At 34.2% G+C, this 64,021-nt stretch overlaps 8 protein-coding genes across 11 annotated transcripts; 3 read left to right on the forward strand and 5 right to left on the reverse strand.

Annotated features, from left to right (window-relative positions):
* Positions 1–769: 769 nt before the first annotated feature.
* Positions 770–19,926, forward strand: LOC106105583 (PR domain zinc finger protein 1). Of its 2 annotated transcripts, XM_013285979.1 has the most exons (9): positions 770–1,082; positions 13,829–13,898; positions 14,817–15,080; positions 15,375–15,491; positions 15,738–15,779; positions 16,259–16,407; positions 16,534–16,634; positions 16,716–18,944; positions 19,171–19,926. In XM_013285979.1, the coding sequence occupies exons 2-9, from the start codon at positions 13,890–13,892 to the stop codon at positions 19,524–19,526; spliced, it is 3,267 nt and encodes a 1,088-aa protein (XP_013141433.1). In that variant the 5' UTR covers positions 770–1,082; positions 13,829–13,889; the 3' UTR covers positions 19,527–19,926. The 2 variants fall into 2 exon arrangements, with proteins under 2 accessions (XP_013141433.1, XP_013141435.1); XM_013285981.1 differs by lacking the exon at positions 15,738–15,779 and having other exon boundaries at positions 771–1,082.
* Positions 19,927–22,753: 2,827 nt separating this feature from the next.
* LOC106105315 (zinc finger protein 239-like) lies at positions 22,754–27,157 on the reverse strand. Its single transcript, XM_013285606.1, has 7 exons — positions 27,047–27,157; positions 25,715–26,812; positions 25,474–25,638; positions 24,866–25,086; positions 24,586–24,671; positions 23,486–23,653; positions 22,754–22,959 (listed from the first exon to the last, which is right to left on the reverse strand). Exons 1-7 carry the CDS (start codon positions 27,155–27,157, stop codon positions 22,754–22,756), a joined length of 2,055 nt encoding a protein of 684 aa, XP_013141060.1.
* A 2,377-nt stretch (positions 27,158–29,534) lies between these two features.
* LOC106105316 (uncharacterized tRNA-dihydrouridine synthase-like protein C45G9.2) lies at positions 29,535–31,040 on the reverse strand. The gene is made up of 2 exons (XM_013285607.1): positions 30,932–31,040; positions 29,535–30,630 (listed from the first exon to the last, which is right to left on the reverse strand). The coding sequence occupies exons 1-2, from the start codon at positions 30,946–30,948 to the stop codon at positions 29,535–29,537; spliced, it is 1,113 nt and encodes a 370-aa protein (XP_013141061.1). The 5' UTR covers positions 30,949–31,040.
* Positions 31,041–31,383: 343 nt separating this feature from the next.
* LOC106105500 (programmed cell death protein 2) lies at positions 31,384–33,126 on the forward strand. The gene is made up of 6 exons (XM_013285848.1): positions 31,384–31,679; positions 31,750–31,929; positions 31,997–32,152; positions 32,261–32,359; positions 32,451–32,750; positions 32,938–33,126. The coding sequence occupies exons 1-6, from the start codon at positions 31,500–31,502 to the stop codon at positions 33,088–33,090; spliced, it is 1,068 nt and encodes a 355-aa protein (XP_013141302.1). The 5' UTR covers positions 31,384–31,499; the 3' UTR covers positions 33,091–33,126.
* On the reverse strand, positions 33,078–33,896 carry LOC106105501 (transmembrane protein 242). Its single transcript, XM_013285849.1, has 4 exons — positions 33,773–33,896; positions 33,606–33,707; positions 33,347–33,483; positions 33,078–33,277 (listed from the first exon to the last, which is right to left on the reverse strand). The coding sequence occupies exons 1-4, from the start codon at positions 33,804–33,806 to the stop codon at positions 33,137–33,139; spliced, it is 414 nt and encodes a 137-aa protein (XP_013141303.1). The 5' UTR covers positions 33,807–33,896; the 3' UTR covers positions 33,078–33,136.
* A 927-nt stretch (positions 33,897–34,823) lies between these two features.
* On the reverse strand, positions 34,824–47,054 carry LOC106105498. Its single transcript, XM_013285847.1, has 22 exons — positions 46,991–47,054; positions 46,168–46,260; positions 45,307–45,911; positions 44,735–44,832; positions 43,506–43,657; positions 43,297–43,419; positions 43,045–43,147; positions 42,522–42,651; positions 41,900–42,001; positions 41,722–41,791; positions 41,375–41,491; positions 40,996–41,083; positions 39,210–39,316; positions 38,915–39,116; positions 37,854–38,088; positions 37,061–37,530; positions 36,750–36,874; positions 36,347–36,450; positions 36,170–36,266; positions 35,980–36,102; positions 35,682–35,853; positions 34,824–35,519 (listed from the first exon to the last, which is right to left on the reverse strand). The coding sequence occupies exons 1-22, from the start codon at positions 47,051–47,053 to the stop codon at positions 35,017–35,019; spliced, it is 3,882 nt and encodes a 1,293-aa protein (XP_013141301.1). The 5' UTR covers position 47,054; the 3' UTR covers positions 34,824–35,016.
* A 636-nt stretch (positions 47,055–47,690) lies between these two features.
* Positions 47,691–51,838, reverse strand: LOC106105317 (transcription factor SPT20 homolog). The gene is made up of 6 exons (XM_013285608.1): positions 51,707–51,838; positions 51,246–51,461; positions 49,896–50,006; positions 48,685–48,798; positions 48,178–48,423; positions 47,691–47,909 (listed from the first exon to the last, which is right to left on the reverse strand). The coding sequence occupies exons 1-6, from the start codon at positions 51,836–51,838 to the stop codon at positions 47,691–47,693; spliced, it is 1,038 nt and encodes a 345-aa protein (XP_013141062.1).
* A 1,249-nt stretch (positions 51,839–53,087) lies between these two features.
* On the forward strand, positions 53,088–60,294 carry LOC106105537 (coiled-coil domain-containing protein 6-like). 3 transcript variants are annotated; one of them, XM_013285907.1, is made up of 11 exons: positions 53,088–53,362; positions 53,443–53,572; positions 53,931–54,021; positions 54,207–54,356; positions 54,547–54,690; positions 55,062–55,201; positions 55,437–55,514; positions 55,920–56,034; positions 56,155–56,247; positions 56,876–56,992; positions 57,739–60,294. In XM_013285907.1, exons 1-11 carry the CDS (start codon positions 53,338–53,340, stop codon positions 57,940–57,942), a joined length of 1,287 nt encoding a protein of 428 aa, XP_013141361.1. In that variant the 5' UTR covers positions 53,088–53,337; the 3' UTR covers positions 57,943–60,294. The 3 variants fall into 3 exon arrangements, with proteins under 3 accessions (XP_013141361.1, XP_013141362.1, XP_013141363.1); XM_013285908.1 differs by having other exon boundaries at positions 55,446–55,514; XM_013285909.1 differs by lacking the exon at positions 56,876–56,992 and having other exon boundaries at positions 53,089–53,362.
* Positions 60,295–64,021: the final 3,727 nt, after the last annotated feature.

The raw sequence follows: 64,021 nt of genomic DNA on the forward strand, positions 1-64,021 counted from the left end.
TAACTACAAAACATTTTCCAAAGACCAAAATGTAGTTAATTTGTCTTTATTAAATATTTGATGTATAGTTAACTGAAATGTAGCTTTAATTAATTATATTTAAAATTTACCGCTGGTACTACGAGTAGTTCCATTATTTGACAACAATATAAACGTGACATTCATAAATATATGTGTATTTTACAAATCGACGAGTTAATTTACAAATCGACTATAACTCATAACGTATAAAAAAGGTGTTTTTAATTACTACCTTCTTACATCAAATAGAATTGCAATTAATAAAGATGAATAACAAAAAAATCTCAACCGCTTTAATCGATTATTTATCATAATCCATCGTCCGTACTAGATCACCTTGCCTAGCTAGATAGAAATAGTAAAAAGTGTTTGTGAAGCGACAAGCTAGGCACAGATTATACTAGCCACACACGTCAGGTTTTTTATAACGTCTTTGACTCTTCCGTACATATCCTACAGGCAAAACCTTTAGTGTAGATGAAAAACTATACAGTAATGTGTATTATAACACTCGGTTATGCCTGGAAACTGATTCGATTAAATTGCTCGTGTTTACAGATTGAACCAGTGTGATGTGTTAATGCACTACCTAAGGTGTATAGCTTGCATAAGCGAAGCGAGGCGATGCGGCCGTGGCATTGGCGTTGGAGCCGGCGCTAGGCGTCCCGCTCTTGCGCAGCAGTTCGTTCACCCGCAGTGCGGAAGAGGTTGCGCGGGCGCGGGCCGCGGGCGAGCGCAGGCGCAGGAAGGACGTCGCCGACCGTGAACCGAGCTACATTTTATCAGTTATCCGGAGCCAACGGCACGCTACGCCGTCTCGATGCGCGCTCCGCCAACATGAACCTCTAGCTCGACAGTGTCTCACTGAAAGCAACATAGATCTCAAAAAAGACTTATTATTTTTAATATTTTTTTTTAATTTTAAATATTGTTTAAGTGACGGTTCTGTGAGGTGGTTAAGTTTAAGTGATTTAATTAAAAAACAATTTCTGTGGATTTTTCTCATCTGAATCTGGATTTATTTCGACGTGCAAATCACCTGGATTATTATGCTGTTTTCGGTAAGAATTTTAACGAGTTCAAAATGAATGTATTAAATTAATTTCTTGATCTACCTTCTAAAATGTACTTATAATGTTCTTCCAATAAAAAGACATCAACGCGTGACTGTCAAGACGTTGTTTCTGAATAAAAATGTAAACACTAAACATTGTTTACTAATACATATGACGTTAGTTGCTTTTTATAATGTATTCTAATATTAATAAAAATGTTTTGTAATAGATTGTGCCATAGAAATAATTTGACTATTAATTTTATTTTAGACTAACAAGGTATTTAGTAAAATTGTTTAAAAGTACGAAGATTGTAATTTTTAAAAGTTAATGGTTTAATACTTTAAAAACTAAAATAATTAAAATGATGTTGATATTGAGATGTTTAGTAGTAAGGTAGTAGTAGTAAGGTAAGTAGTAGTAAGGTAAAAATTGGGAAACCTATTATTTTATGTATAACTTTGATTATAAAAGCTCTACTATTAGCTGTATATAAAGTAATGTAAATAGAGTTCAATGACATTTACATATTATGCCTTTTTAGCACAAATAAGGAAACGATTCACAGATACTGTTAAGTTACAAAAATATTCTCTTCAAGCACATGTGTCTCTGGATAAAATACACCAATAAAAATTAACTTCTTTTACTTAAAATTATAATATGAAGCATTTTATCGCAACTGTCAAGAACCTGTCAAAGGTTTTTACTTTACCAAATCATATCTAGCTCACTCAGATGGTATAGTGTTTGGACGTTTTTTCGGGACTGTAATTACATAAAAAATGACGTCCTAGCGTGACGCACACATGCACATCACATACGCACACATGGCTTACTATTGTTGTTGTGAGCCGCGCGCTCTGCAAAAAGCAAATCTTGAACTTTTGGGAGTTCAATTTCAAGGCGAATATTTCGCACACGTGATCTACCCACAACGAGCTTACGTAACCCCACGCTCGTAATCACAGCCTGAATTGCATTAATAAGCAAATGCGCTTGCGCACTTAATAACGAATAATTTTATTCCTATAATGATTACGAATTTGCACTACGCCATTATATGAATTTTCATACGTTGGAATAACATTATCTCAATCTTATTGACACATTGTTTAATATGTTTTTGTAATAAAATAATGTCACAAATGATCTGTCAATAGCCTCTTTCAGTCTTCTGAAGTCACCTGCTATACTTAAAACTCTCAAAACAGGTTTATTTTCGTTTATGTTAAAAAAGTATTTACATGTAAAACACTCAAGCTATAGCTGCTGTACATAAAGACGTGAACTTGCATATATACGAGCGTCCACAAAAAAGATCGAAAGAATAACAAACAAAAGTGAACTCAATGCGAATCAGTAAAAGATGCAAATTAGCTTGTAAGCATGCCGGTGTTTCGGCAATGACACTGACTACGCCGATGATATAACAGCGGGCTGACAAACCCGTGAAAAGTCGGTCATTGAACCGCGGCGAGCTCGCGGCCACAGCTTTCGCTTATGCGATTCTTGTGTTTACACCGCTGACAATAAAGTTGAATTAGTCTTGACTTCTGTCTTACAAATTTATACAGTTAAGATTCGTTCTCGAATCTTTATGACGCAAGCATACATACATACATATTTTGCTTAAATGTCTTAAAATAATACTTCCTCGTAAGAATTTTCTTTCACCATAGATCTTATTACTTAAATGCAATTACCTCTACATGTTAGACAACATCTCAGTTAGTTAAATTAGGAGTAATTCATACCTATCTACCTATACAAACATTTTATTCGTTTTAAAACATATTAAACCAAGACTCTATAACAGGTTGTAGCTATAAGGGAAAAGAAAAACAAAAATGCGTGTCCACTCGCTTACATTATCACTTGCACTCGGAGTTACGTGGGAGAGACAGGAAGGTCCTTGATGGGTAGAAAGTAAATGCTCGGTAAACATCGGGCACGCGTGGTGCAAGGCGAGCGGGGTCTGAGTCGTGCGGGGCGGGGGGAGGTAGTGCGTGGAACCTGGAACCTGTCCGGACAACGGTACCTCGCGCCCGGGGCGACCACGCATCTATTATGTAATCACTATTTTCAAGCTTCAGTTGCTATGCCCTGGGGAAAATTAACTCGATATGATCTCCCTACACACTATGATGTGCCATTACTATTGGATTAAATACAATACAATAACTACTGAACACATTTTCATATGGATTGTTATGACGGTAATTGTTAAAGAGGAGTAACTAATTAAAACAATCAGACCGTGGGAGTCGACGGAGAAAAGCTTAAATACGTATTAAAATATGAATACGTACTCACTTTTGAGTCATAACTCTACATTGATATAACGATATCAAAGTTGCAAAACAATTTAATAAGCCTTACGAATCACGTACGTTCCGCGAAACTGTCATAATAGTAGACAATAAAGTGAACGGTTCTTTTATTTCTATTCTTATAGAGTGTGAATAATGATAGAGATATGGAACAAAATTCGCAGGAAGTGCAGCGCGGGCGAGCGTCATGAAGCTATCGATGTCATAGTGTTCCACATACATTTGATTCAGTGAATGTATTTATAGTTTGTATGCCGCACGCTTTCCGGTAGCTGAGGGCCTACCTAAAGGTCGTCGCACCATAATCTATTATACATCACTTTTTATTTCATGCATATTTTGTATGAACATTTGCGAATATTATTACATAAAATAATAAGTAATACTGAAGTATGATCTTATAGCAGAATACAATTATACGATGATCGGTATGTTTATTTATATTTTGTAAATTTTAATGTTAAAAACTTCTTTTACATATTCGTTAATCATTTCTGAATGATTCCCAATTGTTCTTATATTATCTTGCATTCTAATTACAAAACGTTTTTTTATTGGCAACTCCAGGCCGCCTTCTCGTTCCTCACATTTTAGTCAAAGAACTGGAGAGCGCGTGGGTACTTATTTCTTAACTAGTTTTCGCCCACGAATCCGTCCGCGTGGAATTAAAAAAAAAACAAAACCAAGTAGCCTATGTGTTCTTCCAGACTATCCTCTACGTATATGCCAAATTTCAGCGAAATCCGTCGAGCCGTTTACGCTACAAACTCTAACAAACATCCATCCATCCATCCATCTAAACTTTCACATTTATAATATTAATATGAAGTATGATTATTTTTAATAGTGTTCAAATAGTAATATATACAAAAACTTTAAATACCATAGTACACCGCATTCCAATCAAAGTTTATTCCGACGTACTGGGCTCAAATATCACCCCCACATCTTTTTTTATGACCGCCAGCTAACGGTAGCCCGCAGCCGCACTCACATCGCGCTGCACTCTAACGGTGAATATGTAACATTATACAATAGAACATACAGGAACTACCTGCTTCTTTTCATATAAACAGATTGTATGATCTAAGATACATATACTGTTGTAAAATGATGATTGAATTAAATAAGCCTAATTAACAATTTGAAATTATAGGTTCAAGTTACTTTCACTTTTGATAAAAATCTGTCTTGTTTAGTCAATTTGTTGCAAAATTCTAGAAAGTATTTTAGTGAAAAAAAACTCTCATGAAAGCAGGATATGTAGAGATCATGATTTTTTAGTTCATAATGAACAACATTTAAATTTTAAATGCTAAATCTAATTAAATTAAGGGAAGAGAAAAATGCATCGAGATGCGTTCTTAAAAAGTCAATAATAATCACCAATTTCAATAAGTCAATTGAATGTAGTTAAATAGTTTTTGTCTAATAAAATAAAGAAATGCTCAGAATCAATATCAGGAATTGGTACCACAGAACAATTTAATATTTTTCAAAACATATTTTAGACATGCGCAGGTTCAAAAAGGAATACAAAAGCTTTACAAGCGATCGATCATATCCCGTCCATTTGATTAAAAACTGCTCAAATGCATCTAACGGTACGCCATCTCAATACGATGTGGAGCCTCGCTCGCCTTTACCTGCGCTCTAACTAAACACTTGTTCCTTTCTTTTCACATTTTTTTGCCACGACAACCGTTTAATTTCATTGTCACTGTGGTTTTTATATAATGCAGCTGACTTTGTATGTTACTATATTTCCCATATTCTTAAGATGATTATAAAATAGGTAGAATAAAAAAAAACAATTAATATTAGAATTTATTAGTAATTCGGCCTAAATAATAACGTAGGTAGTTAATAAAATACAAACATGTCATTAAATAGAGCAAATTATTTACGAAGTCGAAACTAACAAAGGAAAGTAAACCGTGGTTCGTTCGATCGATGAAAGTAAAGGCCGGTGTAGACGGGCGAGAATTCCCGTTAGCCGGCCGGGGCCCGGGCTCACGGAATACTAAATGCTGACATACTGCGCGGCTTTTGACCCTAGCCACATTCTAGACTAGCACTTCACACCTCTGTGCACTCGATTTATCTACCTGCCCACGATCACTGGCTAATAACCTCTTATGGCGACTCACCCTTATCTCTTTAACTACATACCTTATTCAAATATGATAATTTGATCAAACATTCAGAATAATATTATCATAACTTTTCCTTAAAATTTAAATTGTTCAATGCCTATTAAAACAAGGAGTTGTATAATAGATAATTGTTTTACAATCGCATAAAAATTGTGTACACACCTTTATATTTCTAAAAAAATTTAGAAATTGTCCTAGGGTAACCATGCCATTTATTGCAGTAACATTATGTTGGAACTGCCATCAGCCTGGTGAATTCTAGTAACTGAGCAAAAAGGCAACTTTTTTATTCGTACTCATTATGTTTTGTTTAAATTATTGCTTGAACCTTTTGCGCATTTATTGTTATCTTGTTGTCTTTGTCGTTAAAAAGGTTTGAAGCTATACAAATTTAGTTTGAGCGAAAAAAAATACAATTTGCACAAATGGCGTTTTTTAGCGAGTCATTGTCTTCTGGGGTCCGCAATAAACGCCACGACCGTTGTTATTCAGCACACTGTAACGTTACTTGTAATTATTTAAACTGCGCAAAATATAAAACACGTTTCACGTAAACTTTTTTTATATTACATTAGAAGATTTGTTTATTAGTTAGAATTAGGAGAAATAGGAAAGAAATGTAGATTTGAGAGTGAATATGGAATGAATTTATCGGGACATTTTGTCGGGCAGCTGTAAAGTTTGGTACGGATATAGGCAGGCGAGGACAACGACCCTACGCAAAATTCGCTGCATTGGGCTAGGTCTAGTGCATGCGCGTATGTAGAGACGTCAACACGGAAGCATCCCGAGCGGGAGCGCATTATGAGCCGGCGGCCGGATAGAGCGGGAAAAAAGGCATGAATGAGTATTGAAGCCTACCCAAGAAGGGGGAAATAGAGTTTGCACTGCGGGCACTTGCACAGATATAGACAGGCCCTACGCCATACGTTGCACCCGCTCAGATCAATATTGGTTATACCACAGGACACATACTCACTTAGTATTTAAATGACAAATCTACCATCTCGCGTCTTTAACATATTAGGACTAACTGAACTTATGATGAAGATACAGAAAATCCACACAATTTAGCAGAAGAAAAAAAAATGTTTAAGTATTTTAATTGCTTGGTTAATAGTTGGGAAATATAAAAACGTTGTTATCAGGTTTAGTTCCAATAGAAATTTAAACTTACTAACTTATTTATGATTCTCAACTATTGTTAACACAAATAAACACTGTATGCCCTATTCTTTCGTATTTCATTTGAAGGTAAATCCTAAGATCAGATTATGAAAGAAGCTGTCTTATAAACTGATTGGAATTCCAACCTTTTACCGTACGATTATAAAACAAACACTATTGTCGTTGCCCCTTCACTTCATTATTGAACTTGATAAACATGATTTGAACAATACTTCATTATGTAATCAAGGAGATAGATAAGAACTTTTAATTTAAATTACTGCATTATGATATGTATTTATTATACCTTTTTTAAAATGTATCGGTCATTGCATTTCAGTCTAACTTCATTCAGTTTAAAAAAAAAATTACGTAAAACTCATAATAAAAACAAAAATCTGAAAAGCTTTCGTAAGCCTAAGGAAAATTGGTGAAGGTGTCATCGACCCGTGTGCCCAATACTAGCACAGCGAACGCATTTCCTCGCACACACGAGCGTGCGATTTATTCGCGGTGGTCGGCGCGAGCGAGCGAGAGAGGGCGCTGCGGCGGGCGGCGGGCGGCGAGCGGCTCCGGGCGGCAGGCCTAGCGCAGTGGGCCGCGGGGGGTGCAGTGGGACGGGGCCCGCCGCGGCCGTTCACCCCGGAAGATTCAGTGTTTTGATACCGCGCACAAGCCTCCGCCGACGTTGGAAAACTGCATTTTCTTTGATGCGCTTCGCTTTTCACGCTCTAATTGACCGCCAATTGGTTGTGATTTTTATATTTCAGTATTTTTAAGTTGACAGTACTTGTTCACAGGTTTTTATTAGAAATGTAATGGTAAATTTAGGTACATACTTCTATACTTATATCAATTAAAATCAAAATGTTGAATATAATTAAACGGAAATACTTTAAAAATTTCATTTGTAACTTCAATTTCTCTGATATAACGTTCTTTTTTTGCAATTGAAACAACACAGTGTTTATTATTAACATACGCAAAATTTTACTGCCTTAGACTACTAAGTCTAATGTACTAACAATATTTCATAAAACAGTTAACAGCTTAAATATTGCGATAGGTCGTCAGCTGCCAGAAAAGGGCAGACATTGGTATAGGTCGGGGTCCCCCCTAGCCCCTAAGCGAATACACAATCTAAATTGTTCTTTAACTGTCTGGCGATCCCCTTTACTAACATAATAAATACACTACACATAATACATTCTTAACCAGTTAAATTATAACGATTTATACATTAAAATGGCAAATCATAAATAAAATTATAGTTTCAAATTATTAGAAGTAAGTTAAACTACTCAAGGGCTATGCTTATTTGTAGTTCTCAAAACTGAGTTAAACTAAATCATCGTTAGAAAACCACGTATTATCTGTAAAAGTGGCGTGACAATATACAACAAACACCTATAAAAATACCTTAAGTAATTTACAAACGATATTGGTACGCGTTATCTAGAACTCAGGGAGTTTCTTTCGATGTGTAAACATAACATATGACCCCTCGACTATCAGGTCGAAAAGATAATAATAGTAATCGATTAACAAGAAAAGGCAACAAAAACCTCTTAAAATAAACTGAATATGTAGCACATTTTATTACTTGTATGACAAAATGTTAATAACATTGAAAGCGTCGGTATACGCATGGTAGCTGTCTAGTCCTTTATTTTACGTCCGAACAGTTTGAGGCTGTTAACAGATTACGGACTGTAAATAGTGAAATCAATATTGGATAATGGTAGATAATGGTAGGTAACAGGGTGTGGCGTGGCGCGCCTCCCGAGGAGGCAAAACGCAACACCCTTACCACGGACCCAAATATAAAACGTTAAGGTGACTTTTGAACCCATGTTGTTTGCATCCACCGCCATGAAGTGAGATCTAATAAGGAGCTGCGTGGGGGGTTAAGGATGATTCGAGAGTCGAAGGTAAGGGTGCGTGAAGGCTGTGTCGACGACCCGCGAGAGTGAAAGCGTGTTCCGGGGAGACGCCGCCGCCCGCCGCCCGCCGCCGCGTCGCACGCCCGCCCGCCCTCGCGGCTTTCGCTAACGTTCTCACGCTAGCGCCTAGCTCCTTGTTTTTAACTTTATTTTAATTACTCAACTTTCGATATAACAAAAAAATCAATATTATACATACATACATACTTTTGTGAAACATGCGACAAGAGCTAAGATTTTGGAAAATATTATTAATTGCTGCCATGACTATGCAATTAACAAATGATGGCAATACGAACAAAAAGGATCCCTGTAACGCAAAACCTACTTTATTGTCTGCCCATTGCTTTCGGAGCAACTGAAAAGTTATCAGGAAAGTTTGTAAGAACTCGTATTTCCCGCGACGAGACAGGCTATCGTCAATATAGTGTGGACTGGGATCGGGAGCACGGTCAGGGCGCTCGGCGGCCGCTCGCCACACTACGGAAGTAATGAACTTGAATGCATCGCCGAGTCGCGCCGCGACGCGCCGCCGCCGCCGTCCCGCTCGCGTCTAGCCGGTGCGCTCTAGGCGCGAGCGTGATGCACTCGCTGCACTCGCTGTCAAATTCGTCCGCATTCTCCATCACGGGCCGCTTTCGTCGTCGATGCGTTTATCGGAACGAGACGCGAATATGTGTGTCGATTGCATTCTCGTCGTCGTAAAAGTGCATCTAGGTCGGTCGGCGTAGCGGCGAGCGGTTAGTGCGAAGCGCTCCGCCGCTAGACGTGGGGCAGGTCGGAGCTGTGCAATGCGCTGCGCCCGGCCGCGGCACGCGCGCTAGCCCAGCCGGCGGCCGCGCGCCATGCGCCCGCTGCGCTCACCGAGCCCGCTGCCCTCAGCGCCAGCCGCCGGCACCATCATATGCCGCGCGACATCCGCCACAAACGTCGGTCAACAACCCTTGTTTGTTACCAATAACAAAACTAACATCTAACGTTACCATCGAGAATGCGCTAAAAGTTTTTGTAAGTATCACGAAGATTTTAAACTTCTCTGAAATTAAAGTTCGATTTTATTAAATGCGGAAGTTACATGTAAACAAAATATAAAAATTACCGGAAGACGATCTTCTTAACGATGAAATAAAAATACTTGTAGAGATGTACATAAATCTGTGATTTTGATTATCTGTACAATCATTTTAAATAGTAATTAAATTTAAGAGGTTCCTTTCTTCTCCGGTTTTTAAATATTGTAACGAGAATATTTACATTAATAGTGAAAGTTTATTAATAGAATAAATAAATATTTGAGGTAATGTTACTTTTTTTCCAATCACATGCTATTAGTTGATATCAACGTTCACGTATCAATTCCGCCTCAGCGGTAGGCAACATACGGTCTTTATCTAGCCGGTACTCTGTCTATTTGTAGTGGAAACATTGGCGTATTAAATTATTATTAGACTGCAAGGTTAGTTCCCGTTGCACACTTGCATGTGCAAAATTTCTTAGCAATATAATGGACAAATCGAATTACTCCATGTTTCTAAAGGTAAGATTTTATATCTGTTACAAAATTCGCTTTATTCTTATCTTGCATTTAAACCTCTGTTATATCCTCTATTTCACAGATCATATTTTTTAATAAACAACGATTTAAATTTTTGTGTAATTTACTTTGTACGATAGAATCCTTTTGAGTATTTTGAGTATTTGAGAGTTTTGAATATTTCAATTATGATTAAGATCCTTTTAAGCAATTTATTCAATTATTGTGAAATTATTCAGATTCTTAAATTTAATAGTGCTTTAGATTAAGTACATTTTTTCAGGCTTAATAAATTGCCAAATGCCATCAAAATAATAATGTTTTACCTATGTAAAATCCCCACAAACTGATTAATATAAATAAGCATAAGAAAAAGTAAATAAAAATTTATCAAAAACAACAAAAAAAAAATTATTCGTTTTCATCATACTAATGTTATAAATGCAAAAGTTTAGATGGATGGATGTTTGTTAGAGTTTGTAGAGATGATTGAACCTAATTGGATGAAATTTGGTATAGATGTAGAGGATACTCAGAAAGGACACATAGGCTACTCACTTTTGTGTTTTTTTATTTCCACGCGAAAGGAGTCGCGGGCGTAAGCTAGTTATTAATAACTCGTAAAAATATCATATGTTATAATCGTAAATGAATGAGTAAAAGAAATATAAATACACAATTGCAATAACCTTACATAATGTGTGAAAAAAAAGATCGCGTGTTGCCAAGTTAGCGCATCGGTATACGTCAGCGCAGCGCGGCGCATAGGGCAAGTTCACGATCACTCCAAGGCCTAACTTCCTGATGCGCGCGCGCTGTTATGCGAGTAATATCACGATACTTCGTTATCATTACGTTCTCTATTCACACGTTCAAACTGAATGACATTAGATACATTTATAAGATTTATATGATAAGACGACATTCAGTGAATAAATAGATCCTAATTAAAATTTAATTATGAATGAAACTTTAAATATTCGCGGCTTACGTGTCTGGTAGTTTTTTCTCTGTTTCCTGTTTAGATTAGCTATTGAAAGGCAAGCGTAGATAGATCTCTCCCTAAGATATATCTGCGAAAATAAATATTAACTACGTATTCTTGTCAATCTTGTAGGATATGCTTAAGAAAGTAGTGGTTTCAGATATGACGACTGATAGATATGTATGGAAGAACAGCACATATTGTGCCAACCCTCATGATGGATAAGGGCAAGTTGATGATGTATTCTTGTCAATAATAGACCGTACGGAGTAGAGATCCAGTGGTGTAACTATATTTTACGACTTATTAACAATCTACAAAATATTTTAACTTACTACCGCTGTTGATAGTTTACTTTTGCTTTTTAATGCCTTAATTGTGTTCCTTTAGTAATGCAATTAAACAAAAGAAAACTATATTTTTCTAATAAGATTTCAAAGAACGTTCCATGTTAAGATAGTTTGCTCGAGTCCCCATGCAGTAGAGGTCACAGAACAAGTCGCGTGCGCTGGTAATGTGACGCGTGTGTTATGTAACTTACCCGTGCCCGGTCACGTGACTCTCTGCCCTACAGATGCACTATTAATAATAACATAACAGATGAGACTGCTTCTAAACGAGATTATAACGCATTTGATATTGAGAGTTTAAAAGACGGATTTTATTGGAAAAATAAATTGACATGACTAGTAGATTTTAATAGAATAGTTAGTAAAAACAATATTTTATTTGAATAAAAATATAACAAAAGCGGCAACTTATAGTTATTTTAATAAAATAATCGTTAAATGTAACTTTTGAGCAATAAACATTAAAATGGTAATTCCTAAGCCCTTACTACATTTTCATTTTTTTATGAATTTCATGTGAAAAGTGTACAATTTTTTACAAAATGAATCTTTCTTTATAGGCACGTCTTCTATTATAAAATTAGACCAAGAAAGATTGTCAATTATTAATAAAAATTATAATTGCATATGTTTAGATAGTGAAATTGTTATTGAAAAATATAAAAGGTTGTGAGAAAGTGGAAAAGTTAGAATGTAAAGAATTATGTTTCCTTATATCTTAGTAAACTATCGTTTGATGTAAATTATACAGTTTTGTTGAGCAATTATGGTTTTATAACAATATTATGCATAATATACATGTTATCATATTTGCTATAGGCTGTGCAAACTCATCTTGCAACGCTACTGGCTATAAATAACGAACCGGGAAGTAAGTATATTGTTAACAATTATAAGTTAAATCTAATTATTTATTTAAAATTACTAAATTTCAATCTATAAACAACATAATATATCATGAGGAGTTTTAAAATAATTGGATATTAACGTAAATTTTACATTATAGGTAATATATTTAAAGATTTACTTTCTAATATTAATACTGTACTTGCATAAAATGTATTGTTTTTTTTAACATATGTTATTTGTTTAAGATTATAGGATAAAATAACTGTCAATTTTGTATTTTTCCAATATTGTTATAAGTAATTATTTTGTACGGAAATATAGAAATAAGGTTACCGTAGGCCAATGTTTATTTTCAGGTTTTCCGGTTACACGCTAACTGACTTAATCCGAAATTGTTATGAATCGTCAACAATAGTTAAGCTTGATTTAGGCTATAGGGTTTCGATCTACGGCTTTTTCCTATGAGAATGTAAATATTTGTGTTTCATGCCACTTTACACACGATTGCGTAAGGAACATTGTTGGTGTGTTAACGATACATTTTGTGCCTTGTTTACATGTTAAATTTGAAAGCGATTTATAGGAAAAATTCTTGTTGATTGTTCAATCGGTAGTAAAGATTTCGTTTTGTTTTACTTCTTAGGTACTTAATGTGGTTGCGACATTGGCATTACCAAGAATTTATATATATAAAAATAATAAATCTTACTATTACTTTACTAATATTATAAAAGTGAAAGTTTAGATGGATGGATGGATGGATGGATAGATGGATGGATGTTTGTTAGAGTTTATAGCCTAAACGGCTGAAGAGATCTTGATGAAATTTGTCATAGATGTAGAGGATAGTCTGGAAGAAGACATAGGCTACTTGCTTTTGTTTTTTTTTATTCCGCGCGAACGGAGTCGCGGGCTAAAGCTAGTTTAATATATTACTAAGATTTATTTTAACAACAATTATTCTCAATTGGATTGTTAACGAATTCTGTTTTTGTTCATGTTTTATTTTTAATATGATTTCTATGAAGGTTTACTCTTTGCCCATGACGAACACTGAATACTGGTAGGGTGGCCATCTTGTGAAACTGAAGCCTACATGTATTTGATAATTGGTTGTTGTTTTAAATTAATTTGTAATATGATCTTATTATTGTTTTTGTGTTTAAATATTTTTTTAGTATTAAGAATTTTTCATCGTACCTAGTGTCTTTTAATTTATTATTTATATTTTAACATATATCTTTAGAATTTTGTAACTGAGACTTTCCGTGTTCAACGTGCCAATTTGGCAAATATTCAATGCTTTACTTTAGAACATTTAAATCAATTTACAAACGCAGTTTTAAACTATGTACCTTCTTACATAACAATCGAACCTCATTCTAATACTACCTTTAATTTTAAAAATGTTAATAAAAAAATTGTTTCTTTTCAGGTACACATAATTATAATAAACAAAAAGAAAATCCTGAAATAAGGAGTTATTTACCTTCAAAATGAGACTGGTAAGGATTAAACTTATACGTATGACAACATTAATAAAAAAAAATTGAAAATTTCTTCAATTTTTAAACTATTCAAGGAAATAAAACATACCAGGAATATATTAAAATTTTGCGGAAAATATAAATAGGCATACAGGGCAGTCGGTGCGCACTGGAAAGTGCGCACTTATTACAAAACTGGGTCAGTAGTGGCACCGCCCATTTATCGAACAGCACTCTTCCACTTTTATTTAGCCAAAGTAAACTCTTCGCCCCAAACATTACGACTCACACTCCATTGTTACTTTAAGAGTGCAGATGGAAAAGGGTTAAATGCAGTTCGTTTGCATATTTTCGGGAATCCAAATTTATTCGTTGCCTGACCTATTATTTTACATAAAAGTACTTCGAATTGACCTTTTTGTTTTAACCTACGTTAAAGACGACCCGCGAGATAATATCAAAAAAAATTAAAACAAATTTCGTGCCACTACTTTCCATTTCAACGTAACGTACCGTGCAGGGTTCTAGCTAGATCGGCCAAGTTAATATGTAGATGTAAACAAAACCTCAGTCTGATCGAGAGACCATCAACGGCAATATAACTAATATGTTCTCGATCGTTACAACACGGAAATGACAAACAATGTTGTACCCCGAACTAAATCAACAATAGATCTCGAAGAACATGCCAATTTCCCTTCACTACACTTACTTGTGATTAGTTTGAAATGTATACAATTAGATAAGGTAATTCAAAAGTTTTACATGAATGAGTCAAATTTAAAAAATTAGGCAAAAATCGTCGTAACTATAAAGTATTAAGAACGATTGTTGAAAATGTTCTTCTCGTCTAATATTATTTCCATAATAACGTATGTACACGTTGTCAGTTCCCTACTTTAGTATTGTTTTATAAAATTTGATTGTCGTTTACAGTCAACAAGCGAAGATGTTCCGAGCACGACTGTGGTCGGCCGCACGGGTAGCCCCGGCAGCACAAATGCTGCATCGGCGGCAGCAGTGGTCGGAACCGGCGCTTACGATGTGACGAGGATGAGGGAGGAGGAGTTTGAGCGGCTCACTGTATACATAGTGCCTGACGTGCCGTGTGAGAGAGGGACGCCCAACAGAGCAGAGAAAACCTTACCCAGAAGCCTCGCATTAAGACCCTCCGTAGTGCTATCAACGCCTAATACACCGGTAAGAATTGGGTTTTTTTACTCTGATCTGTCAAAGCTAAAGCGCCTAACCGCTAGCAGTAAAATTTCCAAATTATATGAACACTAAATTCCAATAGGAAATTGTTTATGGAAAGAATTTGATCTATGGTATGTTCACAATTCACATGAAACGCCGTAGGTAATGTTACTAAACATTTAGTAAATCAACTTCTGGTTTTTCTTTAGCGGGTGTTAGCTTGTTTTCTAGCACAGAGAATTTACATTTTGTTTTAATTTGATTAAACCAATATAATTGAAATCAAAATTATTACAGACTGAAGGAGTATGGAGTACGGGCGTTATTCCCCGCGGCACTCGCTTCGGCCCGTTTGAAGGCACAAGAACGCCTAACAAACCCAACGACAAAGTTTCCTGGCGGTACTATTGGAGGGTAAGTTATATCATAATACAATCAGTATTAACCGCAATTATTTATACTCCGCTTATTTAAATATTCTATCCCCTATTCAAACAGGGTTAAGGCTTCTCGATGTAAATAGTTTGAAATTTCCTATCCGCTGGTATTAGCTTACTTTGCTAAAAGCAAAATACGAAAAACTTCATCGTGTAAATGCTTCTATATAAAAATGCACATCTCTCTTCTCTAACTAACCTATTCCTCTCTATGTTGGGCCAGGTACAGGAAACTGTCAGACATCATACTTATGGAAATATTAAGGTGAGAATAGGCTTTAGAACTTTTTATATGGTGGTGGGTTTTTCCAATGAAAAGCAAAAATATACCAATGTATAAACGCATGCATACCTTCTAAAATTAATTTTAAATTATAAAATGTTTGAGATGCAACAACTAAATAAACGTTACAATACAAACATATGTTATCTTCCGCGTCTAAACGACACGCGACTTGCATCTAGTCCTTGACTCCCGATCGCAAGTAGTCGCTATCAGTTTCACGCGCGATGCAAATACCATACACGTGCCACGTGCTATATTGCCTTAGACAACAGCTTCACACTACATTTAGTACATCACAGCTATAAAACAAGCTCTAAAACTTCAGTATTCAGCAGATTCAGCTCATCTAATTTGGACTTTTACACAATCTAAAAATTCAAAGTCTCTACTTTTTTTCATGAGCAGATTTTAAAATTTAAAACATATTTTTTGTAACAAAATATTTTTTTTTCTTACAGATATTTAAAGATAGTGATTACTATTACCTGGACGGATCGGACACGAGTGTTGCGAACTGGATGCGTTACGTGGCCTCTGCCTACTCCCTCTCTGTTATGAACCTCGTGGCTTGCCAGCATCAAGAGCACATATACTTCTATACAATCAGGTAACACAAACACGGAACTATTGTTATATCATTCACTTTATAGTCAAGTGTTACTTTATTTGCACATTTCCGCAAGTCACTTATCACTAACATTTTTCACTTACACTTTTGTTATTTTATTTACAGAGATATTATGCCAAATGAAGAATTAATGGTTTGGTACTGCAAAGACTTTGCGACAAGGCTAGGATATGATATCGATCCTGAAAGAGCAACTTACTCAATTTGTAAGCACCTTTTTGTTATTAAAATTCTTAACGTAAGTTTGGAAGGAATTATAATTACTATAAGACTATTTTATTTCACAGGTAAAGAGGAAACTATCAAAAAAGCATATGGCATACCCCCGGCTCCAGTTCATCCGGAGATTGCATTTAACCACATGAAGTACGTGCTCGGCTTAACGAACCCTAAAGAACTTCTAGAAGCTGATATTCCCACCCGAAGAATAAAACGTGAATCTATTGAAAAGGCACACATCGACAATTATACACCACGTGAAGATCCTCGAATAACAAATAAGAACGAAAGGACAATTATAAGAACCGATGTATCGGGTAACATTATGCATCACAAATCAATAAGTGATAACCAAATGGCCAGTGAACATAGAACGTTATCGCCGAATGGTCTTATGCAGCCTCCGTCACCAGTCAAAATGCACCATAGAGACAATCAGACTTTAATCATTCATCAACACAAAGAAAGTACATCGCATGTAGTAATACATCAACTTGATAATCCTAGATTACATGGCAACAGGTCACCAGGTCAAAACATACATATGAGAGATATGCGAGGACCTTCTCCGATGTTACAACATCACCAGGACAAACTAGGAAGTAAGTCACCCGGCTTAACTCACTGCAGCGCTCAACACTATGAACATCAACTGACGCCAAATGACGGTTCAGTAAGATCAGATGAAGGCTACCACAGCAATGGTTATCATGACGAATTTACACCACCCGAGGATTCCAGCGATTCAGACGTAGATTCCAACTATGTTCTTGATTGCTCGAATAAAACAAATGAACCAAAAGAAACTGTCATAGTGCAAAAAATGGATCAAGATATGCACCGAAATGAATACAGAAAAGTTAAAATAAAAATGCCAAGAGCATACCAATACCAGCATCACAAAGACATGGACTGCGACAGTGAGAAAGAACTGATTATTGCGGAAGACGTGGCTAACATCTCGCCACAAAACTTATCTCCGCCGAGGCGTGACCCAGCCACTTCTACTGTAATAGTCTTAGAATCGTCACAAAACACAGTTGTTCCTATCAATAAGCCTTATTATGAAGACGGTACAATATCTCCAACACCACAACCGGCCTTCATGAGATACTCTCCGCCTGATACACGGATATTAGAAACCATTTTAACTGGAAGTAGAATGGATACAAATAACAATGATCCCAATCGCCGTCAACCTAACGCGACGCCACCACCATCGTCTCCTACTGAAATGGCATATTCATACAAAAAGAGTCAAAGGTACGGAAACGCCTGCAGCCCAGATTCTAGTTCCAATTTAACACCCTTGCCATCACTGCTGCCTTTACCACAACAATTACCGGCGCCCAACGCTACCTCCGTCTACTCATCATCGCCGCCGCACGCTATCCCACATACGACAGAAATTAGAGAAATACGAGAAATACGCGAAATAAGAGAGACAAGATATGAAAGCCACTACCCAAATTACTCATACAGCTTATACTCACCACCCAATTCTACTATTATCACGCAACTTGGATCACCGCCTAGCACTTATTCACCGACCGTGTCATCCACTCACCAATATGAAAGGTCACAAAGCGCTCAAAGCAACCATCACTATCCTTCGTCGACTAGCGTTATCACACTTAAAAACTGCTCACAGTTGAGTTTAATACAAAACTCAAACGTCAATGGTCAACTGGTACCACAACACGGTAGCATGAGTCCAGATGGCACTTGCAGCCTTATGGTCGCCCCGATGAGTCCAAACTCACAGTCCTCTCGCGGATACAGAAGTCTTCCTTATCCATTAAAGAAAAAAGACGGAAAAATGCATTACGAATGTAACGTTTGTTGTAAAACATTCGGTCAACTCTCGAATTTGAAAGTGCATTTGAGGACACACTCCGGAGAACGGCCTTTCAAATGTAACGTGTGCAATAAGTCCTTCACGCAGCTTGCGCACTTACAGAAACACCATCTCGTGCACACTGGAGAAAAACCTCACCAGTGTGACATTTGCAAGAAGAGATTTTCATCCACTTCAAATCTGAAGACACATTTAAGACTGCACTCAGGCCAAAAACCATACGCCTGTGATCTGTGTATGCAAAAGTTCACTCAATTCGTCCATTTGAAACTCCATAAGCGACTGCACACGAATGACAGACCTTATGTGTGCCAGGGGTGCGACAAGAAGTATATAAGTGCATCCGGACTAAGAACACATTGGAAAACCACTAGCTGTAAACCTAATAACATCGAAGAAGTTTTAGCAATCACCAATGCTGCGAACACTGAATGCATGGGTATGTATTACGAGTACTTCATTTAGTTCACTTGCATTTTTTTTCTGAATTTAAAAAATATTATTTTTATATTAATACACAAATCGTAGTATTGAGAGTGAATATTACCGAGCGGAGTGTCGAGAGCGACTGCAGCGCGCTGCACTTTCTCTTCGTAGGTGAACCGCAACTTTCACTTGCGCTCTCGCTAAACGCGACCGATTTCATTTTCGCGTGCACTTTGCAGGTTCTATGGACAAAGACTGCCACGATAGAGAGGGGCACGAAGCGTATGAAGTGCATTCGGCGTCGCAGGCGGGTCTCTCAGGAGTGGGTGCGCGACTGCTGGCCGGCGAGGGCGTGCTAGGTGGGCACGCGCACTCCACCACGCCGCACCTCGCGCCGGGCCCGCTGTCGCCGCCGCACACGCAGCACTCGCAGCACTCGCAACACGCCCAGCACTCGCAACATGCCCAACCATACCGTAAGATGCATGGGCAGGCGCAAGAGCACGATCCGGCACCGCAGCATTATTCCTCGACGGGCGAGACGCGCCCCAGCGTCATAGAGTCGAGCCAGCCACTCATCATTGAGTGCACTTGAGCGCAACTCCGGCCCTATCGGACGTGAGATTACCCGCCGCAACATGTGATTCCAGTCTTGTGATCCAACGAAAGTATTTTTTTAAATAGACAATCGTGCGAGTGACATTCGACTCGTCTCATTCAGTGGCTATGAGATTATGATATGAACTTTAATTTGTACATTTTTGTAAACTATAGATATAAGTAGTCGCGACGTCATTAAGTACTAAGTACTTACCTTAACTTCTTATTACATAAGTATTTCCTTAGGCTTTGAAGTACTTAAGTTAGGTTTTCGCTGCCTTTACGTTAATGCTCAATTTTTATGTCTTAGTAGAGTTCTATTGTATATAAAATTTATTTCTCATCGTATTATTTAATTTAAATATATATTTTGTATATAATAACCGAAGTTTGCATGTAAATATGTTTTTATATCTGCCCGTTGACTCGGAAATAATTTTGATAAATGTTACTCTTATTTAACTTTATCTATTAATGATTTGTTTGTTGATGTTTTTGCCATCTTCAATATTTTTATCTCACCAAAGAAAGTGTTAACAACTCTCCATTATAATTGGCGTTTTTTAATATTTTGAACGCCCATGTTTTCGAAGATATTTTTTAGGCTTAGATATTTTGGAATCAACAAACAAACGAAACTACTCAATCTCAAATTAGCATTAGGTGCCAAAAGCGCGTTTGTATGTGTTAAAATTTTTTTAGGTTATTTAATGAGGAAAGAATTCATGTAGTATTTTTTAAATGATCGTTCCTATATAATGATTGGAGATGGATAGTGGAGAGTGAGCGCGTGTATGCTTCAGTTTAATTCTAATGTTATTTAGAATAGAATGGACAAATCGTGTACATTATCCCTACGCTAGAACAAATGGTGCTTCACGTGGTAGAGTAGTATCGCGCGCCCTCGCGTCCGCGTCGGCCGGTTTGCTACACGTTGGTAATGTTAATACACCGACTTTACTAGTTACTATATTATAAACCAAGTCTCAAGTAATTACGGTTCTCCTACTCGAAAAGGCTGAGATAAAATATGTAATGAAACGATTGGCGAATATTATTGTAGGCAACGCTCTGCATGGCGCATAGGTCCGTGACGTCACATAAACGAAGTTAATAACCTATGTGCGATGTAGATATAATAGCTTTTTCTATATTTCTATTGTACGAATAAGATTTTTACACGCAATTAATTATAAATTTACTGTATATTTTATACCTACTATTTACCGACAGAGACAATTTTTGTATCTAATTAAAGCGCAATGTTCTCATTTCAATTATTATGTATGTGCATGTAAAATATATTGAAAATATAATAAATGTGCGCAGGTTGTATAAAATTGATCACATTGTAATAATTAACTAACGGCAGACAACTGAAACGAAACTTAAACATTCGCTTCGTAAGCACAGCTAACTAGACAGATGTCAAAATTTCAATATTATTAGGAGTTTATATGTGGCCTTATCATTTAAAAGCTGTTACGTTTTTAAATGTCGTTTCAGTATCCTGCCGTAAGTGTACTTTATCTGAGTAACATTAACTTGGCTGTCATTTTAATTTTTTACTATAATGAAAATCTTAAAAATTAGTTTCATAATTTTCATTTAGTTTTATTAAAAAGGTTGCTTAAAAAAGGTTTTGTGTGGCTTTAAATTAGTTTCTGTTTATATTTTATTTAAACTAAATTTAATATGAACATTTTATTGCACAAACATTAAATGTAAATGATAAACTTTAAAATGGCAGGTAATGTTAAATTATAAATAAAGCTACATGTTACGTAATCTTGTTAACTTCTCGCCATTCCTTGTTCATAGTTATATATATTTTCGTTGAAATTTTATAGACACATATTTTTGTACTTTTATGTTTTATCTCAGTGTGTTGAAATCATACGATAATAAGAATCGTTTTTTTATTATTGTATGTATGTGGGGTTATTATATTTAAACCATATTTAATATTGCACAGTCATCCCAATCACATCAGCAGCAAACTAATAAAGCTTAGATATGTTCTCGTATTCGCTACACTTTACCATATAAACCATGAAACTACGTAGCATTTTAAATGTGATTTAACTATAATTACCCATAATACATATTTATATCATGTTAAAATTGTTAACATGCGTAAAATTGATAAATTAGGTGACGTCTAAAATGTTTGAGCCTTTTTCACCTATGTCATTGTCCTTTATAGACATTTTTACCTAAAATATCAAAACTAAGCATATGAATGAATAAGTTAAAAATTAAAATCTTTATCATTCTTAACATCAAAGTTAGCTTTAGCTGTTTTTAACTCAAAGGACAATGTATTGGTCGAAAACTTTCAACCATCCTAAAAGTAAATAAAATAAATTCGTAATTGTAAATAAAACCAACGAAGCATGTTATCTGTATATCACCAGTTCTTATATTGTTAATATATTACGTACCTATATACTATCATTTATAACGCAAGTTAAAACAAAAAACTTAATATCAATTTTGTATAAAATCTTTCTAAATCCTTAATGAGATAGACGTTTCGTACATATAATAAGTACAACATAAACTATGGTACATCAACGTAAGCAATATTTTATCACATTGTATCAATAACTTTTACGATTTATATGAAGCAAATGTACACCTCGTTATTGGGGTAAATTGTAATTGTTTAACACGCCTCAAATATCTATAAATACTGTAAAGGCCTGTAATTTTGTACACCTCGATCGATAATTATTTTACATCACCAAATACAATTAAAACAGATGGTAAATCTTTAAAAATAGTTTTCTTTTAACCTTTACTTTTATTTTAACTAAACAATGAGAAGAATGCATTTTAGCGTTCAGTGTTCTTTATTATTTGAAAAAAATTTACTCATAGTGATCTTCAACGATCTCTTACCAACTCCCTGTTGCCATGTTCGCATGAACAGACATCAAAATGCATTAAATTTTCAAAAAAAGACATTAGTTTTATAGACTTGTTTTATTTCTTAAAAAAATATGGTTAGTATAAGAAACAAAATGATAATTTCAAAATATTACTGTAGTGCATACAATAATGAGTTGATGGCAACACTGTTGAATGTATGACGTCATCAGCATACAGTTACAATATTTCTTCACTAGTAATTCGAATGTCTGGGTCAGGTCAGATATAGTCAAAGAATTAACCAAATTATTTAACTAGATTGCAATAATCATATTCATTTTGTACATTTTAAGAGGAGGCTTCTGGTGTGAGTATTGTATCAGGCGCGTTGCATTTCTTAAGATGGGTTCTCATGTTGGAAGACTGTGTAAAGGCGAGTTTACACCGCGGGCACGAATACGGCTTGGCCCCGGTGTGGAAATTGAGATGCGACTTCAAGTGATGCTTCTTTGTAAATGATTTAGGACACAGCGAACACGAGAAGGGCTTGACTCCTGTAAGAATAAAATATGATACATTAGTAAAATTAAACAGTTGGATTTATCTCTCTCTTTTACTCTCGACAGAAACAATCTTCTGCCTCCTTTCGGTGTGCAAAACATAATTCTCTCGTAATTTTCGAGTAACTACGCCAGTTCACTTGTTTCGAGGCAAAACTAACGCTTCCTATCCATTCTATGGCAATGTAAGTTAAGGCTATACAAGAAACGCCTGTTGACAGTAATGTAGCAAAGTTACTAACGTGCGAAACCTAAACTATCGCACAAATGTTGTGCGATTGTCGATTGTTTCGCAGTCAATTCAACTGTTTAGTTGCATAACTAAAAATCAAATCGAATAGTGTGCGTACGTCCATGTAAGCTCATAGGAATCAAAGCCCGACTAAACAGTTGTCCGATAGTTTTGTCAAAGGTTTGCGCGCTTTGACTATCTAAGAAAAGTAAACTTTTTGTCTCAATATCGCTGGATCAAATGCACACATAATTAATTACATATAACACATTTATAAATCTAACAAACCAGTATGCAGTCTTAAATGCAGGGTCATGTTGGAGCGGTCGGCAAAGCGGCGGTCGCAGTGCGGGCAGGCGTAGGGCCGCTCGCCGGAGTGCGTCCGCGCGTGTTGCTTCAGTAACATCTTGCGAGAGAACGCCTTGCCGCACTCCTCGCACACGTGCGGCTTTACACCTGGAATTAACAAAGATTATATATTTCTATTTAGTAGGATCCTGACTCATTTTTCCTAATACAGTCATATATTGTAGATGTTTCATGGTCGGAATTAACCTGCTCTTATACCTTTCTTTAATTAAACATTGTTAACGCATAATAATGCAGCATTGTGATACTATTTTTTGTTTATTAGTCACTTTTGTATCACTTATACGATTTAATTTAAGCAGTACCAATAGCATTGACCCGCCAACATGCGTCAAATAGTTAAGAGGTCCTTTTGCATTTGCGTCATAGCTTCATTTTTTGTCAATCATCTTGAAAGTACCGGACATGATGAAATAAGTAAATGGACTGGTCAATCCTTATAAAGTCCTTGAAAGTCTAAAGGTTTGTCAAATCACTATACGATCTCTATGTGAAAAGTCTATACACAAAGCAAATTCGCCATACAGCATGATAGAGCAGTCCTGTTTTTTTAAGTGTCTACGTCACCACGATTCGTCATTAATAATAGACATTTTTTATTTAATGCCTCAGAACGAGGGATTCAAAATAATCATTAGGTATATTCTGCATTACTAATGTTCATAACTTAATAACTAAATCTTCATGGACAGAAAAAGAACACAAGTGATGAGATCTACTGCTAATAATTTTTGTACATAAGAAGCTTTTATCATGTTTTGTGACACCTACTTAAATGTTGGGAAAATGTATTCGAAATGAATAGATAAAGTAAACATTTTTTTCAGACACCTCTGTTTAGAAAGGTAAAGACTTATCATAGTTTAAATCGTTTCGATATGAATCATACCACCCAAGAAGTCGCTAATTTATATAAACACGTTACTAACCTACAAACGTTATATTCAATTAATTTGAAATGGCGTGAACACCTCAAATACACACTTTTTTGCTAAACACAGAACAACACTTTTACATACCTGTGTGTATTCTTACATGCATATTATAAGCCACTCGCTGGTTAAACGACTTTGGGCACATTGAACATTTGTACTCCTTTCGATTTCTGAAACAAATATTTATTTTTTAATACTAAAACTAAGTACTTTTTTGCAGCCAGATATCAACCGGCAACAGACGATCACAGAAATTAGCGTAACATTTTAATAACTCGAATCAAAGTCTCCAAATATTGTTATAAATTTTCTTCCTTGGAATATTTGATAAGGTGTTTTTAAATCGTAACATTTCCAATCTTACCTATGAATTTTCATATGACTACTTAGATATCCTCTATCGTTGAAGTATTTCCCGCAAACTGGGCAAGTAGTGGCGAACTCTTTAGTACCGCGATGCACCGACATATGATATTTAAAGTTGCGGAGTTGTGAAAAGGTTTTGTAACATTCTCCACAGCTGTATCTAGTTATAGATGTATGCCGACGCATATGCGTTGTAAAAGATTCCTCACTCGTGAAAACCTGACGGACAAATGCACAAATTAAGTACAATTATCAACTATATGGTAAGTGTCCAATCAAATAAACCTTAAATAAGGGAATGCAATGGAAAGGTAGATAGAATTGGACAAACATTAATCAATACAAAAGGTATATTGTTTTCTTAAATCCCAGAAGAATACTAAATCCATGCAAGTTAAAACAAAACATAAAAAATAACTACCGACTACGGAGTCGTTTCTACGAGGTAGTTATTTTTTTACTTATTAGAACTCCGTAGTTCTTAATCTTTTTACTAACGTGTAATTTTATGTCCATATCCGTATAGAAATGAAAATAGAAACTAGATCTTAGCGTCTAATGCAACAATCTTTGGCAACTGACATTTTTAAAACATTGAATACCAACCTGATTACAAGTTGTGCATTTTAAGTCGTCTCCAGCGTTCACACAAGAACGTGATATTGCTGCATCTTCAATTTCACTATTTGTATCGTTTCTCGTATCTCCACTAGTAGTCAAAAGTATTTCATTTATGTTATTATTTTTATCATTACCCACATCGATTTGACTCTGGAAGTAAACAGATTAATGTTATATTTTAATTGATAAATTACATTAAAAAAATAGCTCCTAAACCAAAACTAACCTTAATCGAATTAACTGAAACAGTTTCAGCGGTTTTTCTACGAAATGGTTTATAATAATAAGGTAACCGAGGACTCCAAGGACTTTCTAGCACTTCATTTAGGATAACTTCTCTTGTCTCTATTCCTTTAGAATTGATATCCTTGTGATTAACACCAATTTTAGTATGTATTTCTTGATTACACAGTTTAATTGAAGAATTCTCGTTAAAATTCCTCCTCTTGAAAATACACTCGACATCGTCATTTTTAAATACCGACATTCTTAAATCTAATGTAGAACTTTCTGATCTGATTAAAAAACTATTTTTAAAATTTAGAGGCAAGTTCCCATTTTCATTTATTTTTTTCTCGCCGCTTTTACTTCTATGCATTTCCGCCAATTCAGCAAATGATTCCGTCGTACAGTTGTTGAAAGCTTGACGGTTTTTATATGAGGAGAGAGGTCTCTGGGATGTCGGTAATATGTACGATCTTAGTTCAGACACGATCTTATGTGTCTCGGCGTGTGTGTTAGGATGGGCGGCATTAGCATTCGTGAAAACAACAGATCTCGGTTCACGATAGTGCTCATTTGATATTGCCAGCACGCCCGCCCCCAGACCGTTACTACAACCGTTCTGAGCATATGTCTCAATAAATAAATCACGTAGCAACGAGCCTCTTTGTCGGTCTTCACATCGCACTACATCTCCCGCAGATGAACTAAAGTTTTCACTCCGAGTCCGGATCTCTTTATCTCCAAAATCTAAACCATCGAACGGACATTGTACGTTACATATGATATTTTTAATTCCTTTCTTCTTATTAACGTACTCGCGTTCGCTATTCGCAAATGTCTCATCATTCTTTGACAAATTATTTTCTTGATACTTACCATGATCTAAATGTTCCATACCATTACTAATTTTAAAATACTGCGGGTCAATATAAATCTCCAAATTCCTAATGATATCCAAAAATTCGTTAAGTTGACATCGTTGAATTACAACTTCGCCGTGATAAATATAATACAAAACGGACGACACAGCATAGAGATCAAAATCTGGCAAGATGATATACGCTGGCGAATCTTTTGCTGGACACGAGAGAAGTACTTCCTAGGAGAAAAAAAATCTTTAAATTATTTTATTACGAACTATTAGACTCGGAAATGGATAATTGGGCGTGTTTCGACTTATCTTACACCGAAGAGCTTTGTTGTGGCTTAGCATTTAATTTATATTTAAACACATTAATTAATAATTAAATTATTTAGGCCGTCTGTTATACAAGTAAAGTTATTCAGAACACTTTAGTTACGATTTCGAATACTTAATTACATTATTACTTACTCTCAGATATGTGCTGACACTGGCGAGGACCGCTCGGTGCGCGCTCAAGCTACGCCCGCCGCACAGCAACCGCACGTCGCACCATTCGGCGCGGGACAACCACTCGTACATCTGCTGCCCACGTCAAAAATAGACCACAAAAAAATTAATCTAATCGATATAGACAGCGCGCTAATCACACGTTCCAATTCAGATGTACTAGTTTTACATGACTTGAAGTAAACATTTTTTTTGTTTTTTTTTATGACTGAATTGCCACTGTTTGCCTTGAAAAGGCATTTTCAGATTAACCGGGCTTGACGTGGCTGAGCGCAGATAGCGCTTAGCCTGAACCTCGTTTATAAGTAACTAACCTCGAGGGCTCCCGCAGGATTATAATACATCGGTCAAAATAAAAATTACCAAAGAATTTAAAAAAATCCATGCTACACTTCTTATATTCTTTCAGATTAACATACCTACTCTCTGGATTTCGAATTATGACCAGCAACGTGTATTCTACCGGAAATATATTTTTTTTCAATTCAATTATTACTTTTTTGACTAATTACATGGAAATTTGGACCGGATGACCGCGATCGGTGGATGCGTGGTGTCGTTTCGTGAACAAACACGCCATGTTTGCGGCACACTTTAATAATTCTTCGTCTCACGTACAAATAGACATTGCCCCTGGCCGGTGCTGTGATGCGGCAACTAGCTGGAGTCTGTACGTCAGCGTGGCTAAATTAACTAAACACATAGGTATAACCAGGTCAACGTTTTTAAAGTGGCACCAAATGTGAAAGCGTTGATCAAATAAATCTGCTCAAATAAAGGGAAAATTTAAATGATTCCTAATATCTGAGTTTTTCAAACATCGGAACAGCCTGTTGTTAAAGTGAAATTTATAAGATTTTCAGAGAAAACCAAATTATAAACTTGAAAACGTTTAATAGATACATGATATTGTATGTGTGTACATAAATTGTTCAGATATTTAAATAAATTCTTACAGCCTTTCCTTCAATTGTAGCTGTCGCTACGCAGACTCCATATGAGGTCGGTATATCGTCATAATAACTGGCATTATTATATAATTTAAGCACTAATATATAGAGTAATAGAGACATAAAATTGTTAATTTTTAGAAAAACTTAAAAAAAAAACTTCTTGAAAAGACGTTTAACAATATGTAAATTATTTTAAAACACTAACGAAAAATAAGCTTACCATTAATTTTTAAATATCAGGAAATCCAACAATACACCATTTTATTTGGGTTCTACGCGCCTAAGTATGCGTGTAACTGCCGCCGCACGGGACCTTACGAGCGGACAACTTCCATCCACTGCACTCAGTGGTTGTGAGACGATTGAGCCAAGCTCTACGATAGAACCCAGACCAACCTTTCCGCGAATCTAAATCCAACTGGTCCAATAAATTTGGTCAAGCTTTCATTTAGGGGTGAAAAACTTTGAAAAGCAGTTTAATTTATTTTGCAGTCATTATTTAAAATTATAGTGGTGACTTATCTCTTATTTTTAAAATAAACGTGTAAAAATCAATGTTTTTTCTGTATGCGTTTAACCTATTGATCACAAAAATGTGATTGAAGTCGCGAATACTTTGGCATAGTAAATATAAGATTCCCAGTAGAAGCATGTTTTAGTTCGCAAATCCGCGTTAGTTGTTTCGGGCAATCTCCGAAACGACAGAATGATTTTGACGGGACTTTTACTGAAATGTAGCCCAAAACGCGGAAGTAACTTAGCCAGCTTTTTTGTCCTTTTATTTAAAATTCCACGCTAAATTCTTAGGAGCAGTATTACAATAAAAACGGTACATTACGTATTTTGTCTCTTACTTTAATAAAGTGTGATAAAAAATTCAATTAAGCTTTCTTTTCTCATTAAAAACTTGAACAAAGTTCAAAAGTCAGTTATAAGCGTTTTGTAACGAAACGTTTACCAACTAAAAACTGGAATTGGTGATTTGCTAAGAAATTAAGCTTTTAATGTCTATGTTAAGGTTCTTGGAATACGCTTGTTTAAGTATGTATTAATGATAAAATCTTGATGTTAAGCAATCTAGTAGGAATGGTGTTTAAGAACATTTAAACACGAAACTACTCATTTACAATACATGTGACTGTGAAAGCTTAAGTTAGAGACGGATTTCATATAAGGTATTAAAATGTAATTACTAACAGATTGATGCGATTTTCTATATACAATAGAACCTGGATAAGTTAAAGTACAAGGGAAACACAAAATATTTTAAGTTATAAAGGTTTTAAGTTATCAAGGGTCTATGTTATAGAGGACAGAATGCTTTGGATTTACTTCTCGTACACAACTGTGTACGACCGTGACGTCACGTAATTTCTCGGCGTTGTTATAAATATGAAACGAAATTACCCATGATGTAAACCTTGTTCAAGATAATCATTCATATATGTATGGCTGAATCATAATTATTTTGCTTTTTATTAGAGTTTCAGAAAATATTACAAACTATGAGGGATTGTGTAATAATTAAAGAAAACAGTTGTATAAGTTTCATTGAACATACTACTGTCCATATAATCTAAATGGTCAATACTTTGAACATATGAATTGAAATAACTACCAGAACTGGTATTATAGTCATAATTACTACAAATACAATAGCATATACTTTTTCCACAAGTTCTACATTTGCTAGAGTGCTTCATTGTTATTTCATCTGCATATTCACAGTCAATAAATTCACTAATACTGGATTCCACAGGTATGTTCCAATCACACAAAGGGAATAAAGTACACATCAAAAACTGATCAACACTTTCAAATGTACTTAAGTTGTTGAAAACTTGCTTTTGTTTTCTTGTCAGTACTTTCTCAAGCATAAAAACCAAATGATGATGATAACATTGGAACGTTATTCTGTCTTTATATTTGTTTTTAATGTCCATCCATAATTTTACACAGCTGTCCGGAGTTGTTTTTGCTCCACTAAATAGAGCAGGATTCACTAATAATCCACTTGCTGCCATCACACCATTGCAGTTGGTTTGATCATATAAATCATCTGCATCAGATAATGTTTTTATACCACCATTAACCACCACCGGTATTGTTAATGAATCACAAACAGTTCTCAATGCATGAATATCAATATTTTCACTACTTTTCTGAGCAGGAGTCCTTCCATGTACTGTTAGAAATGTTACACCACAATTTTCTAATTGTTGACATAAAGTTATCGTCTTTTTTAAATCATCCAATATTCTAATCTTTACTGACACACTGAAATTAGCAGGAAGACTGTTCTTCACACCTTTTACAAGTTCATGAATAACTTCAGGCTTGGACAATAATGAACAACCATAACCATCTTTCATCGCCCATCTCTGGGGGCAGCCACAATTTAAATCTACCCCATCAGCATAGGGAAACACTAGTTTTGAAGCATCCACAAAATCATTTATATTATTAGCAGCAAATTGTACAATTAGGGGTGTATCGTTTACAGTTGTTGTAAATTCATTAGAACGGGCTTTAGCATTCTGACAAAATGAATCAGCTAAAATCATTGGTGTGAATGTCAGATCCGTATCATAACTGAAAAAAAAAAACATATAAGGTATATTATAGAATAATTTAAAAAATCACGTTGTATTGATAAATATATGATAACAATAAATAAAGTTATGTTAAATTTGAATAGGTAAATTTAGTCTCAAGCAGGTTCATTCCAACTTTCAATGTTTGTCTCAGAAATAAAACACTGCGTGTTCGTAAAAGTACTTAATTAACTAATAATAAGAAAAATCTTATTTTTAATTAGGTTAGACGATATAGATAAGATAAACTTTACAAACTTTCTAACGAGTGTTCGAAATTGAACTTTACTGTATCTGACCATAGGTGCACAGACATTCAAATAGTTTTGGTTAGCTTTGGCAGTAATAAATAACTGAGAAATATCGTTTTTAACTTTCATTTTAATGTGTTTCTGTAATAAATTAAATAAATTACGATCTCTTATTCAAATAAAATATAAACACACGAGACTGTATTTGATTTGACATTGACAATTTGACAATCCAATCACACCAGCGAATTTGTTTTTATTATCACAGTGGCAGCACACATGATTTCTTCTCGGTTTTTCATCTTTTATTATATTATCTTTGTTCGCAAAGAAATCAATCATAAACATTCCCAACAAATCTAAATATTTTTAAGGTAGTTATGACTAACCTCGAAATATTTAAACCCATTGTTGTGGTCGATTTTTAGATATTTTATCATATATTTTATAGTAACTAGTAACATTATAAAGAAAATGTCTTGTACTGTCACTGTCACTGACTCAATCACTGACTTCATCTTCCAGTTCAAGTCAACATCAAATCAAATCTTATACTTAATTTTGTGCATTGGATCACCGTTAGATTTTTAAAGTTCTTTTATCTTTCACTTACATTATGACAGAGAATACCATAGATATAGGTGTTTTAGAAGAGAAACCTAATTGGCTTTTGCATCCAAGGTTTTTTCCTAGTAAAGTAGGTGGCAAACCGGCATGGTTAGATCTCAAAAATTTATGTGCACCAGCCGATATAACCTGTAAAAAGTGTAATGATCCTTTAATTTTTCTTTGCCAAGTACGTTTTTCATGAATTTCATATAGTTACAAAATAACTTCAACAATTATAATTGATGTTATGTTTCAAGGTATATGCCCCATATGAAGAAAAAGATGATTGTTTTCACCGAACTGTTTTCATATTTGTTTGTCGTAATGGATCGTGCTGTCGACCGAATTGTGCTGATAATTTCGTAGTCCTACGTTGTCAGTTGCCGCGTAAAAACGATTTCTATTCATTTGAACCTTACAAAGAAGATGAACATGAGGTAGTTACAAAAAAAACTTAAGTAAATAAATGTAAACTTGACCTTTAATATATCCATGTCTCAACAGAGTTTTTGCATGGAAAAGTGGCCAAAGCTGTGCAATGTTTGTGGAATAAGAGGACCTTCACACTGTTCAAAATGCAAGAAATCATACTACTGCAGTCGAAAACATCAAATACTAGATTGGCAAAAAGGCCATAAAGAAAATTGTGTACAGCTACAGGTACAAGCTGCAGGTTCTTTTTCCAGTTCCAAGTGTAACCAATGCACATATTTATTTCATTAATTTAAATAATGAATATGTTTTAATGTTGTTTTTCCCATTTTACAGGCAGGTGACAGTGTTCCGCTCCCCAATTTCACTGTTACAGAAGCGGGAAAATCTATTTTATTCAAAGAATGGGAGCTTGTTGTAGATGCTGAAGATGAGGTTTCTTTTTGTATTTTCTCTTGTTAAACAACCACAACATTGAAAAGTATTAAAAACAGGATTTAAGGTAATAAGTATTACATTTTTCCAGGAGGATAGTAATGCTGTGGATGAAAATCAAGAGATGGAGAAATTAAGAAAGATGATGAATGAAAAGAGAGCTGGCACTTTAAGTAATATAAGTGAAAGTGAATTAGAACAATATACAAGGGACATGCCGGAGGACAAAGTGTTTAATAAATTCAGTAAAAGGATTTCTAGACATCCTGAACAAGTGTTAAGGTATGACAGGGGTGGAACTCCTTTGTGGATCACTAGCAACACTAAAGGTGCCTTAACTCACATTCCTAACTGCCAGTATTGTAATGGAGAAAGACAATTTGAATTTCAGGTAAGTTTCATCTCATTCCATGCAAACTTTGAAAATTCAAATTAAAAAAGAATACAAATTTTGAAATAATTACCAATTATAGTTGAATCTTGGGAAACATTTGAGTTATATTCTTTGCAGATTCTCTAGCTTTCATTGTTTTCATGGCTTGACAGTTTCAAAAACTTTTGTTTTTTTTTTGTTTCAGGTAATGCCTCAACTTTTGAATTTTATCAATGTTGGTATTGACTTCAACAGTATTGATTGGGGCATATTGGCAGTATATTGTTGCAAAAACAGTTGCAATGAAGGTCCCTCATACAAAGAAGAGTGTATAATTAAACAAGATTTGTGTCAATAAAGTTTATTTTCAAACAAAATAAATAATAATTACTTATCTAATTGTCTTACTCCGGTTTCTTCCCATAATCTTCAGCTATGTATGTGAGAAGATCATTGAGGCCACTAAATTCAGTTCTTGACTGTGGGGGGTTATTCTTAGGAAGAACTGGTAGCATGTTTCCTACTTTTATTCTAAAGTCTTTAAGCTGAAAATTGCAATAAGTCAGCAATGACAGTACACAAGATTGCATAATAACTGATTATAAAATACTTACATCCTTAGCTCCAGATAGCTTCCATATGCCATAACATAAGCATGATGTACCAGCAACAGCATACAATGTACCCCACCCCAGAGCTCGCAATGCTAAAATTGCTCCAGCATCTGCTAATTCCACACTACTGTGTAAGCCTATAAATAAATTTTAATAAATCAAACTTCAATATTCTAGGAACACTTTCGTTTGTTATAGATCTTTTTTCCTCCTATTTGATTACATTTTACTTTAGTATTATATGTATTGACAAATTTACCTTTGTTAAAGTATTTTGGATCCGCCTTTTTTGCAGCTGATAACGTTGCACTAAAACCAACAAATGCAGAAATCCCAGCTATAGATGCTAAAAAAGCACCAGCTATAAGGGAATAAGAATGTTTATCAAATAACATTCATATATAAATGTAGAAAAATCTGTCATACCTTTTATTCGTTGAAGTCTTTCTTCGTCTGCCATTACATTTATTTATCAATTATTTTGAATAAACTAGGATTTTTAAACTAAATTTACATTTTATATTTACATTAGACCAAATTAATTTATAACCTCTATCTCCAGAATTATAAAAATAATCAAAACACTGTAGTTGACACTGACAGTATCTGTCAAAATCAACTGTCATTTAAGTCCAAAGATCAGACAATGTTTTCAAAAACTTTCCTGCTTACGGTTTTTGCTTAAACTGCTATTTTTATAGCTATATAATACGATATCCGGCGATTTTCGACAGTGACCCCTGGGAAAACTTCATAACTCATATTCGTAAACAAAATGTGCTAGAAGCCCATTAGATCGTAGTTTTCGTTTGCATTTAACATAATTACATTTATTTTTACGATGTTTTACGTGGAAATAGTTGGCGTTTCCTGAAAGGGCAGATTGAATAGTAACTCAGTGCCCGAGTGTAGAAAAGGCTCTAGCAAAATAGACAAGAGTTCTTACCCTCATGATATGGGTCCAGATATTGCTAAATACTATTCCTGTGCGAAAAATCCTGTTAATTTTAAATTTCATTTCAATTAAGCTTCACTTGTGAATGTTTTAGCAGTAAAAACATACTGTCTAGTTGGTCGATCTAAAATGTATAATTTGTAATTACTAGGTAGGTTTTCAAACTAAAGTTAGTAATATGAAGTGTTTAATAAAACTTTTCGCAAAATTTAATACTGAATATAAAATGTCTACAAACACATTAGATACAAAAGACACCTAAAGCAATTATATGTTTGTCATAAAGTAATGACAGTAACAACAATAATTAAGACATGTTATTACATAAATGTAGACACAGCCATTGCCTACAATATTATTTTCAATCAATTTATAAAAACTAACATAAATAGGCACTACTCGATTTAAAGATTAGGATGTCCAAGTTAATAAACATTATTAAGAGATTTCATTTTAGTTTATTTTCTTGTCTAAGAGCTTATAAGATAAAAAAGACAAACAAAAGAAAAATCACATAGCTAATTTAACTTACTATCGTTCTTTTAATGGAAGCTAATATAATACACAATTTAAACTTTAACCTATACATTATCATTATAAAACAGATAGAGTACAGTATTAAATACATGTCGTAAAATAACTAATATTTACAATTCCCTCAAACATCTATACATTAAATAATTTAAAATAAGAGTTAAATGGACAGGCCATATTCTCAACACTCATTTCTTTTGAACTTTTTGCTAGATTCATTGATATCTTCAAGTTTGTTTATCCGTCTTGTCTTCAGCAACATGTTGCCATCATTGTCACTACTGTTCTGTCGTACACAGTTCAAACTTGACACATTCTGATTATGTACACCATATTTTTTATCACCGATTGTTTTATTTTTAGTAACCAATAACTTATTTTGAAAGTCTTTAACATCACTCGTTTGTAATTTAAGAGGTATATAAATTTTGTTTTCATTATCATTCTTGATGGGAAAGATTGCTTTGTTTTCAGTGTCACTGGATAATCTAATAGTTTTTCTTAAATGTATTGTATCCGAGGCGTCTGTGAAACTACGTTTAACAACTATGTCACCAGTAGGTTGCTTCACAAGCGTTAGTGTCGGTGGTTCACTGTCTTTGTCAGGTTTTGTGATTTTACTTGAATTTCCTTTATCACCATCTGATGCTTCATCTTGCTGTTCTTCATTTTCAATTAATTTACCTTTAATAAAATTTGTTAATTAAATAGTTGTTATAAGGAAATTAAAAAACAACACTCATTTTTTTAAGCCTATTAGAAAATCTCTATTACTTCTTTATTGGGCAACAAATAAATAATTATAGAATAGAGCAATATTCTTGTATATATGAGTGAAAACATTACCATTCAATGTGGGGAATGTGATGTCTGGTAAAGTTAAATGTGAGTCTGGATTGTATCTGTGCATTAATGCTTTTAATAAAATGGAGATTTCTTCTCGCTTCCGCGTTACTACAATTTCATCGAACCAGTTAGCCAGCTGTTTTATAGGTAAACTGTAATCCAAAATAGGTTCCTGAAAACAAAATTCAATGTTTTGTAAAAATAATAAATTATAACTTAAACGAAATTTGTATCAGTGAACTATTACTTTCTATATATAGAACAAATAAAAGATTTTAATATAAACCTTAAAACTTACCTTAAAAAAATGTTCTACATATTGTAATAAATACAGGCCACAGTCTGTAAAATTATTTTGTTGAGGTATTTTCGGACAGCTTCCCTTAATATTGTCTTTGTTGAAAACTTTATTTTTACATATCTGAAAATTTTAATTGTGTTAAAGAAGTTAACATTTTTTTCTATTTATCAAACTAATAATAACATACTTTTGCTTGATATTCACAAGTGAGGTAGTCTCGTAACGTCGCCACAACTCTTGACCTGGAGGCACCGGCTAATGAATCAAATATTAATATACAGGGTCTGCAAAAAAATCATTAACTTATTATCTACATCAAAGGAAATACATAACAGATTTCTTTCTTATGATTTATATAACTTACTGTTTTATAGGTTCATTTCTACCAATTGGTGTTTGTTCTACTCTTTTTTCCGCTTTCTCTGCTTCATCATCCTCTGAATCACATTGCATATCTAAATCACTTTCCTGAAAACATGAGTCACATAATTAGTGCAATTGTCCTTTGAGTTCTTTATTTATTAACTACTTAACGATTAATATTTTTTTTAATAGAATATTGACCAAAGGTCTACAATTACAGGTTATTGCCAGTTTTAATTACATTACATCTTCTTATCTTTGAATAATTGATAATACTTTAAAAATTTTATTATTCACACCCCCTCGATGCATTCCTATGATTCTATTTTCCAGTTGTAACACAGCATTGATTACTCTGGACTGGAATGATGAAAAATGGGCATTAAATAACTATAAATACTTACATCAGCCTCTGCTTCATCTCGTTCACTCAGATTATCAGAGTCACAATTCAAAGTGAACTGCTGCTGTTCTTGTTTCGTTAACGGTGTGATTGTTGTATTACCAATCTGTATGGAAGACCGTCGTTCTGGAATAAAAACAATTTTATATAACAAACCTTCATAATCGTGAATATTACATGTCTTATCTATGTTATGTAATTTTTATAGTGACAATACAATATGAATGGAAATTAAATGTAAATTTGTATAATGTTTATAAAAAGTAGATAGTTTCCATTAAATCCCATTAAATCCAATGAAAGTATGCTTACCTCGTTTTTTAATTTGCTGAGGATTAAGAGTTCTATTGTCAATCATACTTCTACAGCCTTCTAAGCTGGGAAAACAAATAATAGCCACAAACCAATGGCAGTTTTCATTTATAGGAACTACAATAAAGTCTTTTTCAAATATATTCACATTTTTAGTCCATGTTTTAACTCTGGCATGTCTCTTTTGTGCCGGAGACAGACTGTTGTCCCATTCATGTGGATTTGATATTTTGTTTACTTTACTAGGTTTGGTTGTTAGCCTTTTATAAAAGAATGTGCTAAAAATATGAGTCTTTTCTCTCTGTACATGTGTTAAAATATCGTGTACTAAATGTTTTAAATAAAAATCTATGATAACATCGTTTAAAAATTGATCTTGCGCCAGGCACATGTAGTCTTCTGTATTTATAGGTATACCGCCCTTACCGGGTGGATAAATTAAGATTTGTCTTATTTCTGTGGGGTTTGCACTGTAAACAAATCAAACTTGTCAATACATGGAAACTATTAAAAAAAAAATTATATTCATGACTTGTAATAAAGTTGGTTTTGTTTGTTTCAAGTGATCAATTGGTTGATATGTTTTCATACAAAATGGATACTAAAACTGTACTGCAGTTCGGATACCATTAAATGCAGCAAAACCTAACACTGCTTGAAGCTTTCGGTATCAAGTTTAGTCAGTATAGCCATTCTTTGTTTGAATGTTTTTCTAATTGAATATTGTAAATGTTAAAATATTGTGACTAGTCAAAGTGCAATGTTACTAATTAACAGAAAAAACAAGCCTTACCTTTTAGCTCCAGAGTTTGAGGTACTCAAAGACCTAGTTATAATTTTTGCAACATTATTACTATCTCTAGGACATGTCCTTACTAAAATATCATTAGCTTCACGGGCACTTAATTCGTCCATTAATTTACCAAATAAAGCTTTTAAGGCGAGCTTTGAATCCTCTGATATACATTCAGGTAACAAAGTTATTCTTTTATAAGGATCTATTACAGACATAGGATTGTAGTATGGTCCTGAAAATAAAACCATTGAAGACTTAGCTACCATTTATACTAATATAATAAATCATAAACAGACACTACCTCATGGTGTAGGATATCAGCAATCACAGCATATTTTTTAATATTTCTTTCTTTAATACAAAGCCCTACACTACACTACACTTATGAGACACTTTGGGCTATACATTTTCATACTATTAAACTTAGCGGGTAAATAAATTGAAAAAAACCTTCATGACCATAAGCTACAAGCTGGCAACTTCAAGGAAGCAAGGTTCTTATGGTAACAGTCATTTTGACATTTGCAATTGTAAAATTCACAAGTGTAAAAAATAACAAAGTTTTTATAATTCCATGCAGTTGGAGCAGCATGGAAACAGCTAGTATAACTATAAAATTCCTTCTTATAAGCAAATATAAACAATATAATACCAGATAAATATTGATAAAAACTTATCTTAGATTTGTTACATAACAACAAGTTGCAAATATTGGTAAATAAACTCAAAGATATGTGGGAGGTCAACAAACAGGCACTGGGGTAATGTGGTTAAGGCCCAATCACCCCTAACTAGAGCAGATTTTTGGTGTGGACATATATGAGCTAATAATGTACATCTCTAGGATTGTTTAATGTACATATTTAATTCAAACTGTACCATAAAAAACCATGAAAAGGAAATATTTCCAGTGTTACTATGTGTTCAAGGAAATAATTTTGTACCTATCAAATTACATCATATCTGAACTATTGGTAATTTTGAAAATACGTATAAAGAGTATAAATATATTTTTCTAATCCTAAAAACTTAATGTTCTTAACAATAAATGTACTCACCGGTATCATCTATCATATCCAAAGTTTTTCTTATATAAGCTCCGCATCTGCTCATAGTATACACAAATATAACCGGCAGTCCTTTTCCAAAATGGACTAATATCCTAACAAGTTCCTTTAACTGTATTTGTAATGCCACATCTTTTGATTCATCTTTAAGGGTAGGTGCAATAATTTTAATACCTTTGGATGATATGTATACCTGAAATAAAAAACATTATGAATTTCATTTACTAGTGAAATTTTTTTTTTATAGTAACTGTATTTTTATTAATAATGACAAAAATATAAAAACCTTCTCCTTTGGTGTATATCTATAAGAACCAATTCTAATAGTTCGACAGTTAAGGGTTGTAGCGATTCCTTGAGAAGAACTTGGATTAATCTCTTCTCTGCTTCCATCTAAAAAAAAAAGCCTATTTAGATATAAGTTTGAAGAAATACATTACACATTTTCATAAAATTCAAGAACAACCATTGAAAAAAATATTATACAATGAATCAGAATTAATTTTTTAATGTCATTATATTTTAACTAATAATTTTAGGTTACAATTTGACAAAATTTTAATCAGCGGGACATTGTGTTTATGTTAAACATCAATTCCCATATACAATGTCATATAGCATAAGTGTTCTCATTGTTGCATGAAGATATGCATTCAACATATGTTTTTTTTTAATTCACCATGTTTCATGTTTCACCAAGGATCAGAAAATATCAAGAAATTATTAAGGTTTTACTTATCTTCAACTTAGAAAAGCATTTACTAATCAAAGTAGATAGACATGTACATGAGCCGACATTGTGTACTGTGAGGCAAATTATGGTAATAGTTATTGCTATTCACTATTATTTTACTTGTATGGATTAGAATAAAAGAGAATATAGGAAACATGATAAATATTCTCGATGTTATTGATTATAGTTTATGACAGTTTTGTACAATTACAACCGTACTTGCTAACCATGCGGCATTCAGTATGTAATAAGTGCTGAATTACAATTACCACATATTTAGAATCACAAATACCTGTTTTAATACCTAAATAACTTTTTTCTTTAAACATTTTGGTAACAAAATCTTCATGAACGTGTTGCAATTTTGACAGCTAAAGCAACCGAATTGTGTCGCAGAATACAGATTCCTAAAAATAACTGTCATAGCGACAACTGACAACTGTTAATAAAAACGGTTACGCGCCAGATAACATAATCTATAGAAATATAACGAAAACATATAAATTATATTTTCAAACAAAACTTGGACCCGTAAAAAATTACAGGAATGTTTGTTACGATGTAACGTCGTAATATTCCGGCCACGATATTTTAGAATAGGTTATAAAATGGCAACTCTACGAAAAATTAGATTTGAATAAAATCGGTTACCCGTCGCAAAAACGATATAGCAGAGATAGATGACGAAGATAAGTGCATTGCAGATGTTTCGATGTTAATGTATTTATTAGTATAAATTTTGGGAATTTAGGATATGTTTCACTAATTATTGTAACGAATAAAATAGTAAAAAAAACACACAGATGAATTTAGTACCTGCTTCTTTTGGGAAGTCGGTCAAAAATCGCGGACAACATTTAGTCTCTAACATATTATTCATTATCCGTTTTAAACAAATAGTCTATCTAATACACCATCGTCATTGGGTTATAACGTAATTTAGCTCCGTTACGTCAAATCTCACCTGCATTATACAATTATTGTGCTCTTTCACTATTTTCAGTATTGCCACATGAAAATCTTCAACTTCTACTGTTGACAATCCACTGCAGTTATAAAATTTTAAGAGGTCTAATATTCAGATCACAATGCAATGCATTCAGTAGATTGGCCACATTGAAAAAACGAAAATATGAAAGTAACAAGTGCAAATGTACTTAGTAGGTCTATTTAAAATTTGTTTGAATTGTTTCCTATCCCAAATTATGGTTTTATCTATTAATGCCTGGAGAAGATAACTTTCTGGTATCTTAAAATAACAGAATTTATTTTTTGTTTTTAATAAAAAAAAATCTTGTTTATACAAAGATAAATAAAGAGTACAAGGGAAAGTACTTACCGTCCATGTGACCCATGCCGAATGAATTTTCGGAAGTTCCTTCAATTTCACTCAAAGTAGGTTCTTTCATGTTGATGGACAGTTCATGCTAAAAGTATTCATTTCAAATAACATCTTAATCAGATAAATGACATGAATTCAAAAGATAACTCAAGAGCATAGAATTTTTTTTTACAACAATAGTATACAAATTTTCGATACCTTCCGTTAGAAACATTATTTTCGATGTGTCTACTTTATAACAAGGAATCAAAACTGTTTGGTGACATCACCAAAACTACTTAGGACATTAGACTTTTGCGCTATTAAATTACGAAACCTGTTTTTGTTTTTTCTAAACATGTGCATTAAGAAGTAATATTTTAATATTTAATATTACCTGTGCACTGAGTAACGAGCTATTAGAATCCTCTTCATCAGAGCTTAACGTCAATATAACTGGTTCAGGATCTGGTTTCGCTTTTGGTTTCCTAACTCTTGTTGGCTTTTTCTCCTGCTGTTATGGTTGTTTTAATTAGTTTGTTGAGTAATCAAGGTTAAAGCGATATTACATAGGGCTTTTTTAAATTATTTATGGACATGGGAATTATTAAATAATTTTTAGTTTTCTACTAAAATTAGAATGTTTTAACTTAACCCAATCAAAAAAAGTGGTTCATCATGTTGCTATATGAATCAATTCAATGAGTAAAAAAAGTAATGTAAATAATACTAAAAGCAACTTACTGTTTTATTATTAAGTGTCTTCACGGTAGTCTTCAATAAATTTAGTTTAATGCCATCACTAGTACAAGTACTGTAACAAAAAATATATTTAATTTCATGTGAAATGTATGTTTTTTATATAAATTATTTAAATGATTAATAAAGAATTTATTTAAATAATATCATGTTTGTTACTTACTTTTGTTTGTCTAAAAGACTGGTCTTTTCTGGTTCCTTTTTCTTTTGTTCTAATTTCTTAGTTGGCACACTCTTAGGCTCCTCTGTGAAAACTCTTTTACACCTGCAATAAATATACAAAGTTAATCTAAGAGAATCAAAATGTTAACAAACAAAAATACCAATTTAAAAACATTTATATTTTTCACTTATAAATTGTCAATATTTAAATGCTTAAAGAACAACGAAGACCTTTGCCAATAACTAACTAACTCAACCAATACATGGCAATCCTGCTCCTTTGCTGCTATTAGCTTGTAGTTTTTGTCCTTTGCCGCATGAGGATTTTGTCCAATTTATTCACCTCCTAAATTATATAGCATAAAAATATGTAGCTTATAGCGTATTACAAGTGTAGAGCTTTTTATTGATTTTTCAAAAACATGCTGTTTGCTGGCATCTTACATAACAAAGAAGTTAGGCTTTATTATATTAGTATAGAAGTATAAATATTTACAGATGTCATAGGGATGGGACGTTTTTGTCGATGATATAGGGTTGCGCCGATTTTCTTCCTAACAAGATATAGATATGTACCAGTACTATGTAAAAAGTACATATGTGTAAGTAGTGTGTGTGTTTACCGTTGACATCGACTGAAGTCAAAGCCGGTATATCCACAAGACTTGCAGACCGCCAGCATACCGTCCACGTAGCGCGGCGGCGGCGGCGGCGGCGAGCGGCGCTCCGGGGACGACGGACTGTTACTGCTCACTACACACACAGAATACATTTAATGTGTTAGAATGTATATCCGAGAGAAATAGCAAAAAATCTGTCAAAGCATTTAGTTTAGGCTAGAGGAGTAAACAAACAAAGCAATTTATTTTCAGTTTATTATCCTATAATCAAATAACTGGAGATCAGTAGACAATTTTCATTCTTTTCAAAACTAATGTTATATTAGTGCCACATCAAACCCTACTTCTAACATTACAAATGCGAAAATTTGGATTGTTGGATGGATGTTTGTTAGAAGGTATCTTCTAACTTGCTTGTAATATTTAATTGAAATTTGGCATAGATGTACTATGTTTTTTTATTCCGCTCGGACGGAGTCGAGGGCGACAGCTAAACATATGTATAACCTTAAATAGGTAATCTTACCATTATCAGGACATTGGATCTTCTCTGGTGTTGACATTGCACTATTCTGTGCTTGTGGTAATGCGCTAGGGGAAGTTCTACTACTCATGTCGCCAACAAGCATCTGTAATATAAATAAATATCACACATTTATCCAACAAAAACGCATTTAACCGTAAATTTCTATTATCGAAACACTTGCACAACATATTGACATACTCCAAACTCTTTGTACATGTTTTTCGACAGTGGAAACGTACAAAAAACACTCACAGGATGGTTTTCCAACATTTCTTCTATTCTAGTCGTAGCGCCAACGGAGACGAAGTAGTCTATTTCGCTACTTGTATTTTGCATGCATTGTATATGTGTGTCTTCTGAAAATGGTACATTGACCTGCAAAAGAAATATATATGTAAATAAAAGGGACATAAAGTCGTATTTAATGTTTTAGGTTGTTTTAAATTATAGAATTCACAAACCTGTTCAAGAACTTCTTGTAACGTACAGCTCTCTTTGGGTAATGTGAATGTGATCAGTCTCTGTTCGCCATTTTGAAGGAAAATCAGCATTTTCGCTGATTGCGGTTCTACTGATTGTTCTGACGGTCCACTGCTCACTGACTCGCTGGTATCTGTCATATTTTAAACATGGTTAACCTTACTAATATTATAAATGCGAATGTTTAGATGGATGAACAGATATTTGTTAGATTTGTAGCCTAAATGGCTGAACGTATCTCGATGAAATTTAGCATAGATGTAGAGGATACTCTGGGAAAGCACCTAGGCTACTAACTTTTTTTTTATTCCACACGGACGGAGTTGCAGGCGAAAGCTAGTTATTAATGAATTGGTTTTTTTGTCATCAGAGAAAAAACTTAAAAGGTTATAGGTATAACCCTGTTATATGGGGTTAGACACACTAAAACCCCTACGGCCAACCTCGAGTTCAATAAAAGATGGTTCCAGGCTCTGCATGGTATACCCTCGGAATAATAAATTGGTCTACAGTCTTATGTCCTTTCAGTAAAGGTATACTTTTTTTTTTATAAGAAAAGCGGGCAAACGAACAACGGGTCGCTTGATGTTAAGTTATCCGACGCCCATGAACATCCGCAATGCCAAGGGTACTGCAGATGCGCTGCCGGCCTTTAAGGGAGGAGTAAGCTCTTTTCTTGAAGGCCCCTAAGTCGTAACTGTTTGGAAATACCGCTGAGGACAGAGTGTTCCACAACGCGACTGTACGAGGTAAGAATGTACGTGAAAACCTCGTCGTTGTGGAATGCCAACCATCGAGGTGGTATCGATGATATTTGGCACTCTGTCGACTCGTGCGATGACGGAACTCAGCGGCAGGTTCCAAACAATTCTTCGGAACACTCCCCGTGGTAGAGGCGATAGAAAATGCAAAGGGAACTAACGTCCCTTCGCAGAGCCAATGAGTCGAGCCGATCGGTGAGACAGCGGTCGTTGACGATTCGAGTGGCACGTCGCTGCACGCGGTCAAAAGGAAGAAGCTGGTATTTAGGGGCTCCGGCCCAGAGATGCGAGCAGTATTCCATATGTGGCCAAACCTGTGCTTTGTATAACTGCAGACGATGGGCTGGCGTGAAATACTGCTTCGCTCTCCCGAGCACACCAAGCTTCTTACTTACTACTATACTTGTTTGCTGTATAAATTTATACATATTGTTAGTAATTAATATTACCGGAATGCATTGGCTGCTGTTGGTTCTGCATGGGCAGTACTCGCTGCACGGGTCGCGGCTGCTCCTTGCTTCGCACCAACGTCTGCCGGCCGGTTTCGCTGCAAATAACAAATATGAATTAGACAGATTCTATTGAAATAGAGAAATTTTAGACAGTTCGTTAATGTTGAGTTTCAAAAGAAGTTTCAAATTTAATCTATTAATTCAATGATTTCACAAGATTACAACTTACAAACCAATGTTCCATACACCAACAACGTCAACCATTTGTTATTTAAATACAGCGGCGATAGTTCCAATTTTGCGATACACAAAAAAGTAATGGTAAATGGAATATGATCGGATATAATCGTATGTTTCTTGGTAAAATATATAGTTTCATCGTCAAGATACATTTACAACTATAAAAAAAATAATTTCTTTACAGTCAGTTTACAAAATAATAATTTTACAACGAAATGCGTATCGCTTGTTCAGTACTCTCGCTTGTATGCTTGGTCCAAACGGAATGAGACAATGAGTCACGGTTATTTGTGCAATGTGTTTATTATGTTAAGAAAAGAATAACATACCCTTGTTGAGAAACAAGTTGCTGAGATCGTGATGGCTGGTGGAGTCTCTTGTATTCTGCAAGGGTTATCCGTTGGCCATTAGCAAATGTAAGCACTTGTCTCTCCTCTTCCGGATTATCCGTTTCCATCAGCAAGTGGCTCAGAGTAGTTGAATGTTGTAAATGTGTTTGTTCAAATGTCTGTTGCGGTTGATTGTTGAGGAAATGTTGGGGACTGAATGTTAATTGATGTTGGGGGACGGATGTGCTGGTGTGGTTCTGTCTGTTCTGAGGTGGAGTGTGGAATTGCTGTGGGGAGTTGTCATTGATGGGATGTTTCTGTACTATAGCCGCTGTAATACTTTCTTCAAGGTCATCCATTTCATTAGCATTATTTGGTTGTACTGCGACTTTTTTGACTTGCTGTTGTATTTGTGGATGAGGTGAAGCACGTTGTGCGGGGCCGTTCATGGTCTGTTGAGGTAGAGGTCCATTTGTCTGGTTTTGTCCGACATTGTGCTGTGACATTTGTGTGGGCAGTCCTTGCGTCACTATGGTGCCTTGCGGCGTGATGATGCGCGTCGCTTGCGAGATGCCGGCGTTTTGTTGATTGAGGATTATTTGTTGCTGTAACAATTTTTTATGATTTAAAAACAGGAAGATATTTGTAATTCAATAACATTTATTAAATAATGTCGCCATAAAATGATTTAGATTATTTGAATATTTTTGAACATGTTTCTTTTTGAATGCTCAAAATATGGGATAATTTAATGTTTTATACCATTAGGCATTAATATTCAATCAACAACTATGCAATATTTTAGTATTTTCCAGATGTTTTTAATTTTCATAATGTTATGTTAAATTAAAGAAACCATACTTGCTGCGGCGTCAGTTTCAGCTGATTTATCTGTTGCTGTATTTGTTGCTGATGAACTTGTTGGCCAATGATATGTTGTGCTAACTGATGAGTCTGTAAAAAGAAATTATAAACTTCAGTTTAGTTTATACCTTGCGATATTTAAGTGATAAAGCCTGTTAGGTTTATTGCGTGACAACATTTAATGCAAAACTTTAATTTATAACGAGCTTTTGCCCGAGGCGCTGTCCACGCAGAATAAAAAAAATGAAGTCTATGTCTATGTAGTTTTTAGCTGCGTATCCGTTCAGGCTTTAGAAGGTAAACTCTATCAAACATCCATCTATCTTTCAACTTCAATTTTCGCATTTATAATATTAGTAAGATGTAATCTAGACATATAATAAAATTGGAGTGTCTGTTTGTAATATCAAAGGAAAAATTCCACATTTCGGGAAGATGTATTTGCGTTGCTGATAACGAAAATCGCATTTAAAACAATTTTTGTCTGTCTGTCCGCAAGCCGCGTTTGTTCCGGGTTATCTCCGAAGCGGCTAGACCGATTTCGACCGGACTTTCACTGAAGGGTAGCTAACATTGGCGGGCATATTATAGGCTATTTTTTTTTAATTCCGCGCTGTAAAAATGGCGACCGGACTGCTGTCTCTGGAAGGGGTGGACCGATTTAGACGGGACTTTGACTGAAAGATAGCTGGTAGAAGGTAGATGCACGTGGGAATGTGATAGATGATTTTTTTTTATAATCCACGCTAACGAAGTTTTCGGGCGACACCTCATTAAGAATAATAGTAATCAAATAAAATTGTGCAGTATATGTGTGTACCTGTGCGAGTGGCGTGCGAGGTCTTGGCGGGCGCGGAGGGCGGTGCTGCGCGAGCGGCGGCATGACGCGCGGCGAGGCGGGGCGCGCCGCACGTCCACCGCGCAACGCCGCCGCCCCACCCGCACCCGCGCCCGCCGGGGACGCCCCGCGCACCACGCCCCCCGGACTGTTTTGTGCCTACAAATATACCCAATAAATACCACGTCTGTATGAAAGTTATTTCGCGTCTAACTTATTTTAAAATGGATAATACAAAAAATAAAGTATAAGGGTAGGCAACGCATCTGCAATTGCGGATGTCTATGGGCAGCGGTCGCTTCGCCATTTTGGCGATTTCAGGGGGCCGCTTGCTCGTTTGCCACCTTATGTTATAAAAAAAAAATAAAGTATGGTTTTTAACTAAGAAACAATGAAAAAAGTTAACAATTGAAAATAAAAAGAATATATAATCTCTTACAACACTACAACACAAATAGAAAGTATTAAACAAAAACATAAAATAAAATAAAAACGTAATCAAATGAAAAAAAATTATGGGAAGATGAATAAGATGTCATGATTTTATGAGATTTCGCCAGTGTTTGTCTTTAATCAATGATAAAATCTTTTAGATAACATATGGCACAGTAAAAGCATAAAATACTAATACTTTTGTCTTCTGTGATATTGTATAAGATTCTAAATTGAATGATTTTTGACACTAGTGTATAGAACCTGGCCATAGACGATTCTCATTGTCAATGTTTACCTGCTGAAGCTGCGGGGTGAGTTGCCTCGCGACCTGTGGTCCGGGCAGCGCGGGGCGCGCTGGGGCTCGTCGCGGCCTCACTGTTCTCGGAGTGCGGACGAGAGTCAAGCCGGGAGTATTACTAAGTGCTTGATTCAGAAGCCGAGGTCCCGGCTGCCGTGTTGGGGTACCCTAGGGTTATAAAAACATATTAATCTATGCATTATCATCATACCAAAATTATAAATGCGATTGTTAGATGGATGGATTTTTGTTAGAGTTTGTAGCCTAGACGAGTGAAAAGATCTCAATGATTTTTGGCATAGATGTAGAGAATAGTCTGGAAGAACACATAGACTACTGGCCTTTGTTTTTTTTTTAATTCCACGCAGACGGAGTCGAGGGCGAAAGCTAGTAATGTATAAACACAAAACCTGTTTGACTTGTCAATATGGTATACCTGTTGATTGATATATGCTGCATGCATAACAACTTGTTGATGTGGTATTTGTTGGGGCTGGAGGTGTTGTTGCTGTTGTTGCTGTTGTTGTTGCTGCTGCTGTTGCTGTTGTTGCTGCTGCAGTTGATGTTGCAACTGTTGTTGTTGCTGTTGTTGCAGCTGTAATTGGATTTGCTGCTGGTGTTGCTGTTGAAGATGTTGGATTAGTTGGGGGGAGGCTCTTGTTAGCTGTGATGCCTGCTGTTGCTGAAACAAAGAGTTGAGTGTTATAAATATTGATTACAAAAATATACACATAAGAACATATTATGAATAGGCTAGCTTATGCCCGCGACTTTGTCCGCGTGGAATTAAGAAAAAACAAAAGTGTGTAGCCTATTTGTTCTTCCAAACGGTCCACTACATTTATGCCTAGTTTCATCGAGATCCGTTTAGCCATTTAGGTTACAACTAAATCTAAACTTTCACATTTACAATATTAATTTTGAACAGATTATAGATACTAACATTTTGTGGTCCTAATTGTTGGGTGGCAGTTTGGGGTGGGGGCTGGGGCGGCGGCTGCTGTGCCGGGTGTATCACAGTGGGCTGCGACAATACATGGCCAGGACTCACAAGCTGCTGTAATTATAACAACTAAAATAACAAAAAGTATATCCAAACCATTCAATGATAACCTTATATAAAAAAGTGTATAGGTGTCCCAGCAATAATATGGTTTAAGGTACAGTTATGTAACATATGTTCATTACTTTCTACTTCAGAGATTATAATCATGCTACCTAATTAATACATAACAAGTATTTAAATAATATATAAGATATTTTTTGATCTTTTGACATTGAGGTTACAATAGATAGTTATAGTTAGTTATAGAAGTGATATGTTGTCAATTGCTTTTTCCATTAACATAATACTTTTTCATAAAATCACTATAATTTTTAGAGTTATAATAATATTAAATATACTATAAATTACATAATCATCATTACTGTGAAGAACATATTAAACTAAAACTTTTAATTACAATTTATCCTCTTATGAAGTATTTTTGGCATGAATAAAGACTGATACCTACTGTAATGTTATTATAAAACGGTTTACATAAAATACTTATTTCATAACTTAATGGTTTGGAGTTTAAACCAAATGGAAAACCATGTTTTCTGCCTATCCTTCTGGGTTACGGGTGTGAGCTATCTTGTTGTTAAAGGTTTCTAAACTATACATTATTTTTCTTAGTTATATTTTTAACACAAAAGCTATATAAAGCAATAATGAACATAGAACAAGCATGAAAATGTTAAACAAAAATTTAAATAAAAAATAATACTTTAGTTTGTATTAACAATGTTGACATTTTAATTGGATAATAATCTTATTTTCCCAATTCTAATTTCTATTCAGTAGTATTCCACAAAGTTCTGTGGATATACATAACAGCCAGAATATTTATAAAAGTTTACCCTCAATTAAATTTACACATTTTTATTTTGTTTTTTCTCAAAGAAAATATTTATATTTGAAAGCAAACTACCTTATTGTATAAAACTACTTCACCTCAAAACCTCAGTTAGTATTAACATAAAAGTAAAAGATTCATGCTAAGCAAATTATTGAGAATGAAAGAAAAATGATTAATAAATTAGAAGCTGCAAAATATTGATACAGTGCATGACATTTGACCTATGTACTAAACATATAGTCAATGGACATACATGTTGCGGATGTTGAGGTGATGACTGTTGCATCAGAGATGCATCAATGATCTGTTGGGCCTGTTGCAACACAACCTGAGCATCCACAGGCAAATCAGAGGTGTAGTATACCTATAAATAAATTATTCTTTAGCGCTGAACACTTCGTAAAGTGATCCTTTTAGTGTTTGTATAACTCATTGAAAATGTTAAATAATTGTCTAAATACTAATAAATTTGGAGAAATGATTTATGAATATCTAAATATTAGTTATTTCATAAAACTCATTTAAAATCAAAGGTTTTTAATATTGTTTTTTATATTTGGTATCATAATAAAATATTTTACTTTCAACTTCACTATTTACTAAAAAAAAACAAGTTTTAATTAAATTAAAGTTAAATGATGTATCAACCAACAGATGTCAATAGTTTTATTGTAAATTACTATGCATGTAGTATATTTTTATTTTACTTTTTGTCTACTAAAGTCATCAGTTAGAAAAGCATGTTATAAATAAATCAAAAATCATTAGCTTAGGTTGTATAAATGTAAAAAAAAACTAATTGCAGGTCAAAATAAAATAAAAACCTCTTCAAATCAAGACTTAAACCTCATAAACAAAGGATTTACATCCATTTTACCATGAAATTGTACTGCCATAACACTTATATAAAAAAGTACTGTTATCTCAAGATTTTCTGAGAATGAAAGTGAGGAAACTATATTTTTGTACATGTTCCTTGACATGGAAACTCATCATTATGTTAATGCCTTATTTTTCCACAAAATTACAATATATACAATGATTAAAATAAATAACATTTGCTTTTAACAGGAAGTTATGTTATGTTTATCAATTTTACATTTTTGTTGATAATCTTTAACCATACAAATTATCTAAATAGATATAACTTGTGTTGGTATTTTTTAGTTGCTTAATAAATAGTATATCCTATCTGTATATTCTATCTTCATAACTGAATTTTTAATGATTGTAGACATGCTTATGAACTTACAAATTTAATAAATACCAAAAAGTAAATACGAATAAAAAAGAAACTTGTGTATTTGTTTGTGTTTCATTACAATTGCTATGGAATCATTTGTTTTCTATTACATTTGTTTTACAATATTCTAAGAATGTTATTTGTGTGTATGGTAGAAAGATGTTTAATGTGTAATTAACTGTCACTCGGAGTTCATTGCTTAAGCAGTTCTTACTGTGAATAACTCATACTAAATAACCATTAAGGGATATCCTTAGTAGCCATTTAACAATTGAATGGCATTTAATCATTTTACAGTTTCTAATGAAAATTGAATTATATTCATCCACAATAATTATTATGACTTATAATTAAACTTACCTGATGTCTATGCAAAGTTTGTTGTTGCTGATTTTGTTGTTGTTGCTGGTTTTGTTGTTGTTGTTGGGGTTGGAATTCTGTCCTGGTGGGTTGTTGGGGTTCATGACGTATAATATATTGCTGTTGATAAGGCAATCCATCTCCAACAACTAGTTGAGGTTGGACACCTTCACTCACTATTATATCACTAGATGTGTCCGCTTGTTGCACTACAACCTTATGAGGCAAATAATTTTTTGTTAAATTATAGTAATATTAAAATAGGTACAGGGTTCAAGGACCGCTGGTTAATACTTCAATCCTAAGTAACAACTGCTTTTAATAAGATGTACACATATCTGTGTAATAAAAGGCACACCCACTGTTTTATACATAATTCCTATTAATTTAAGCAATAATCATATCTATAAATAAAGTTTATTTTTCAGACTTGTTTTTACTAGAGTTGCATTTGTACTTACTTGCTGTTGACCATACTGCTGGTCTTCTTGGTTAACAATGATTCCATCCAAACATATATTAGGACAATATCTTTGTAAATCCTCAAGTGTCAGTGAAGGTCCTTGCCCAACTATTTGATAATATTGAGCCATTGCAAATACTTAGCCTGAAATTGTTTTGTCACTTTTATGTATCATATTTATTTCGCAAGTATATGTTTTACGCGTGTTATAATTGTCGTTTATTTGTTTAAATCCCGTTAATGTAGTTTAAAAAAAAAACAAGTTATAACTAGACATATAAGTTCAATATTTCTCGAGTGGTATCATTTGTTTACAAAATGTTAGCCCTAAATCATAACTAACAGTATGTGTTTTAATGACTTCAAGTTATTGATTACATTTATTTTGGAACACCTAAACCTAAACACAATTGGGTTTATACATTTTGACGATTAACCATTTCATTGACAGATATTTCATACACCCTGAACTGTACATACAAGAACAGCAGCAATGACTTCGTGGATCGCGCGGACATCCCAACTATGGCGACGATACAAAAATCCATCCACTATCACAATTTTTTAACATTTACTAAATTGCACCACTAACTAACTAAATACAATAGATAGCACAAAAATCGCCTCTCGAACCGTTTAAAGAGACAGAATGAAATGGCTTCGATTCTTTTGATCCAACCTAAATCCTATTCAAGGTGATATTTTAACAAGGGGTAGAGAAACTTTATCTATCAGCTTCTTACCAATATTAACTAGGGACATTTTAAATGCCATATATATACAGTAAAATATAACTTTTAGCATCAAAATGCTAAAATTTTAACTCAAACGCCAAATCTAGAAGCAATTTACATTATGGCGTGTGTGTCACTTTTTTTTAATTGTACGTTTTTTTATCTGTGTTGCTACTTGAACTGGTACGAAATCATACGAAACTGATAATTATTTTGTAATCTGTTACCTATGTTTTTGTTGTCGAAATAGAGAAATTAGGATATTTGTTCTAACATGCATTTAAATGATTAAACCAAGGTATAAACATTATTCATTTGCATTTTTTAGTTTGTGACTAGTTTCCGTAATCCCCAAAATACATAAGAAACAAAATACTATTTTTTTTCAATAAAAGCTATTGCATGGTCATAATTTGTTTCCATGAGAAGCTGTATTCAAGAAGCTTCGAAACATTGTTAAATACTTTATTTTACATTGAGGAAGAATCCATTATCAACTCGCCCTTATTCCTTACGGAGGGTCGGCACAGTATGTGAATTGATACGAAATCACCAATTTATGCCAAAATATTAAATGACATTTTTTTAATGTCGAATATAAAATAGTGCTTTTTATTAATCTGTGCCGGTTTTATACTGCAACCATAGATAAAAAACTATACTGCAAAGAAAAACCGTACCCATGTTTATTCAATTTCGAACGAAATTTATTTTCTTATATTAACGATAGTGCTTGTTATATTATTAAAATCACGTTATTGCGGCGTGCGGATCTGATAATTACGTATAATAACACTTACGGTATTAAGTTAAAAGGGTTTTGTGGAATTGATTTCAGATTTTTTATTTACTTGATGACATTTTGTTGCCGAAGTCATTCTTTCGTGCAGTGCAAATGGATGATACAGTAGTTTCTCCAGGTATTTAGAATCATCTTAAACTATTTAATTTTAAAATAAATAGTGGAATATTTTTGACATATACTATACATGATTTTAAGGTAACAAAATGGGCGATTCAGCATCAGAAAGCGATTCCAGTTCCCTCGATGGCGTAGCAATGCTCCCTCCCAGTAATGTGTCTCGCGATCAGCTGCAGAAGAGAATTGAGTCCTTGCAACAGCAAAATAGGTGATTATTATAGCTTATATAAAATTTTTGCTTTTTATTTTCGTAAGCAAACTGACCATTATTCACCAAAATTGAAAATCTAGTTCATAAAGAATATATAAAAAATGCAATAATCCAACAAGACAAAAAGAAATGATATTTACATAATGGGTTTATAAAATATAAAATGGTGGTATTTAAATTCATGTGATAAATTCAGGTTTTCAAGCTATTTATTTTTATTATATTATTTATTTAAGATTAAAATTAGGTTTAGTAAAAATTAGATTTGTTACATGTTTGCATTCATAAAGAATTTATGTTAATGTTAAGTAATTCTGGTTTAAACTTTAGTTTTCTATGTTTATTTTATTTTCAGAGTATTAAAAGTGGAACTTGATACATATAAACTGCATGTGAAGGCCTTGCAGGAAGAAAATCGGGCTTTAAGACAGGCTTCAGTATCTATTGTAAGTCATCTGATATTCCTTTAAAATCATTAATAGTAAAAACTTTATTCTAATTGCCTGAACATTTAATTTTTACTTTATTTATACTATCTAATATAGCAGTGATTCTGTGCTCTAAACATTCCAAGATGCTTTAGTCAATGTGTGTGCTAAATGTTTTTTTTTAAATGATTTGCTTTTTACAGCAAGCAAAGGCAGAACAGGAAAAGGAATATATTTCTAATACACTTTTGAAGAAAATTCAAGCTTTGAAAAAAGAAAAAGAGACATTGGCTCATCATTATGAAAGGGAAGAAGAGTGTCTTACTAATGATTTGTCCAGGAAACTGAATCAAGTATGAATTATATCTAATTTATTGACTCTAAAATGCTCAATTTTTTCAAATGATATCACCATATAACATTTTCTTCTACAACCAATTAAAGTTAAATTCAATATAATAACGTGTTAAAGTTTTAACCATTTGTAACTTAAAATAAAAATAATCATATAAAGTTTCATTTTTAATTCTCAACTTTTTTTAGTTGCATCAAGAGAAATGTCGCTTAGAACTTACATTGGAACAAGAACAGGAATGTCTGGTCAATAAATTGATGCGTAAAATCGAGAAATTGGAAGCTGAAACTTTAGCTAAGCAAACTAATTTAGAGAGACTTCGTAGGGAAAAGGTAAAAATCTTTAATTTTATTCATAGATATTTCAGGTTAAGCTTTCATACCTATTTAAAAAAAAACTCAATTTTTTGTATTGAATTTGACAAAATCCAAATTCTAATATAAATGTTCTTGTATCATCATCATTTTCCTTTAGTCATAGTCAGTGGAACGGGATTTTGTCCTCCACATAACTACCATACATTGTCTCAGTCATCACTCCTTTCACACAATACATCCATCTCTTTCTATGTCTACCTCTACCAATGTACCCGTCCACACTCATAACTAACATTCTCCTTGTTACAAGCGATTCATCCCTCGTCATAACATGAATACATGTTCTTGTATATGTGTAGTATCAATCGTAATATATATTTTTTTAGGTAGAGCTTGAAAACACATTGGAACAAGAGCAGGAGGCTTTAGTTAACAGGCTTTGGAAGCGGATGGATAAACTGGAGGCCGAGAAGCGTTCATTGCAAATAAGACTGGACCAGCCTGTTTCCGATCCCGCCAGCCCTAGGTGAATTTGTTGTCAGAATTTATTTATTGCTTATAATAACACAGTCATAGTTTTATTAAATAACATGTCTTTGTCTTTGGTCCAATTATGTCTATTTGAATGATTTTTCTCTTTAAAAAATTGGATGCCTTGAATACTAGTGTAGTAATTATTTATTTAAAATTTCCATGCTTTTGTATGCATTTTAATGTTGTATGAAATTTGGAATAAAACAATGAATGGTTCTTTCTGCCAGGGACATTAGTAATGGCGACACAGCTTCTAATCTAAGTAACCACATTCAAACACTGCGCTCCGAAGTTGTCAAATTAAGGTAAGATAATTTATGTTACTATTATAAAGAGGGATAATTTGTGTTTTTATGTTTTTAAAGAATGAACTCTAAAACTGCTTAGCGGAATTCAAAAATTCGTTCATAATTAGAAAGTTACGTTATCAAAGAGTAACATAGGCATTTACTACTAGAATTTTTTTTGGTTACCTTGCGGGCAATGTCGCGAGCAGAGACTGTATATTTTATATACATAATATGTACTTAAAATGTTTGTTTTTTAATTCAAATGATTATTATTTTAAAAACATAGGGATTCATTTTTATGATTTTCATAAATATTATTTAGTAAGGTTTTGTGTTCTATGATCTCAGGTGTGGTCTTACCCGGTATGTATACAGATAAATTAAACCAGTTTAAAATACTAATGTTCATTTTTTGCACAGAAACCAATTAGCAGTATCGCAGAATGAAAACAAGGAAAAAATGCATCGTTTTGCACTTGAAGAGAAATATATACGAGACGAGAATGTTCGTTTGCAGCGAAAACTTCAACAGGAGGTGAGAATATGTTAAGAAATAGAAGAATAAGTGGTTGCAATGATTATCTCATTTTGTTTTGTATTTAAGAAAATAATATAAAATCTGTGGAACATATTAATTTATATAAATCTATTACAGGTGGAGCGACGTGAGGCTTTGTGCCGACATCTCTCTGAGAGTGAATCTTCATTGGAAATGGAAGAGGAGAGACAATTTAATGAAGCCATGGGCGTAAGTATTTTATTGTCATATAAAATTTACATACACATTCATTCATGGATGCTACAAACAATATACTTTTACTAATACTACTAATGTGAAAGTTTGGATGGATGAGTGCATGGATGTTTAGAGTTTATAGCTTAAACTACTGTATGACTGAATCCCGTCAGTCATCAGACATAGTTCTATATCTTTAACGGCTAAATACTGAAAAACATTTCAATACGTGGAATCTTAAATGATAAGACTATCCTTAAATTAAATGGTCATTAAAATTTTAAAGTAGGACAGATTGTGAGCAGCACTTATAAATCGAAGTGTTCAAGGTTTGTTTCAGTATTTGGCCGTTTTGTATGAAAATGTGTTAATTGTAGCCCCAGCAGTAGCGGAGTTAAGGGGTAAATAGGTTATCATGGTATAGGTTTGTTAAACGGAGGTAAGAATCACATGTAACAAGAACAACTTCAGTTATGAGTAAGTTCACCGGTAGAGGTAGACATAGAAAGAGAGAGATTGTATGATATGATCAAGAAGGAAGTGATTGAGATGACTGAATATAAACGTGGAATACAAAAGCGAGGTGGCCGGGAGTAGGGATGAAGAGGGGAAGATGTTTGTATGTGAGTGTTGTCGCAAGGCGCGGTCGCGCAGCGTGTCGTCGCCGGGCGGGTCGCGGCCGCTGTCGCCGTACTCGCCGCTGCTGCCCAGCGCCGGCCTGCCCATCGCCAGGCACAATATACACTTCAACTCACAGGTCACTCATATGAACATACTTACAGCGCTCACACCTTTGCTAAACTAACGCATGATTGTTTCGCAGCATTTTCAACTTTTTAAGGCATAAATAAAAGTAGTGTGCACACCTTCATATAAGCTCGTAGAAATGAAAGCGATACTAAACGGTTGTGCGATAATTTAGTCAAAGGTGTGCGCGATCTTAATCTATACATCTTTACTAAAATAATGAAGCGTAAACACACACTTCTTACTTTTGAAGGATGTTAGCAATGATAGTATATTTTTGTTCCTTTTTTTAATAAAAAAAAACTTTGCACTTACGACACGCTTTACGCTACACAGTACCACGCTATTATATTTGGGGATAAAAAGTTGAAAAAAGCCAGATCGCCGCAGTAACAGTAATTGTAATGTCAAAGGCTTTCGTTGTCATTTGTGTATTAGAATTTTGATATTTGCATTAGTTTTACAAATATAAATAAAAAGGTAATGTTGCTATAATTTCATGCGAATGAAGCCGCACGGAAACAGCTAATGTAAACTTGTTTCTTTGTACTTCAACTTTAAAGACTTGTACTTGTAGCCATTAATATAATTGTAACAGCGTAATTGTCTTCATTACTCCAGACAGAATGGATTGCTTTTCTAATATGTCTGAATAACATTGACAGACATAGGGACGGGACGTGTCTTCCAATTATCTAGTGTTGTTCGATTCCAGCATGGTACGGATTATTAACACTATGTAATTTATGTGTGCAGGCGCGCCGCGGTACCAGCGAGCGGTTCGTGAAGCCGGCAGTGCCGGGCGCGTCGCTGCTGTGCCGCGCCGGTCTGGAGCAGCCCCCCGCGCCCCCATTGCCCGCCGCGCCCCCCGCGCTCCCACCGCACACCCCCCGCGCCTCCACCCCCCACTCGCCCCTCGAGCAGCCCGCCAGCCCCATGGACACCTCCTCCAAGGACTAACCACGCGATGACATTCTTTACTATTTATGCTGAATTCATTTGTTATTTAAAAAAAAAATCGCCATTTGCTGCCAGTTGCAAATAGGTAATCGATAATATCTGCTGAAATTACGATTAAAAAAAACACCTATTGCAGCCAGTTGTAAAAAGGTAATCGACAAATCGACAATATCTGCTGAAATTACGATTTTTGTTATAGTTAGGTCATCGATTCCAGATGTGATTGCTGTGACCCGAACAATGCTTTGAGCCTAAATTGATTTAAGATATGCGATAGGCTTCGCGATTTTTTTGTGCAATAGCATTTATTGCTTTAAATTTGCAATTTATTAACTTATTAACCTTTCCAATTTTTGATCTATGCTAAAAAAACATTTCTCGCATTATTTTCTATTGTTATTTATTTAGTAAAAATACCATTAAAATGTATAATTTGAGTTACAAATGTAAATGTACTGAATACAGAAGTTTGTTTTAACTGCTTACCAGCGTTACGTAAGAGGCTTTAAAGCTATCAACATTAATGAGCCATCTAACATAGACTTTGCAACTGATTTTAATTTTTATTCTTAGACTTATTAACGATATTAATAAATTGCTAGATTGTCAATCGAGTTCTTATGCCAAAACTTTACAATACCTGACTTTTAAATAGAATCTTGTAATCAAACGCTTTTAATTATTTCTCGATTTAACTAAAAAATTATGAAAAACATTATTATAATTTTAACAGAAATGTTTTTAAATGACTTTTTTTTTAATAAAACTGGAAAATAACTTATATTTGTACTACGAGTTAGTATTTTTTGGTTATGAAGGTTAATAATTACGTTCACGTGGAAATTGTTTCTCTGTAAAGAAAGATTTTTTTTGATAAAAATGAAAACCGACGAAAAATGTACGTCACTAATACTACGCGTGTAAAGTCAGCTACACAAAGGTGTAAACATTTACGAAGGTACAAAAACTTGTATATGCCTTATGTTTCAAAAATATTCGTGCACGTATCCGTTTTCTTTCAACCACGAATAAATGATATTGACAAAATATGGATAAGTAATATTTAAACCAAAGGTCTGTTCAATGTTTTGTAAATGTGTACAGATTTATGTAGCTGACTGTACAATTGATATGAACAAACATCTGATGTTAATTTTGTACCACATTGGGGGAAAATTTGACTTGAGAATTTTCCATCTGTTGAAAAACAATTTACAAGAATAAAAAATCTTGTCAGCATAACCAGAAATATTAAATCTTCTTCTTATTGCATAAAAGTATGGAATATCTGTATGTACATTAGAAAGTGATGTAATAAAGAAACCAACTGAATCGCTACAGGCTAAGGTTTTTATATTGTTGGTTAGGTTATGCATGTTAATAATTGTATTGAAAATAATAATGACATGTGTATACCATGTCTTTTAAAAGTTAAATGAAATTGTTGAACAATTGTTCTTAACTTTTTTGATTCGTTTTCGGACAAGACATTTAACATCGGCATAATAATCCTATTTACCGATTTAGAGATAAAAAAAAGATTTGAGTATCATATAGACGAGCTCAAAAATAAATCGAAAGTAAATTAAGGTGATTAATAATAATTATGGTTATACATTATTATTGTCCTCGCTGTGAACAGCTAAAGATTTTCTAGTATAGTATATAGTGATTTGTAATATAACTGCGAAATCGTTGGATTATGAAATATACGTCCTGGATATACGCTCACTGCCCTAGCGACTGCTGACTCCCTTTTGAGCAACGCAAAGGCTTGCAATTCTGCTAATTTTGATAAATACGCTTGTGGGGAGTTCGCAAGTCCATTTGACATTTAATCGCACTGCAACCGAGTTGAATGCAGCATATTACTGTTATTTATGTTGCCAGTAAATTAATATTTACTGGTAATGCGTTATGTTTTAATTCGTTATCGTAACGCATTTATTTATATAAGATGGATATTTTCTATGTGTTACATAAACATTAGGTTATTTGTCTTACACCTGATGTGATTGAGTACGATATATAGCTTAGATACGATGGTAACCATTTTGGCTTTGATAAAATGGCAGTGGGTTTTGGCTGTGTATAAAATTCACTTGTGAATAAGGGTTGTAGGTAAAAGATTGTATTGGATACTGGGCGTGTAAACTGCTACTTGTTAGTGTCGGTGTATGATATATTTTTTTTTCGTATGTTTTGTTGTGCTCTCAAGAGCGTGTTTGTTGTGTTCGGTGGACACTCGCGGGGTAGAGCCTCATTGCCTACTGACTCTATTCAACTGTGCAAATTTTCACTTAAACGTTTTATTTTTCAATGTTAATAAAGAAAATATATGCATTAATATTATACTGTGTTTGAATATACCTTCCCTATTCCTTATCAGATATTTCTCTAATTTTATAAAGTTCCAAGTAAACTACAAGTTAAATGACATGCTATCTGTACCACAATATGAGTATAAAGAATAAATTGGCTTTGTTTATCAATCTGAGAGTTTCGACTACATAACTCATGAGATCAGCTTTTCAAGTGAGCTCATATAATGGCCTTCTCGTTGGAAAATTTCCGATATTGTTAGAAGCCGTTTTAGGGTTATCCTTCATAACTATTAAGTCAGCACTCACGGGCACGGTAGAAAGCAGTAATTTTAATTCAATTGACACTAAATATGTTATTTGTATATTATTTTTAATTAAAAAATAATTTGACATTAAAATTAGATGTTAACGAATTTTCGACCACATAATAAACTTACAGATCATTCGTTCAAATGTGGCACTAATCCATATTCATTCGCTTAGAAGTAGAGTAGTATTATTGTCCACTAATTGTCATAACTCGGCAAAAAATGCGCACAGTATAGGAAAGGATACAAAATAAATATATTGATAACATTGGTCGGCGGCATAGCCTCTGTTGCTGATTTTTGTCGCCATTCGGCACCTTTAATGGTCAGAAATAATCGTGGTTTACACACGCGTCATAAACCTAAGCAAACCGGAGACAGTCAGGACGACGGTGTTTACCTTGGTCGCAGGCGCTGTTGGCTGTTCGCTGCTAGGGTTACAGGTAACACGATTTGCATAATGCCTCCCACGATGATTTTTTTAAACTGAAATATTTTATGATCGACAAACTATGGACTGACCAAAGTAGCCGATTCACCAAGTATTGCTAAAGTGGACAACTACGAATAAATAGTTTTAGCATAAAACATTATGTTGATTTCTTTATATAACAGTTTCCTGCGTCTCTGTCCGCGTAGAACCAAAAAAAAAAAGTAAGTAACTTATGCATTCTTTCTGACTATCTTCTAAATCTATGCCCAATTTTATCGAGATCCATTCAGCAATTAACTACAAACTAACAAACATCCATCTATCCATCTAATTTTTCGCAGTTATGCATAATATTAGATTAGATAGATATGGGATGGGTCTTGTAGGCATGTTAACATGTTAATATTCAGTATATCCCTACATTACAAAATTAAAAAAGATATATATAATTTGATATGTACATGTTTTATGTACCCCTACTTCATACCAAGACTCGCGTTAACAATTTAAATAAAGATCATGTGAACGTATTCAAAGTGAAGCGAGTTTGAAATTTAGATTCAAATAGAAACGCAAAGAGCAGCCCGAAAGGCGACAGTCGTAAAATGTAATTGTTTGCTAACCACGAATAGTTGGCGTAGCACTATTGATCCTTCCAATAATTATCGAACACGTTTCATGTCACCATGTTTAAGCGCGTGTTTAAACACGAAAGTGGACGAGCGACGGCGACGCGACGAGCCCGGCTTGTTTATAAGTTTACGTACGGAATCGTAAAGTCGAGGTAGGCAGTAGGTAGAGCTAACAGAAAATATGAGACGGCGGACAAGACGACTGGACGGCGCGAAAGCATTTTTAGTATACAGTATTAGTTTCGGGTCCTGTATATGCACATTTTTAAACTTGTAGCTTTTATCATAATATTCAAGCTTTAAACGTTATTGCGGTAGACGATTACCCGTAATACAAAGTACAGAGAATTGAACGCGGAACTTTAAATTTATGTCAAAACATAAGACGAGCGCGCAACTACTTACTTAATGTGTACAATAAATCTTGTTTCATTCTCACTAATCTCGTCAGTGTGTTGTTTTTGATTTTGGTTGTGACACGAGATGATGTCACGATTTAAGCAACGTTTTGATGCTGTACCTATACACCCGGATGCAAAATAATTCGTCACGAATTACTACACTTAGGCCAATTAGATTCTTTTGTTGCATAATAGAGTTTTCATTATTGATCAATAGAATTAACTTTAACAGTTATGAAAAATGTATGACCATCACAAATAAAAACCCGCCGTGATTATAGAGTAGACGGGTGGAGTAAAGGAAACTTATATTTTACTAAAAATAAAATAACTACAGATTATAAAACGTTTGCACGAAGCGGTGTAAATGTTTCGCTTCTAGTGTATTAAATGTTCCCGGGGCCCCTAAAATAACTAAATTAATGAAAAAAGGTTAAATCTTGAGAGTTTGTACAAAATATAGGTGGTAAACGTTGATTTTCTATCAAGTAAATTCGAAACCGCTATCTTTAGCGAGTCGTTAACGCTTCGACAAACGGCTGTAAAACATTCGGCGCAATTTGAACACCGCGAAGGCAAGACTGTTGCCACTCAAACATACTTTATAGATTTAATTGTAAAAGTAATTACTTTTTCTCACGTACGCTTTGCGGTTAACAGGTGATACCGTTCATGCAAAACCAATCGATGTTAAGATAACGGCCGTTTGTTAAAATCATACCACTAAGCTAATCGTAGCATCTAGTAATTGTATATCTCTCTTGACACGTACGTGATAGAATAAAATCGTTAATTCATTATGCAAATACTGAAAATGACACTTAAAAATAGAAATGGAACATTTGATTCGATTTCTTTTGCTTTTTATTATTTTTTTACGAAATTTACCATGATAGCAAAGATTAAAAATGACGAGAAAGTACAAAATAAAGCTACTTTTATTACAAACAATCTAAAAGATATCGTGAGTCAGCAGAGAGCGTACCTAGAGCACACACTCGATGGTTTTAGTTCAAGTTAAAACTAATATTTGTTAACAAACAAAGTTGGTGTGAGCGTAGTCTAGACAAAGATATCTAGCAATGTATTTGTTATATGAAAATATTCATTCCGGCTGTATTAGTTGTCAATAGGATCACTATTATGTATATTCAGGTTAGTCGATTGTTCACAAAGTTACTTCTAAAGAAGGGTACTCTGAATTGATTATTACCGCAAGAACCTGACCTTTCTATAAGATAAGGAAAGAAGCAAGTAGTTTAAAAAATGTTTTATCTTTGCCCTTATCCTTTTTAATGGTGTGATAATTAAGATTAAAAGCAATGGGATCTTCTTTTTTTTTCATTTTTTATCCGTAGAGGCAGGTCGGACTTGATGGTTTTAAAAAAACCTAGAAATGTATGTAATGTATTTTTATTCTAAATATTAATAGTGTCGTGTATAAAGCACACAGTGATGATTTTTTTTTTAATTCTAGCTAGATCATGACTAAATGTAAAACAAATCAAGATTCATGCGAATTACAAACATCAAAGTACAATATTTCATACAAAGTTCTTACTTCACATATCTTAACCATAAATGATGTCTTACTCATAAGCGTCGGGTAATCCTCTAAGCCGTTATTATGTATTCAATCCGAAGACAGATATGGTGCGAGATAACGAGGCTAAATAGTATTTACGCTAAGGTGTTAATTTCAGGAGTTTAGAGTAGCGTGAATTTTATTTATATGAAAAGTTAATTCATGCCCTGCTAGCGCGTAGTGTTTAAACGGCGGAGTTAGCATGGGGCTCCGAATAAACAGAGTTGCTTGTAAGTACGCGCGTGTTCCCTCGACGCAGCGGTACAGCTGTCCTCCGTGCTCGCAGCTCTGACCATCTTACGATTCAACACTTTTCTTTTGACACCTTACATTTGCACCTTGGAATTTAAACTTCGACATTATATTAGTGCGAAAAACGTGCCCGTCGGTAACATG

The sequence above is a fragment of the Papilio polytes genome, unplaced genomic scaffold (assembly GCF_000836215.1).
Source record: "Papilio polytes unplaced genomic scaffold, Ppol_1.0 DF822845.1, whole genome shotgun sequence".
Taxonomy (NCBI): domain Eukaryota; kingdom Metazoa; phylum Arthropoda; class Insecta; order Lepidoptera; family Papilionidae; genus Papilio; species Papilio polytes.

Bases quoted from the DNA above. Each gene is read 5' to 3' on its own strand.
- LOC106105583 (XM_013285979.1), top strand. The intron at 15,081-15,374 runs GTAAGAATTGGG...AAATTATTACAG, and splicing joins TATCAACGCCTAATACACCG to ACTGAAGGAGTATGGAGTAC. The intron at 18,945-19,170 runs GTATGTATTACG...TGCACTTTGCAG, and splicing joins TGCGAACACTGAATGCATGG to GTTCTATGGACAAAGACTGC.
- LOC106105315 (XM_013285606.1), bottom strand. From the start codon at position 27,157: ATGTACGAGTGGTTGTCCCGCGCCGAATGGTGCGACGTGCGGTTGCTG. The intron at 25,639-25,714 runs GTTAGTTTTGGT...GTTTACTTCCAG, and splicing joins TTTCAGTTAATTCGATTAAG to AGTCAAATCGATGTGGGTAA. The intron at 25,087-25,473 runs GTTGGTATTCAA...TTTGTCCGTCAG, and splicing joins AATGCACAACTTGTAATCAG to GTTTTCACGAGTGAGGAATC.
- LOC106105500 (XM_013285848.1), top strand. From the start codon at position 31,500: ATGACAGAGAATACCATAGATATAGGTGTTTTAGAAGAGAAACCTAAT. The intron at 32,153-32,260 runs GTACAAGCTGCA...CCCATTTTACAG, and splicing joins AAAATTGTGTACAGCTACAG to GCAGGTGACAGTGTTCCGCT. The intron at 32,751-32,937 runs GTAAGTTTCATC...TTTTTGTTTCAG, and splicing joins AAAGACAATTTGAATTTCAG to GTAATGCCTCAACTTTTGAA.
- LOC106105501 (XM_013285849.1), bottom strand. From the start codon at position 33,806: ATGGCAGACGAAGAAAGACTTCAACGAATAAAAG. The intron at 33,708-33,772 runs GTATGACAGATT...ATTCCCTTATAG, and splicing joins AAGACTTCAACGAATAAAAG to CTGGTGCTTTTTTAGCATCT. The intron at 33,278-33,346 runs GTAAGTATTTTA...TGCAATTTTCAG, and splicing joins AGCTATCTGGAGCTAAGGAT to CTTAAAGACTTTAGAATAAA.
- LOC106105498 (XM_013285847.1), bottom strand. From the start codon at position 47,053: ATGCCGCCGCTCGCGCAGCACCGCCCTCCGCGCCCGCCAAGACCTCGC. The intron at 38,089-38,914 runs GTGAGTACATTT...TTTTATTTTCAG, and splicing joins GGATATGATAGATGATACCG to GACCATACTACAATCCTATG. The intron at 37,531-37,853 runs GTAAGGCTTGTT...ATTTGTTTACAG, and splicing joins TCAAACTCTGGAGCTAAAAG to TGCAAACCCCACAGAAATAA.
- LOC106105317 (XM_013285608.1), bottom strand. From the start codon at position 51,838: ATGGCTCAATATTATCAAATAGTTGGGCAAGGACCTTCACTGACACTT. The intron at 50,007-51,245 runs GTAAGTTTAATT...ATTTATTTATAG, and splicing joins AAACTTTGCATAGACATCAG to GTATACTACACCTCTGATTT. The intron at 48,799-49,895 runs GTATGTCCATTG...TTATAATTACAG, and splicing joins CACCTCAACATCCGCAACAT to CAGCTTGTGAGTCCTGGCCA.
- LOC106105537 (XM_013285907.1), top strand. From the start codon at position 53,338: ATGGATGATACAGTAGTTTCTCCAG. The intron at 55,202-55,436 runs GTGAATTTGTTG...TCTTTCTGCCAG, and splicing joins TCCGATCCCGCCAGCCCTAG to GGACATTAGTAATGGCGACA. The intron at 55,515-55,919 runs GTAAGATAATTT...TTTTTTGCACAG, and splicing joins TCCGAAGTTGTCAAATTAAG to AAACCAATTAGCAGTATCGC.